The sequence below is a fragment of the Bubalus kerabau genome, chromosome 5 (genome assembly GCF_029407905.1).
Source record: "Bubalus kerabau isolate K-KA32 ecotype Philippines breed swamp buffalo chromosome 5, PCC_UOA_SB_1v2, whole genome shotgun sequence".
Taxonomy (NCBI): Eukaryota; Metazoa; Chordata; class Mammalia; order Artiodactyla; family Bovidae; genus Bubalus; species Bubalus kerabau.
The window spans coordinates 14,517,909-14,589,652 of NC_073628.1; the positions used below are offsets into that span (position 1 = coordinate 14,517,909).

General features: G+C 48.1%; 1 protein-coding gene across 1 annotated transcript; it reads right to left on the reverse strand.

The window, feature by feature from the left end:
- Window positions 1-12,726: 12,726 nt before the first annotated feature.
- Window positions 12,727-57,193, reverse strand: CD6 (CD6 molecule). The gene is made up of 13 exons (XM_055583395.1): window positions 57,035-57,193; window positions 25,178-25,246; window positions 23,870-24,220; window positions 23,009-23,320; window positions 21,989-22,291; window positions 20,445-20,510; window positions 17,620-17,760; window positions 17,176-17,271; window positions 15,828-15,950; window positions 14,179-14,250; window positions 13,692-13,949; window positions 13,305-13,409; window positions 12,727-12,791 (listed from the first exon to the last, which is right to left on the reverse strand). The coding sequence occupies exons 1-13, from the start codon at window positions 57,093-57,095 to the stop codon at window positions 12,727-12,729; spliced, it is 2,022 nt and encodes a 673-aa protein (XP_055439370.1). The 5' UTR covers window positions 57,096-57,193.
- Window positions 57,194-71,744: the final 14,551 nt, after the last annotated feature.

The following is a 71,744-nucleotide window of genomic DNA, read 5'->3' on the forward strand; positions in this document are numbered from 1 at the left end:
CTCAGGGCCCAATCACGGGAACCTGGGAGGTTTGGGAGCAGAACAAGGCCTTGGACCCCATGATCAGGTTTGAATTTATTCTGCTGCTCATCGTTGGTTGTTCCCCAAGCTTCTATTTCCCATCCATAGAAAGGAGATCATAGCAGTAGCTGCCCTGTGGGGCTGTTAGGATTAAATGCAATCATGTAGGTAAAATGCCTCCACAGACTTGCTTTCTAATTGTTTCGTCTTTTCATCTTGCTTAATTAAGAAGTAAAACACTGAGGGCCTTGGTGTTCGGTTGTGTCACTCACACCCCATGCAGGGTTCTGTGCCCGAATGAGGAGTCTCCTCGCCCCTCAGATGGGGCCTGAGCTTCCTGACCAGCAGAGACAACCCGGGGTGGGGCTGGGACCCTCAGAAGACCTAGGCAGGTCTGATGGGTGGTGGGGAGGGGCTAGGGGGACGGGAGGGGGCCGGCGAGGAAGTGTGTGCTGGGGTAAGCAGAGCAGGAGGGAGTTTTCTCATTGTTTTAAATTGGGGCAGAAATGAAGAATGATGGTGACAATCTTTTACGACTTTAAAAAAAAAAAACCTATTTGGGACACAGATGCTCAGGTTGCTGCATAATCTATTTATAGAAACTCACGTGAGAGGAACAAGCAAGAATTCTCAAACAGAGATGAACCAAAGACCTGCTGATGCTGTGTAAAAGCTACCAGGTCGATTTTTCCAAGGGCCAGAAGCCAGGCTGGGCCTCTTTATTTGACCCCCTTCCCTGAGGTGGGAGAAACTGTGCCACAGAGGGGCAGGAGGCTCAGGACCCGCTTCAGGGATCTTCGTAGAGTGAGGGACCCAGGTGGTTTCCACTTTGCCTTAAGTGTACTGGGTTAGTGAGACCTACTCTTCGCACTGCGACTCGCCCTAGTGTGTTCCCATTCATCTTGACAGAATAACGCTTTATCAAGTATCAAAAGAACAATTAAGCCCATGACACTAGGAAGGTGGATGGCAGGCAGTGGTAGCTCTCGCGCTCAGTCATCCACTGATGTGGGTGACTCAGATTCAGCATCAGATGGGGATATTTAGAGGTGTCTGTGGACAAGGAACCAAAATGCAGGGGGCCTGAGAGGCACTCAGACAAAAGTGGAGGACGGCCCTCCCCTCCCTCCCTTCCTCAAACATTTATTGAGCAGCTGTTACATGCCAGACTGTTCTGAGTACCAAGGATACAACAGCGAACCAAGTAGGCAAAAAATCCCTGCCCACATGGAGCTGCCATTGCAGCCTCCCCCTTCTCTCTCTGCTATCCTCTCCTTGTGATGAATGTCTCATCATTCCAGGCAGGTGCCACGATCTTTCATTTAATGTTCAACAAATGGTTATCGGCACCAGGAACAACTGAAGAATCAGTACCATGTGTTATCCATTTTGGCATCCCTAGAAACAAGCACAGAAAATGACCTATAGTGGACACTCATAAAATTATATATATATATATATATGTATATAATTTATAATTTAAGGACATTCTGCTAGCATTTGGTCGGGGGGTGAGGCAGTGAGGATGGAAAAAAAAATGTTCAAGCTTTTCCCCTGAGGAACTTATAATCTTGATGGACAAAATATGAAAAATAGAAGACGGTGAAATAAAACATAGACGAACGATTAAGTAAATGGATGGTGGGTGGTAGGGCCATGTTTCTTCCTGTTGGAGAGGCAGATTATGGGTGAATAGAAGGAGGCTGAAAGGATTCGTGTGGTCCTAGGTTAGAGCTGGAGACATCAGTATACGAGCTTGTGTTTACCTTAATATGTATGCAGGTGGCTGAGAGTGGATGTGTTTGTGGGTTGATATATATACAGAGTTTAGTGCACACACATGCATTTCCTGGCTCTGTCAGCTGAGTGGGTCTAGAGACATCTCTGCTCCAGAGGCAAGGAGTAAACCCAACACCCAGTGCCTATCTTGGTTTCTAATATTGCTTTCCAACAGGAGGAACCAGGGCTCCTTAGCGATATGGCTGATTCAAGGACTGGCACAGGGATTATACCAGCTGGAACCTGGAGCATCTTTTAGTGCCAGAAAGTGAGGAAGGGTTCAACAGACAAAGTAACACACCGTGATGGGGTTGGTGAAGTGGTCCCAGAGCCAATGAAAAGAGCCCCCAATGGCCAAAGATGACAACTTGACCAACGAAATAAAGCCATGTTAGAATTCAAAGTAAAACCCCCGGAACACACACCAATATAAATACATGATTCAATAAATAAATAGAGAAAAACACTCAAACCTTCCACACAGAAAAATTCCACATAATTTATGTAGGTACTTCATCCTAAAGGATTCGGACAATTACTTCTTTTCCTTAAGTGTGGGCTGTGCATAGCGACTTCCTTCCAAAGAGGACAGTATGAAAAGGAGGGAAAGATCTTTACTTGGAGAAAGCTGACAAATACTGTTGCAGCCAGGTGATCAAGGTCAATATCAGCAGCGATAAGGATCATGGTGAGAGATGAACCCCAGATGGCCTGGAATGCAAATGGCCCTTTACCTCTGTGGTCTTCTTCCCCCAAACCCATAACCCCACTCTAAGTATGAGGGGGAAAAAAAACACAATTGAAGGTCATTTTGCAAAGCACCAGGCCAGTACTCAAAATTGGTATCGTTATCAAATACAAGGACTAGGAAACTGTGAGAGTTAAGAGGATTCTAAGAAGACATGATGAGTCCATGTAATCTGGTATCCTTCATGGGGTCCTAGAGCAGAATAAGGACCTTAGGTAAAAATTAAAGAGACTTGAGTAGCATACAACTTTAGCTTCTGGTGGCTCAGATGTTAAAGAATCTGCCTAGAGTGCAAGAGACCTGGATTTGATCCCTGGGTCGGAAAGATCCCCTAGAGAAGGAAATGGCTGCCCACCCCAGTATTCTTGCCTGGAGAATTCCATGGACAGAGGAGCTTGGCAGGCTACAGTCCATGGGGTTGTAAAAAGTCAGACACGACCAAGTGACTAATGCTTTCACTTTTCTGTAGTTAATAATCATGTATCAATATCAGCTCATTAATTGTGACGCGTTTGCCATGTTAATGTAAGGGATTAATAAGAGGGGAAACCGAGGGTGGGGTGTAGAATTTTGTACTACAATTTTCCTGTAAATCTCAATGATTGTAAAATTAAAAGTTAATTTAAAAAATGAAGTAGGAAAAATGGGGAGAAGCCTCGCTTGCAATCTGAGCAGGGACAGCACGGGCACGAGGATCAGGAGGAACCAGCACAGACACTAAGGTTGAGTCGGCTCCGTCTTCCTGGGCGTGATAGATGCAGGCTGGGTCCTGCCACCTCCTTTCCCACCCTCTGATGATGTTCTGTTCTCACCAGCCTGAGGCGCCCCTGCGTTGTACCTGCTCCCAGGGCACCTGCTAGCCCTGGGTCACCACCTCTAGACTCCAGGGAGCCCAGGAATGTTGGAAATTCAAGACGTGAGCCCTGCCCAGATGCATATCCATCGCAGTCTCCCTTGTAACTGTCTCTGCCCAGCTTGTGATCCTCCTGAGGGCAGTGACCCCATCCTCCCTTGGTGCTAGGGCTCCCTACTGGGCCTGACCCCAAGGGTGCCTGTGAAAATGTCATGAAATGAACATCCCTGAGGTTGTAGCCGTGGGACAGGACTCCAGACCCCATCCGCTCCCACAGTGAGAAAGCAATGCTCTTTGTAGCTCTGCACCAGCTTCTCTGACATCAAGGAGAATGCCTCACCCCCACCTTTGCCCATCACCACATGTAACCAAGAAGAGGCAAGTTTTAGGCTCAGATTCAGCAAACCATTCATCTGGCAAGAGTGAGAGCATTGCTTTATTTTAGAATTGCTTCCATTTGTAGCAAGTGATACTGGTTTTCCATTTAAAACAGCAATGACAAAGTTTCCTTTTAAATTTTAATACAGTTTCGTAGAGAAAAGTTGCAAGAATAATACAAAGAATTCTTGGATGTCTTTCATCTAGATTCCCTTAGAGTTAATTTTTTACTGCTTTTCCCTCTTTCTGTCTCTATCTCTGTCTCTGTGTCTCTCTCCTTTATCCACCCCAACCATAGGTTATTTTTTTTAACCTTTTAAAAATCAGTTGTCCCTTTACTGCTAAATACTTTAATACTTCAGTTTGTATTTCCTAAATGCAAGAATATTTTCTTACATAACTGTAGTACATAATACTGATACATTATTATCTAATCTTCAAACTTCTTTCCTATTTCACCATCTGTCTCAATAATGTCCTTCACAGCAAAAAAATCCCAGATCTTGCCTTGCATTCAATTGCTGTGTCTCTTTCGCTCCTTTAACCTGAGATAGTTCTTGTCTTTGTATTTTACGATAGTAGCATTTTTGAAAAGCACATGGTATTAATAGATATTTTCTAAAAGGACTAAGGTTTCTCTATAAAATTTAAAAAATGTGACTCCATTTAAAGAAAAACTGTTAAGTAAGCAGGATAACAAATTGTTCACAGGTAAAGCAAAAAAACAAAAACAAAAACTAAAACTAAACATGTAAACACACAGAAAACCGAAGTTTAAGAACTATTGGTTTAAATCAACTTCGCTCTGCCCCAGGGTGCTTACAACTTGCGTGGTCAGGATTGGCTGGCTAAAGGGTGATGGATTAAATGTGGGACAAAGGCTGTTTTAGACTCTGGGCCAGAGCTCACCGGGGCAGGGGGTGGGGGATAGGGTGCTGGGCTTTCTCCCAGGTACTGGGAAGAAGGCGTGCTGTCCTGTGGGTCCATTATGCCTGCAAATCCCAGCTGTGTGGGTCACCAGAGAACAGTCCATAAGGTCAGGAATGGAGAAGAAAGCCTGGCAAAGCAGCTGGAAGACTCATGTGTGGACAGGAGAGGAGGTGAGCTTCCTGGAACCAGAAGTGGGGATCTCAGCATCTTTACTGGGCAGGCCTCCAGCGTCGATGCTGTGGCCATCAGTCCCACCATCCAGGAGGTTCCCCACAGCTGTCTCTGGCCTGAACTCCAGGGTAGGTGGCCTGGCAACAGAAGGTCAGGATGGTCTTTTGTGACCCTGGATACCCTTTTGTGACCCTGGATGCCATCAGAGCCTTCTTTAGGGATGGGTTGCTCTTGCAAGAGGATGAGTGTGGTCATGAGCTTGTGGTGGTCTTGTGGGGGCCAGACTTGGGACTACTGTGTGCCTCTCATGCACGAGGGTGAAAGCAGGATGCAGCAACCTGCAGGAAGAGAGGGCAGTGCTGCAGAAGGGGCCACCAGGCCAGGGGAGAAGAGGGTGACCATCATGGTCACATGACAGAGGGTGTCACCATGTCGAGGTCGTGCAGAAGAGTTGGGGGGTGGTTACTGATGCTTGGGTATTTTAGCATCTCACCCTCACCAGAGCCACCTCCACTTGCCTGGATGCCAGTCTGGGGAGTCTGAGAGAGGCCCAGGGGAGGGGTGGCCACATTCCAGAGGGGAGACTGGGATTTGCTGAACGCTCGTGTGTTCTGGAGGGAGAGCGATGCTCGGCCTGAGGGGCCATGGGGGACAACATGTCTGTGAGTGTGGGGACATGGCTCACATTTCTCTCCCCACCGTGTGAGGATTAAGGGAAGGCTGTGGGCCTGGCTCCACTCAGCCTGGAGGGCAGGAGACCCCCAGGCACAGAGGATGCTTGGGAACCGGTTGCCCAGAAGGAAACTGCATCTCAGCAGAGCCACAGCCCTGGAGGGTGGCTCCCCTTCCTCTGCACTTGGGGGATGTCCAGGCTGGGTGCGGTGGGCGAGGGAACGAGAGCCAGGCAGGGGCACATGCCTTTAGCCAGGATGGGCCGCTGGAGGAGGGCGGTCCTTCCCCAAGAAAGGGTACATCACCATCCTGCCTCAATCTCTACCCTACCCACCTGGCTCTGCAACCTCAACCTTCCCATTTTCTTTCCTATTCCCCGTCCTGGTTGCTGTGTGGAGCCCTGCTGATGGGCTGCTCCCGGCTCCCAACTGGGTGACCTTGAACTAGTTCCGTGACTTCTCTGGCTTCATTTTTCTTACCTGGAAAAATAATGAAAATTAGGATATCTTTTGATGTTTGGCAAAACTAATACAATTATGTAAAGTTTAAAAATAAAATAAAATTTAAAAAAAAAAAGAAAATTAGGATATCTCACTACCCTGGGAGGGTCTGAGGATTAAGTGGGTCCATGTGTGTGAGGGGTTCGGGACAGCACCTGGCTCAGAGGAAACAGATCGGGGATGAAAGCAGCTTTGGGGGGGGCTTGCAGTCAGCTCCATTGTCTGCTCTGGATGGCGCTGCATCCTCTTATCTGCCCGTCTCATTACGCACTCTCTCTCTCTTGCCTTTGTCTCTCTCTCTTCTTTGTCTTCCTCTGTTGCTATTTCGGTCCTTCCTCGATGATGCTGGCGGCGAGGGGTGAGCCTCTTTTCATGTCAGGATGCAGAACCCCGCCAAACTGGTAAACAGCTGAAGGATGTGGTGGGAGATGAACTTTCCACTGAGGCTGCTTTGAACTCATCCCTTCCCTGATGGGTCTCCCCGGCTCCTCCCCACTTTGGAGACTCCATCCCATCTTCATGAAGCAATAGACAAGGGCTTGAGACCACAGCCAAGAGGCTTCCGTGCCAACTGGCCGAATGGAGCTCCAGTCCCCTCTGCCCTTCTCCAGACCCTCCGAGAGGGTCTCAGAGAGGGGCGGAAGTGGAAACCACAGATGGGTCGATAGGGAGGGATGGGGAGCTGGGTGGTGGCTTGGCAGATGTGCCTCCAAGGTGAGGTTTGCAGTGGAAAAGGTCAGGAACCAGCAGGTAATGCCCTGGCCAGGGCTGGGAAGCCTGAGCCTGTGGTCCTGAGAGTGGTCTCAGAGCCTTGAAACCACGTTGATGTGGCCCAGAGAGCAGGCAAAAGCTGGGGAGCCTGTTGGATAAACCAGCCCAAGGGCCCTTCTGGCTTCATCCCTGGGCTGACCCAGATCAGGAGGATGTAAATGAACCTTGGGGAAGAATGATAAGACACTCACCTAGGCATTCTGATATGTAAGCACAGAAATAAGCCACAAAAGTGTGGACCTGACCACTTCAGGAGGCCACGTGGAGCCTGGCCACACCATGATGAGCTGGCAGCTGTGGGGGAAAACTCAGAAGCATCCCGAGCCTCAGTTTTCTCAGCCCTAAGATGGGGATGACACTAATACCCCACAGAGCTGCTGTGAGCACGAATGACTCAGTACCTGTAATACACCCTGAATGGTGCCTGACTCAGAGTAAGTACTCAGGGATGGAAGCTATGATTAATGTCACTGTCCTCGTCCATCATGGCTGGAGGTTGCTGTGCTGCGAAATCACCTCACGTGTGTTTATGACCACTCTCCAAATCGTAGAATCCTTGTCCAAATCATAGAATCCTTCCCCATCCCTGAGTCCCAGACACCAGAGCTCCATGGCTACCTCTCAAACCCATCTCCACATTGCAGCAGTCATCTTTCTAGAGCATCCATCTCATTAGATCAGTTTCCTGCCTTAGAAACTACTCAGGATCCCCCAGTGCCTCTAGAACAATGACCAAAATCCTGGGCAAGTGTCACAGACCCTCTGAGATGCTCTGCAGTGGCCTTTTCCACTTATGCATTCCCTGCCCTCCGGGCTTCAGCCAGCATTCACCACACATTGTCATTATCTTCTCTGTCCAGCAAACTCCTATACCTCCTTCAATAGCCTATTCATTTGTTCCCTTTTTGTCATGCTATCCTCAACAAATTTTGGTTGTTCTGGTGGCTTCTTTTCCTCTGTTCACATGGCCCTTGGTAGCAAAGTGCTGGAATCCTGAATGAGGCAGAGGTTGTATGCCTGAGTAGCACATGGGACACAACTTGATTATGGTCAATGTTACTTTTGACAAATCCCTTGAAAAGTTAAAGAAGCAAAGTGCTTAGAAGTGTGTATAGAATGCCCTTTTTTCATAAGGATGTGGGGCGGTGGGGGGAATCAAGAGGTATTCCTATTTGCTGGTGTTTGAACCAGAGAAATAATAGCATTTACTTGGGGTCTGGGTTGGGGAGAGGGTAGAAGGTGGGTAACAAGATTTTAATGATATGCATTTTTATGTTGTTTGGAATTTTGAACCATGTGAATATATTTACTATTTAAAAGAAGGAAGGAAAAGTGAAAGGAAGGAAGGAAGAAGGGAAGAAAGAAGGAAGGGGAAAGAAAATACAAGCTCCCACAGGAAGGTTCCTGCATTTCAGTCTTCCATTGCTGCCTCCAGCCTAGATGGAGGCAGGTTGGATCAACAGAGAAGCTTCGGGCTTTCATTTCAGGCCCATCACGTATGAAAAATGTGAATCATTAGCAACTGAGATCCCATCCAGTGTGGCAAGATGCCACACTCAGGGAATGATTTCAGGGTCTGAGAGAACAGAGTCCTGGCTGCCACATCTCTCCTGCCTCCTGGGTACTTGTTCACTGAGGGATGTGCTGCGTTCCTTGTTCTTTTTCTTTCTCTTTTGCTGCTGAGTAGAGACATTTAAGTTCCTGTGGTTTTAAGTGTGCCCATGATGCGCCCCCACTGTGCAGGGTGGTGGTTTCACCTCGGGGCTTTGCAGTCAGGTAGAAAAGTTGTACTACCTGCCAAGCTGTGTGACCTCTTGCTAATCACTTAACCTCTCTGGTCTGGGCCCCAGTTTCTTTATTTATAAATTAGAAAGGATACTAACTTCTCAGAGAACTCTTACGAGGATTATAAGAAATAATACATGCTTGGCACATAGTAAGTGCCACTCACTGTCATCTTTATCACCATCATCGTCACCGCCACCACACCCGTGGGATATACTGCAGTTACTGATCCCTGTGTCTGTCTCCCTCAGGGAAGGCCTGGGTTTCATTCCTCTCTGTGCCCCAAGGCCAGCATAGAGTCTGTTGCCTATGGTGCCCAGACTGTGAGTTATCCCATCCCTGAGTTTAGCATCCAAGCATCCAGCAGGTACCTCGGCTGCCGGTGGACAGACAGGCTGGTGTCTCCAGATCTCAGAGCTCAGCTGGTGCTCTGTAACCAGCAGTGTGGCTCCAGGCGGGTACAGGGACAGGTTTCTGTCGGAAGTGTCATGGTTAATGCTCAGACTCTGAAGTCAGACGGCATGTACTGAAATCCTAGCTCTGCCACTTTTTGGCTGTGTGACTTGGACATTTTACTTAACCTCTCTGGGCCTCAGTTTTCTCTTCTATGAAAGAGAGTTGATGTGAAAACTGGTGGTCTTCAGCCTCTTCTCTTCACAGACTGGGCCAGCCTCTACCTTGAAAGACACCCAGTTTCTTGCTCTGTCTTTGCTTATGCGATGCCTTCAACTTGGAATGCTCATCCGTCTCCACTCCCATGGCTAACTCCTACCATCTTTTATGACCCAGCTCAGCATCACTTCCCCAGAAAGCCTTCTAGGATGGCCACCCTCCAACAGGGACAGGGGCTCTCCTGGGCCCCATGCGTTCCCTGTGCCTCATTCTTTCCCTGTGCTCGCAGAGCTGGAAAATTGCTGGAACGCCTCCATTTCAGATATAGCCCCTCCTCCAAATCAGTGTTTCTGAAATTGGGATTCAGGTCCCCATCCACTTAACATCTTTGTATTTCTTCTCCCAAATCCTTGAGGTATATACAGGGTAAGGTCTCTAAAGTGTGTGTGTGTGTTAGTCACTTCGTTGTGTCCGACTTCTTGCCACCCCATGGACTGTAACCCTCTAGGCTCCTCTGTCCGTGGGATTTCCCAGGCAAGAATATTGGAGTGGGTTGCCATTCCCTTCTCCAGGGGATCGTCCCATCCCAGGCATCGAACCTAAGTCTTCTGCATTGCAGATGGATTCTTTATGATCTGAGCTACCAGGGAAGCCTGGTCTCTAACAAGTGGAGGGTAACGTGTGTAGGGCTTCCCTGGTGGCTCAGTGGTAAAGAACCTGTCTGCCAATGCAGGAGACATGACTTTGATCCCTGGGTCAAGAAGATCCACTGGAGAAGAAAATGGCAACCCACTCCAGTATCCTTGCCTGGAGAATTCCATGGAATAGAGGGTAGCGCACTTGATTATGATGGAGACTCCCCTGCCAGGCTTCCACTCCTCCTGGTCAGTGCGGGATGTCGTTCATCCCAGCCTCTTCAGTTCCAGCTCAAGGTCTGACTCTGTAAGGAATGGTCTGAGTGCCCTGGAGGCATAGAGATGGGGGAAGGGTCTTCCCTGGGAGGAGCTCCCCTCACCCAGCCCAGAAGCAGGAGGGCTTGTGGGTCATGACACCAGCCCTCAAAAAGTCCCTGCCACGTGTGACCCTGGTGGTCCCAGGCTGCCTGAAGGCTGGGAGAGAGCAAGGGAGACATGTCTCACAGTTTCCCAATTTCTCTGAGACTGGTGTGTGTGTGTGTGTGTGTGTGTGGAAAGGAGGGGCCCGAGGATAGGGAGGTGGCCCTGGTGAGAAAAGAGGGAGAACGCAGAGGTAGCACCCTCTCCCTGTCTGAGCCCCAAGGGACAATGCCTGGGAGGGGTCAGGGCCAAAAGTGTGAGTCGGCCACTAACTCTCTGAGTGACCCTGGACAAGTCCCTTCCCCTGGGAGGGCTCAACATCCCCACCTGTGAAATGAGAGTGAGACAAGTCTCCTCCAGCACCAATGCACTAAGACCCCATGAAGACCACGAGAGGGGTCTTCTCATACCCTCCTCCTTCTTTCACAGAAATCTCTCGCCTCTACTGGCGAATCTACCCATTCGATTCATCTATTGCCAATAGGGAACATCTATTGCCAAGCTTCTAACCTTGCCACCACCTATGTGGTGCCTTCTGCTGCCATGGACTCGGACGAACTTTATAGCAAAGGCTCAGAGATGTTGAGTGACTTGCCAGAGGCCACACAGCCAGGACAGTGTGGAGCTAGGATTTGAACCTTAGCTGTCTGCCAAAAAAAGCTTTCTACAAACCGACCTGGGAGTCTGACCCCGCCCACCCCAGCACTGGCTCCTCCCCTAGGAATCCCCCACCGCCCCAGAAGGGTTCAGAGAGCCTGAAGAGGGGGCCCCTTCACAGCAGCAACCACATCCTGTGACGGTTGCCCTGGAGAGTGCCAGCTTTCTCTGCACCTCTGGGACAGGTGAACAGGAAACAGGCCTGCCCAGCCGCTCAGTGCAGGAGCCACTGAGTGGCCTTCTGCTCCGTCCCCTGGCTCTGGGAGCACTCAGAGGAAATCTGACCCCAGCCATCTCCCCGAAGGCAGAGCTGGGCATTCACTGGTGCAGCTGGGCTAACACCTCAGCCTCTGAGCAGCCTGGGATCCATGCCTTTTCCAGGCAGGTCTGAGGTAAAATCTACTCGTCCTCCCCTGCCTCAGAAGCTTTTGGAAGCCAGATCAAAATTTGTCCCACTGGGGGACAGTGTCCCCCTGGCCCCACTGATCCAGGGCTGGTTGGCAGATCAGGGAGGCAGGTGATATGAACTCACAGGTGTCCGTCCATCTCCTCCAGGAGAGCAGGCCCTGTGTCTGCTGTACCCCTAGCACTTTTCACGGTGCCGGGCCACAGTACATTTCCAATTTGCCCTGACATTTCCACCTCAGTGGACAGAGCTGTCCTCACCCAACACACACACACAACACACACACACACATACATGTACACACATACACACACAGCCTGAGTTCTGTGAGTTCAAGGACTTGTCACTGCATGCCCCAGTCTCATTCAGCAATGAGTTTAATCTTGGGATACTCAGAACAGGACACCAGAAGCTGGCTCTGAGCCCTCAAGCCTCTCCCTGGAGGCTGCCTGGACACGTTTACAGCTCCAGGAGTGACGTTGATGACAACGTTCATCGGGGACGCTCCCATCAATCCAAGCAGACAGGTGGGGACCGAGGACCTAGTGCAGCCTCCGGGCCCCTCCTGGAAGACGTCTCTGTGCTTCTGCCCCCACGGGGGCTGGGCCCCACTCTGGGCCTCTGGGAATAGAGGTGAGGCCTGGACAGGACCATCTTTGTAAACTGTAGGAGGCTCAGAATAAGAATCCGCTGTCCAGGGATGGTCACTGCAGAACAGGGCTGTGTCCCTGGTGGGCTCCAAGCATCTCTAGAGGTAGGGCTGGCCTCTAGCCCCAGCCCCGGTGGTTGGGGAGGGGCAGTCATCCTGATTGCTGTCAGTTGGCTGTGCCCAGGACGGCTGGACTCCTTGCTGGATGCAGGTACCAACCTGAGCTTAGCCTGGGTCAGCTGGTGCCCCCCTCCCCAAGCCCCAGCACCCCCCTATCAGAGCAACACCAGCCCAACAGCTCCTGCATGTGAGGCTCCCCTGCCCCCAGCAGTACCTTTGAACCCTGAGTTGTCAGACACTCAGGCAACCAAAGCCCCAGACACACGAGAACTGGAAGGGGCCCCAGGAATCATCCAGCCTAGCCCCTCCACATGCCCTGCCAAGAACTGGCCCAGACTCTGCTGTTGCTCACCCCCAAGGCAGAGAGCTCACTACCTCTCAGGGGTAGTGCCTGTGGTGCCCTGGGGCTGCTGTTTGGGCTGGAGGAGGGCTGTGCTAGTAGGTTCTGTTGATGGATGGAGGCTAAGCTGTAAGAGGTGTGGACTTTCCTTTCCTGTCTCCAGGGGAGGACTATCAGCCCCTTGGGGATGATCGGGGAGGATGAGGGGTGGGGCATGGAGCAGAGGGAGTGTGCAGAGCAGGAGTCTGGAGAGAGGGAGCACACAGAGCTGAACCCGGGCTAGGCTGCTCCAATATCATCATATTCTTCATCAGAGGAGGAGTCAGGCTGGGGAGCATGGGACCCTGTGTGAAAGGGAGGCTCAGGTCAGCGAGAGGCCCAGTCATTACCCCTGCTGAGCAGGGACAGAGCTGAGCAGATCTGGACCCACATCATTCTCCCCCATGATGCTATATGAGACCATCTTATCATCTTGTTCATGATTACTGCCCTCGATAGAATGTCAGTCCTGAAAGCAGAGTCTTGTAGAGCAGGGTTGTGGTCCCTAAGTGCTGGGAGCCACTCTGTGACCGCCATCTCCCCCATGGGGCCATCTGGCTGCTTCTGCTTGAATGCTTCCACTAATGGGGAGCTCACTTCCTATCAAGGTAGTCTCTTTGAATCTCTCTCCATCCCACCTTCATTCATTTTCTCTACCTCCTCAAATTCTTTATTGTTAAAAAAAAAAAAAAAAAAAAACTCATTACTTTTCTTCTTTTCCCCTTGAGCTGATGTATCCAGAGCTCCTCCATTAATCCACCCTCCAGTCCCTCTCCGTGTCCCCTCCCAGGATCCTTCCTCACCCCCGCCACTGGCACCTGGACATCCAAACTGCTCAGCAGAAAGGGGCTGGGGCGGCCGCTGGTAGTTCTGGTACCACTCGCCAGAGGAGGTGCTGGAGCTGTCATCAGCTGAGGGCCCTGCTGGAAAACCCCAGGCCAGTCACCCTCTGCCAGGCTAGTTCACAAAGCGCCAGAGCTAGAAGGCCCTCAAGACGCGGTAAAGTCCTCAGCTTGACAACTGAGGAAACAAAGGCCCAGAGAAGGCGAGAAACTTGTCCACAGTCACAAAGCAAGTGGCTGCTGAGCGGGGACTAGAATCCTGAATTCAGCCTGGCTCAGGGCTTCCAGCTTTACACTTCCTCCAGTCGGGTCCCACATAGGATAGGAGGCTGGAGGAGGTACACAGCCCTGGGCCTACCTTACCTGGAATAGTTGCCTGGGAGCCAGCCAGCTCCAAGTTGGGGGGCTGCTCCAGGAGGGGGTTCCTCTCTGATGAAAACACTTGAGAGCTCCACAGAGGTCGCTTGCTGTTGGGGCTATTACAGTACATCTCCCCCGAAGATGTGCTGGAGCTGCTTTTGCTCCTTGGAGGATGTAGAGGAGGGTCCAGGGAGGGAGGGTCTGCAATGCAGTGTTCAAGGTTGGCAGGTGGGACCTCGGAGGCATGCACCTCTTCCAGTCCTGGGCCTGAAAAAGAGAATGGTGATCAAGAAGATGCAGTGCAGCAAGAGGGCTTTAAGTTAGACCTGAGAAAGAACTTACTGCCAATGGGAATTGGTTAAAGTCAGGAAGGACCTGTTGAGGGAGATTGCACTGATGCTTCTTGAAGTGAGTGAGCTGCTAGGTCCGGAGGCAGTGCTGGAATCCTAGTCACCTCCCTCCCTCCACATCCCTCCCCAGGCTGACTCACCTTCCTCCAGGGGGGGCATCTGGAACCTGTTCTGCTGGGCCTCCTCCTCTGTGAAGCGGTGCCGCTGGGAATCTACAAGCAGAGGTGGCGGTGAGGAAGGAGGTGGGGAAGCCTCCACCTCCTTGTCCAGAGGAGCCCAGAGCAGAGGCTGGTGTTCTGTGGGATTCAGGAGGCTGAACAGGGCAGGAGGACCACCCTGACATATGGAGGGGCTTAGTCTCTTTCATCTGATCCCAGGCTCACATCCTAATCCAGGCAGACCTTGAACCTCAATCTTAAACCAGCCCGGGGACAGGCTGCTTCTGGCCAGAAAGTGGAGCTTTCCCAGAGTGGAAGCCGAGGGTCTGGAATCTGCATCCTGGGCTGTGGTACCTCCATTTCAGAATCAGAGAGATGCAGATTCACAGCATCTTAAGGACTTGAGTGTCATGAATCTGGGAGTCAGCTCTTTCAAACGTGTTACTACTGACTTTTAGTCTCGGTGTCATATTAATAGCATTTTGGACTTCCGGTCTTTGATCTTACATGACTGGGCTCAGAATCTCAGATTCTAAGGACACTCATCTCTGTGGCTCCCCAAGGTTGGTCCATGGCCCCTCAGACTGGAATCACCCACCTTGCCTCTCCAGAGGCCCTGGTTCAGCTGGGGGTCCTGGGGGAGGCAAAGATGGCTGCTGTCCCCAGTGTCCATCCTGCCCACCATGCAGTAAGAGATCTCTGGCCTTCATCTGGACACTCAGCTGCCCAGGACAAGAGCTTTGTCTCCCTGCCTCTCTTGTAGCTGCTGGGTTTAAGTTCTGGCAGGTAGAAAGTGAGTGGGAGCCGTGTGGGTGTCCCTGGCATGCTGCTTTACAGGTGGGGCATGCCTTGCCTCCCATTCCCTCGGTCTAGAATGCAGACATGGCAGTGAGCCATTCTGGACAATGAGGACAGGGCAATGTCTTAGGGACTGCAGAGCAGCAAGAAAGGAGCCTGGGCCCCTCCAGCTTATCCGGATGATGTCATTTGGAGGCTGTGTCCCACACAAACAAACTCTCATCCTAGCTTATAAAGTAGGTCCCGGGTGGGGCTCAGGAAATTTTGATGAGCCCCCAAGGGATTCACGATAGCTGTGAGAGTCTCTGCTTTCCTCCGACCTCCTTGCATCACGTGGGCTCTGCCTGAGCACTGTTTTTCTTCCTCCTACATCCCCAGCAGGCAGAGAGCAGAGCTGGAGAAGCCAGCTAAGGGGTGCGAGCTGGGCTCATGGTGGAGGTGGGAGAGGAGGTGAGATTGAAGGAGCAGAATGGGACACAGAAGGGGTGTGAGCGTGCGAGAAGCCATCTGAACCGGAGTCCCTCATCTCGTACAGAGATGCAGCCACATTTAGGTGAATGTCGACGGACTGATTTTGAGACCCTGCATGGTCACAAACACCAGAGAAAAGGTAATCCAAGGGGAAATGCCTTGAGATGTCTCCAGGGTCACAACACACTTGGAAAACATCAGTGCAGGACCACTGAGAGTCAGTCCAGTGGTCACAACAACGGAGGTGCCACCCTCGACATGCAGGAGTCACTAGGGGGGAACCTAATGCAGTTCCCCAGCCAGCTGGGCCCTCTCCCTGGAGCGGGAAGGTGGGCCCTCGGAAGTCGGGCCCAGGCACTCACTGTAGAAGGTGGTCAGGGCCACAGGAGGCTGGGTTCTGAAGTCATAGTGCTCATAGTCTGAGTCCGAGCTGGAATTCGAGTCTTCGGGGGGCGGGGCCTGGACCTGGATGGGCAGCTTGGGAACTGGGGAGAGAACAGAGTGGGGGCATAGCAAGGCAGAGCACAGAAAGGAGCAGAGAGAGGCGGCAGGCAGCATGGATGGTGGGGACCAGAGACGGAGGGGCGGGGAGCATGCCAGGCAGCCCACCTTGTGCAAGACTGTCAGGCCTGGCTTGTCTAAGCTCCCCCCATCCATTTCAAACACAGGGAACTAAATAACAATTTTTTTTTAATTTAACAAACACATAGTAGTCACTACATGCCAGGCACTATTCCAACATTTACAAATATTGGGATATCCAAAAATTTCATCTGGGTTCTTCCATAAGATCTTACAGAGGGCTTCCCAGGTGGCTCAATGGTAAAGAATTTGCCTGCCAATGCAGGAAATCTAATGGAAAAAAAAACCCTAATGAACTTTTTGGTCAACCCAATATTGTCTCATTTAGTGCTCATAATAACTCTGTGAGGCAGCTACGTTAGGGTCCCCATTTTACAGCTGGGGAAACTGAGGCACAGAGAGAGTCTCACATAGCCCAGAGAAGAGGCAGCGTGGCTCTTAATCTCTACACCATGATATTCAGTGAGTGGCTGCTCTGGGCTTACCCTTGTGCTAGGTTCTGTGTTCATATTCTCTTCTCAAATATATGGATCCTGTGTGCAAAGAATCTTTATAATATTTCTCTGAGTTTTGTATTGGTTTTGTGTCATCAAACTCTTTCAAATAAAGGTGATTTAATACATTCATAATGCCATGGGATTAAACTCGAACTCCTTCACAAGACTTTGAAGAGATATACATCAGTATATCATTAAAGATGGATGACTGATTCCTTTTTTTATTTGGAAAATATGAAATACAGTTATGTTCCAGGAAAACTTTGATGGGGCTCTGCAGACAGGCTGATTCTGGGCAGACTATTAGAAGAGGTGATGATGTCACAAACCTACTGGCCAATTAGCAGAACAGAGCTCTCCTTGAGAACTAAGGTCCAAAATGCCTTGGGCCTGTTTTGGTCCAGAATTCAAAAGCCTAGAGCTCTAGAATGAGTGCACTGGAAAGTCATCTGCCCATTGAGGCCCAGACTGAGGCTAGACTTGTTCAAGGTCCCGTGAGCATGCGTGGGCTGGTCCAGGTCTCTTCTCCAGCTGGGGCACTGCTTTGACCTAAGCAGTACTGACCCTCCAAAAAGTATTCCCTTTTTGTCCTCCCCTGCCCTCCCCAATCCCAGGACAGGTGACATCCTACCTTCTTTGGCGATGGTGATGGGGACCTCTTGATAGTTTTCCATCCCTGCCGGGGTGGTGGTGGGTGAGTGCTGGTGGTTTACCACAGCGGGGAGGGCTGAGGGAGGGGAGGCAGAGATTCTACAAGTCACTTTTTGTGCCTTTCCAGTCTTCCTGGTTCTTTTCTGATAGAGACACTTCCCTCCCACCTTCCCCGTCCCCATATGCCCCTAAACACACACACATACAATGTGGTCCTCCCGTGGACCACTTCTGAAGGGCATGCTGGGAAAATCCTTCCCATCAGGAGGTGCTTCTTGGGACCAGGGCTGGATGGCCATTGCTGGATCACCTTCACTCCTGCTGGCGACCCCCATGGCTCACGTCCCCCTGGGAAGACTGCACCTCAGGTCTGCTTGTTTTCATCCCTGGGCATCTCCTGTGGCTCCCAGGACTCTGCACCTACCGTATTTTCCTTTCATTCTCAAGAGGATGATGGCTATGAAAACAAGTGAGATGAGAAGGAGAATTCCCAGAACGATGCAGGGGATGAGGAGCATTAGCTCTCGAGATTCCCAGTCCTTCGTTTTCACCATCACAGAAGAGTCTGGAAGAAAGAACCCCAAATCAGGGAGAAAGAGGAATGGACATGGACTTTTCCTTGTCTATTTTACCTCTCCTTCCTCTCTGCACCTGACCCACTTCCCTTTTGGACCTCTCCTCTTCCTCCCTTCTTTTTTTCCGATTTTCCGATCTGCTTTTAGGTGCCTGGTATATAGTGTGTGTTCAGTCATGTCTGACTCTTTGTGACCCCCCTGGACTATAGCCCACCAGGCTCCTCTGTCCATGGGATTTTTCAGGCAAGAATACTGGAGTGGGTTGCTATCTTCTCCTCCAAGGGATCTTCCCAAGTGAAGTCGCTCAGTTGTGTCCAATTCATTGTGACCCCATGGACTATAACCCGACAGACTCCTCCGTCCATGGGTTTCTCCAGGCAAGAATACTAGAGTGGGTTACCATTTCCTTCTCCAGGGGATCTTCCCAACCCAGGGATCAAATCCAGGTCTCCTGTACTGCAGGCAGACTCTTTACCATCTGAGCCACCAGGGGCTCCTGGGATCTTCCCAACCCAGGGATCAAACCCACATCTCCTGTGTCTCTAACATTGGCAGGCAGATTCTTTATCACTGCACCACCTGGGAAGCCCATCTGGTATATAGTAGGTGCCTGAGAAATGCATACTGAGTGAGTCATTGAATTAAACTTTCTCCTGGCCACCAGCCCACATGGATCTGTCTCTGCTCAATTATCACTGAGCACCCACAATGTGCCAGGCACTAGACCTGAGGAGACAAATAGGACAGTAGCGTCACAGGCCTTGAGGGTCTCTGTCTCTGTCTAATGGGAAGATGGATGGACAAGCTGACTCAGTCCAATTCAGTGAGATGCCTGGTGTGATGAAGGTACGGACAGGCGTGCATCCCTCCAAGCGACACTGATTCTCTGTGGGTTAGACCACGGCTGGATTCCCAGAGAAGGTGGCTCTGAGCCTCTGCAGGCAGGGAACAGATCATCAGGAGAGAGAGATCTTCCCTTGGCCCAGATGCATCCCCCCTACTGGAGGTGCACTCCCTGAGGGCAGGAGTGAGGGCCAGAACTCCAGAACTTCCGGCCCTGAAGCCCTGGTGTGACTGTTTGCCTTCCCCTCCCTCCTGGCCCCACCCCTGCTGAAAATAACGCAGAGCAGAGAATGGATGGAGGCCACAATGAAACTCTAACCCTCATCACCCCAGAGACATGAAGCATCTCCTGCTCAGTGCAGAAGGCCTGGGGTGTGCAGACTGCAGGGCTGGAGGAAGGGGAGTGACAGTAACATGGGAGGCTGGGGGGATGAGCTCACCCAGGCCCCCTGACTGGCAGCAGTGTCTGCTCCCACTAGGAGGATCACCCCTCTCTCCATCCTCACCTTCTCCCCTCCTCTTGAAAATGGAGCAGTTTGGGCCAGGGTGGGAACTGGATATAGCAGCAGGAATAAGGTGCAAGGGAAAGACTGGGTTGGGGGTCTGGGGGAGACCTGTGAACATGAGCCAAGAGCGTCAGGGGCTGAAGGAGGGGCTGCTGGATCATGGGCTGGAGTGTGGTCCTTGGAGAATAGGTCTCCATAAGTGCTTTGCTCCTCTGAGGGTAGTGTGGTCCCCTACCCCAACCTCAGTAATTAAAAGTGTGAGAGGGTACGTGTAGGGGTCCTGACAGGAGCTCACCCTAAAGCTTTTCATTCCCTCTCTGTGCCCTTATCCATAGCCAGGTTCTCTGGCAGGACTTGATGGCCTTCTGTCCCCTCCCCAAGCTACCCATTGCCTCTGGAGAGGATCTGAAAGAGGGAGCCAGGAGCAGAGTGAGGAGTAAGCCTATGAATGAGGGCTGACCCCTGTGCTTATCCTGGAGCTGCCAAGGGGCTCCACAGCTGGACTAAATCAATAAACAAGAATAACTAATGTCCAGGTAGTGCTTACTGTGTACTGAGCCCTGTTGTGAAGTGTGCTCTTCACCGGAAACTCACAGCAACAATGCTAGGTGAGAAGTACTGTGATTCTCATCTTCATTTTGTAGTCTAGGATCTGAGGCTCAGAGAGGTTAAGAATTGCCCAGTATCACACAGCTAGCAAGAGGTACAGCTGAGAGTTGGGCCTCAGAAGTCGACTTCCATGATGGCTAAGCTACACAGAGCTGGAGGACAGACCAAGTGTGGATTCGGAGTTCAGAGCCTCAGATGCAGGTTCCAGGCAACAGTGGCAGGCTGGCAATCCACCCTCTGAGCCTGAGCTGCTGCTTCTGTGTAAGGGTTTCGGGAAGACCTCCCCAGGGGGCTGCTGGGAGGATTAAAGGGTTGCGAAATAATGACAGTAAAGCCCTGGCCAGTGCCCAGCACATTATAAACACACTGGCTGCTACCCTAGGCGTCCCCCATCTCTGGCTGCTGTCAGATCAGCTCTGACTGTCTCCAGCTCTGTCCTCCTGCCCTACACGCGCTCTCGGAGAGTGGGAAGAGGACTCCTGCCCACAGAATGTCAGGATTCAGGGAACTGTGGAGCTGACATGCAGAGGCAGATGAAATGAGCAGAGCACAGAACACCCAGAGAGCCCAGGGACAGTTGGGGAGTCAAGTTCATTGTCTGGAGGTGGGGGATGGGGGACAGACCATCAGACCCCTCTCTCAGACACACACACACATACACACACCATGCAGGCATGCAAACAAGCTTCTGAAAAACTACCCCCAGGGATACTCACCCACAGTGACCGGCTGACCACTTGCAGGGACTTCAGTAATGGACAGATTGAGCAGACTCCGGGCACCTGTTAGAAAGCACCGCTCATTCACTCAGCACATGCACCCAAGCACCTGGGTGGCCGGGCTTTGTGCTAGAAAGTGGACAGGACAGACAAGTGGCCTGAAACTGGGGGCATGTTCCCACCGGGGCACATGGCTGAGTCCCACACCCCACAATAAAGAGGATCTGATGGATTAAAAGCAAGGATGATTCTTTGGTTAAAATAAAGGGCTAATGAAAGAATTAGCCCTTCCTTCTGTACAATCTGCTAGAGAACCCAAATATTTCCCCTTTCCATCTTGTATTGAGTTTGTTCTTCACACCTGCCTCAAGAAGTGGGAAGCTGACAGTCTCATCATTATCATAATCATTTGACTGGTAAGGGAGGGGGCTTACCACATTCCATAGTGGATACTGTCTGATTTCCTAGCTATTCTGTGCAATGCCTGGTATCAACATCTGCATATTCATGAATGAAGCCTCCCAGCTGGTAATCAGCAGAGCCGGAATTCATAGCCTGGTGTCTGAACTCCACAGAGATGCTGACACTGTGTTTGTTCAAGTCTAACGCTTTTGCTTCTTCACATTTTAACACCTCGGAAATAGGGGTGGTAATATCAATCAATTCAATTGATGGCATATCAAGAGTTTATTTTGGCAGCGTTTTTGTCCCCGATGGTGCATAAAAGAATAACTGTGAAAGTGAAAGTTGTTCAGTCGCATCCAACTCTTTGGGACCCCTTGGACTAGTTCATGGAATTCTCCAAGCCAGAATACTGGAGTGGGTAGCCATTCCCTTCTCCAGGGGATGGCTTCCTAACCCAGGAATCAAACCTAGGTCTCCTGCATCGCAGGCAGATTCTTTATCAGCTGAGCCACCAGGGAAGCCCAAGAATACTGGAATGGGGAGCCTATCCCTTTTCCAGTGGATCTTCCTGACTCAGGAATTGAACCGGGGTCTCCTGCATTGCAGGATTATTTACCAGCTGAGCTACCAGGGAAGCCCAATAACAGTGTGACTTATGATCAATGCCATCTTAGACTCGGTGAAACCCAATTCATAGAGCAGGTAGGAGGCTTTGCTGAAATACATACCAAGTCCCCAGGAATGCCTGGCACCTGATTAGGGCTCCAGACACTGTAGCCCTATTATTAGTGTCTTCTAATTTTTTTTTTTACAGTGATCACCAGCCCTAGGATAGTAAATTGATTTTGTTTCCTGAGCCAACTCCAGTCACTAGGGAACACTGCTTCATATATAATAATGCCTTAATAAAGATTGGATTCATGATTCTGGGGCTGTGTCAAGGATCTGGGGAAAAGAATACCTGATCAATACCGTGTACCCTGGGCACGGTAAGGGCCATGGTCCGTCTTATGCCAGTATTTGTCATTCCTGATCTAGCCCAAGCTCTCATCCTTGGGCTACAAGTTCTTAGGTTGTGGATTCAGATGGAATTCCTGGGGATGGGACAGTGGAGTGGGGAGGAGAAGGAGGGGTACCTGAGCAGAGGACCCTGGCTGCCTGGGACTGTCTGCAGAGGTTGGAGTTGTTGAACCGCCAGAAGCATTTGGAGAGGGTGGACTCCTTTCCCTTGCATGAGTAGAACATCTTGCCCGACAAGGAGTGGGGCAGCCCCTTGGGCACCCGGGCCACGGTCCCACAGCCCAAGTCCTGGCAGAGCACGTTGGCCTCTGAGTCGTACCACTCACTGTCACACACTGTGTTCCAGACCCCTCGGAAGTACACCTCCACCTGCCCCTCACAGGGGTCAGTGCCCCCGGTCAGGCGCCAGGACTGGTGCTCTGCAGGGGGTGCGGGGGGTCAGAGTCAGGTCAGGATCCTTTGGGTGGAAACCCCCACCAGCCCTGATCTACGGATGCAGACTCCCCAGAGCCAAGGGGTCTCCAGATGCTCTCCCTTCTGCCTCTGCACGCCCCTCTCGTCCACCCCGTCTGCTCTGGCTGACCCTGTGCTGTCTACATCTCTGCTGCTCAAAGCATGGTTCAAGGACTGGCAGCTTCGGCATCACCTGGGACCCTGTTAGAAATGCAGACTCTCAAGCCCTGCCTCAGACCTACTGACTCAGAATGTACCTTGGACAAGATTGCTCCTCCCTCTCCATTCTCGGGCACGAGAAGCCCTGGCTGGACCAGAACTTCATTCCTCATCAGGGGGCCGCTGACGGCCTCCTCATGGCCTCCCCGCCTCCAGCTCCCCTTGCTGCACTGAGCCAGGTGACCAACTGTCACTCAGGAAGAGCCTCGTCTCTAATGTCTCCCATTCCAGGAGGCGGGCAGGCTTCACCGTCCACCTCTGCGCTGTCTGCTGCCTCTTAACCCCACCTGGCTGCCTTTTGTAGGTCATGTGCCACTCTCTCTCCTGGATTATGTTTGTTTGGGTCTCACCTTCCCTTTGGACTGGGACCTCCCACGGGCAGGGTGGGTCTCTCCAGCACTCACGGAGGCCCAGCAGGCCTATAGTGAGTGCTGGATGACCCTGGTTCAGCATCACCCACTCACCTGAACACACCACTCCAGCATCCTCCTTGTGGCCACAGTACCCATTTCCGGGCAGCCCCGGGCAGTGCCACAGGTAGGTCTCCAACCCGGTGCAGTTCACTTGGTCCCAGTGGATGCGTCCTTGGCCAGGGGTGAAGTGCAAGCCGGGCAGGGCCTGGACGGCCCAGCCGCAGCCCAGCTGCCGGCACACCACGTGAGCATCGTCCAGGTCCCATGTGTCGTCACACACCGAACCCCACTGGCCGTGCTCCAGCATCTCCACGCGGCCCTCACATGGGCTGCCACCACCCACCAATTTCAAATCGCGTTTATCTGGGGATGGGAGGAGAATGGGTTTGGGGATTGGAGGAAAGAAGTAGAGGAAGGGAAGGGGTGAGAAGATTGTCGGGACTGGGCAGGGGAGTGTTTCCCCAGGGTTGTAGACCCAGGGAGAGGGGCTTGAGAAGACTGGCTGTCAAAGCTGGAGACCTGGGGCTGGGGAGCCAGTGGGAGGGGCTAGTAGCCTGGTGGGCGGTACTGAGGAATCTCTCTGGGCTGCGTGGGCAGGCTGAGGGGCAGACTAGTGGGTAGGGCTAGAGACCCCGTGGGCGGGGCCTGAAAAGCCTGGGGAGCGGAAGAGCTGAGATGCTGGGAACCTGGCGTGTTTATGTACTAGGGGCTAGGGGCGCTGCTGGCGCCTCCGGTGTTGGAACCAGTTGTATAGTTGTATTTGCGTCGCTGGTGGGTGGGGTTTCAGTTCAGAGGGCGATGCTTGGGCCCAGGGGCTAGAACTGAGGACAGGAGGGAGGGGCAGGGGCCGAAGGCTTGGGAGGTGGGACGGGCAGGGGGCCTGGCGGCCGGTGCGGGTTGGTCCGCTCGTACCTGTACAGTTGACCTGGGCAGGCCACTCGTCGCTGTGGCAGTCGCGCTCCACCACCTTGCAGCTCAGCCATTCGGGGCCGCTGCACTGGACGGCAGGGGCCAGGACCCCTGTGGTGTTCGGGGCCCAGCTGGCGTTCCCCGCGGCTGCCCAGGGCGGCGGCTCCGGGGTCTGCAGGACCGGCAGTTCCAGCGGGTGAGCCCGGCCACAGTCCAGCGAGCTGCACAGGGCGTGGGAGGCATCGAGCTCCCAGAGCGCCCGGCACACGGGCTGCCACGACTCCCGGAACCAGACCTCCACTGTCCCGTCGCAGCGGGTGCTCCCATTCACCAGACGGACCTGGAGTCGCTCCCCTGGAAGCGCCAGACATCAGCTGAGCCTCGGCAGATGCTGATGCTGCTGACCCCAGGGATGGAAGGGGGTGGAGGGGCGCGGACAGCGGCCAAGGGCTTCACCACGGATCTGCTGCTTAACCTTGGACGGTCCCCTACTCGCTCTGGGCCTCAGCCTTCCTGTCTGCAAAATGGGGGCTGGGCTGGCTCCTCCCCTGACCCTTTGATCCTCCTTACAATCAGGAGAGGGTAGGGCCGAAGGTGATTAGAGGTTAAGATGAGTTAACGCTGGGGTGTCCAGTCCCGCAAACTCTTCTCTCTTGCCTCTGCCTCCAGAGTCACCTTGTGTGAAAGGTGGTTGTGGGCTCAGAGACACCCCCATCCCTCCTCCCCTTCCCCACCCCCACCTCCTCCCAGTACTATGGGGGCCATATTTCCACTCCCAGTCTCCTCCACTATTTTGAGGGTACTACCAAGGAGGATGGGATCATGACCCCAGAACCTTGAAGGATGGACTTGGGGTTAATGATGGGGTTAAAGATGGGCCATTTCGGTGGATGGTGGTTCCTCTTCCCCAGAACCTGCCTCCTGCTTCTGCCCAGGGTTGAACAAAACTTTGCACAGAGTGGATCCTTAAACATCTGTTGAGTTAAACAAGGCCCCATCTGATGGAACCCCACCACCCCTACCAAGAGTCCTTTAGCTTGTTCTCAACAAATCCTCTTTAAATGCTCACTGAATACTTTGCCCACATGTGCATGATTTTTGATCAATAGCCTCTCAAAGATGGTAGCACTAAGATCTCAAAGTGAATCTAGTAGTGGAACTTTAGGCATTGGGTCAGGAAGGAGAAGTGTTGTCTGAAGTTAGGGAACCTCCCTGGTACCATAAAAACCCATTTCCCTTTTCCATCACACCAGCAGACCACCTGCTTGGTCTCAAAAAGCTGCCTGTGAGCCCAGTAAGATCTTTCCTCACCTGGCTCCAAGGTCTGGCTCTCTGCACGGGTGGTGCTGGGCTGGTCAGATGGAGTCGGAGATGGGTGACCTGAAATTAACCAGCAACAGCTGTGGTGGGTGAGTGAACTCCGGCCTGAGGAGGGCACACAGGTGAAGGGTAGGGGGCACTCACTGGAGCCTGCAGTGTCTACATGGGGCCTCTGCTAAGACAGGGCCCTCAACCTTGGGTGCATTTACCTCCTTCAGGGCACGGAAATTCTCAGCATCCCCCACTTCATCTATTATTGTGCACACGTGCTCAGAAATCAGAGGAGAGCAGAAAGAACAAGTGTGGCTTTGGGGCCAGACCCACTCACTGGCTGAGTGAGCACAGAGGGGTAACTCACTGCTCTTGGCCAGAGTCCCAACTTGTTTACAATAACATTTAAGAAAGTATTATAAGGCTAAAAGGAGACAATACCAGTAAAATACTTCACAAATGTAAGTAGCTCGAAAATGGGAGTTATTATTAGGAAAAACACTTTTGGTTTGGAAAATTTGTTTGAGAAATTCACACCAGACTTTAGGGTAGTTGGCACATCCTGGACTGGAAGCCGTTGGACTACGAAGTACCTTCAGACACTGAGAAACTAACATTTGCAGAGGGCCGATTATATGCCAGGTCTGTATGTAAATACAGTATTTCATTTTCCTTCAATAACACAGTGAGGTAGGTATTAGCATCCACTTTTTAGAAATTAGAGAAGGGAAGCCCAGAAAATAGAAATCAGTTGTCTGTGCCAGACTGTGTCCGTTTATTCTTCCAGAGCCTCTGTCCACTTTGCCCTGAGAGGCTGACCTGTTTGGACTACATCAGCATCTTGTAGGGCCCTTAGGCTTCTGTTGGGCTCAGCCAGTGGTAAGCCCCCACAGAGAGACGAGGGAGGGGAGGAGTGGAGTCGTGGAGTTATGCTCCTGACTTCCTTCTCGTGCGATCCCTTGGGTAGCCTGATCCTTCATCTGAAGGTCATTGCTTATCTCCAGGGGCTCACCTCTGCTTGACTTTCTCCTTCTGGATCTCATTGACTGCTCTGTGGTCTTGTCTCCTCTGGCTAAGGGTGGTGACAGCTCAGCTGCTCCAAGCACCTGGTTATCACATTATTCTTTCCAAATAAGAGCCCTTCAAACTCCTATTTTGAAGGTGCCACCTGTTTCCCGTTGGGATGCTGGCTGATACATGGCCTGAAGCCACCCAGCTAGCAAGTGGCAGAGCCAGGATTTGAACTGGCTCTGAGGAATGGGCTCCATGCTGGGCATGGATATTCTGGTTTGCAGAAGCGTAAAGGGGGGATATGGTTGGGACTGTGAGCTTACTAAGGAACTCCTCTGAGGTTCCAGATTCTCCTGTCCTTAGTTTGGAGCCCTTGATGTCTAGGCAGAAAGATGTGTGCCCACTGCCAGGCCAAGGTAGGTAAGAGTCAATGAGCCTCCTCCATCTCTTTCTGCTCTGTTGTGGCCGAATTAGAGATCCTGGATTCCAGATTCAACCACAGGATGGAGGGGGATGTTGACCCATCTTGAATTTTGTGTAAGAAGTGAGGCTTTTTAGTGTTAAGCGACTCAGCAACAACTAAATGAAGAGTTTTGAGATGTATTTATTATCACAGCCTAGCCCAGCCTGGCCTGAATGATACAAGAGCTGAAGATTCAGGCATGACTACTACACAGTCTCAGCCTCATCTGAGAGTATTCCATGGACTCACTCCTGGATGAGCATACACGCCTGTGCATGCGCGCACACACACACACGCATGCGCGTACCTGCAGACACAGCTCCCCTACAAGCATCCGCCTAGGCTACTCCATCACTCAGACAGAAAATAATCAGACCTTTAATTGCCTGTTCTCACCAACTCCCTGGTTGGCTGCCCAGCCTGACCTCCTGAGGGTGAAATGACTCAGAATTCAGAGCACAGACTCTGCTGCTAATATCATAGTCGGAGCAAGAATTCAGATACCCTCAAGTTAGAATTGCAGAATCTCAGTTCCCACAGCAATGGTCCCAGAACTCCAGTGTAATTGTTATTTCTGTGTGTGCTGGGGAAAGAGGGAGGGGATGGGGGAACTGGAATGCTGGCTGCAGTGCTTGAGTGTGTGACTGTGGTGTGTGTATGTGTGTATGTGGTTGTGGCAGTATGTGTACCCTGATGTGTATGTCTTTGCACGTATATATGAGGGTGTATGAGGCTGTAACTATATGTGTGTATTAGGGGGGCTCTAGCTCACTTCTGTACACCTCTCTGTAGGTCTGAGAAAATATTTCTCATACATAAAGGCACACATGTTTTGAACTAGATCAGAAAACCCTGGAGGGCAGGGCCAAAGTCTGGGTCAGCCCCACATCCCCCAGGGTGCCCAACACAGTGTTTGTTGATTAACTGAGTGAAACAGTGAGCAGGGGGTGTCAACTCCAAGGACAACTGTTGCCAAGGCAGTTCATTAATACCAGTGATACTCGATTTGTTTTCTGTGTCACAGGCATTTTCCTGTCCCTTATCCCAACAGGTGAGGCTGACTTTTGTGTTTGGACTTCTGTGCTGCAGAAACAAAAGCAGACATTACCTCTCAGCCTCCTTCCATCCGGGCCTCAGTTCACAGAGAGCCCAGTGCAGGATCCGCACTTCCCATAACTCATTTCTGCCTATGTTTCACATTTTTCCATAAATTTGATTCACATTTTTGCTGCAATAAATTCATTTGAAAAGGAAACTTTACCCTGTCTTAAGAATTCACTTTACAATGCAAAGATGCCTGAATGTAAAAATATTCATTACAGTTTTTTGAACAGCAAACAATTGGAAAAAGTGAATGCCCATGTGTTGGGAAAATTGCAGAATAAAGATGGTCCATGTACATCATCACATCTTATGCAGGCTTTGTAAAGAATGAAATAGACTTATACCATTTGGAGGGATTTCCATGGAAATTGGTATGATTATGTGAACATGGAGGAACATATGGAAGAACATAGACCAGGTTATGAAAACAGGTAAATTAGAAAGGTGAGTGGAAATTCCCTGGTGGTGCAGTGGTTAGGACTCAGCGCTTCTGGTGCCAAGGGCATGAGTTCAATCCCTGCTGGGGGAACTAAGATCCCACAAGCCAGGTGGCCTGTGCATCAGAGGGCCCTGCACTTAGAAAAGTCTTGGACTTGGTCTAATGCTCTGTCGTCTCCATGTCAACATTCTTAACAATTTTGAAGCATAAGGTACTGCATTTTCATATTGCACTTAGCCCTGCAAATTATGCTGCTGGTCCTGCCAGTGGGGAAGAGAGGAGGGAGAGAAAAAAGAAACAAGTGATGAAAGAAAGAGAAAAAAGGCTACACTTCAAAAAATCATGTATATAGATGATTGTATATGATTTTATATAGACTCCATCTATATGAGATTAGGTACAGAGGTAGGTATGCAGAAAAATTAGAAAATATAGCAATATAAATGGGTATTTTGTATTGCTTGCCTAAAACAGAAAAGAATTGTAAAAATAAATACACTGAAAATAAAGCCACATTAGGGACTTCCCTGGTGGTCCAGTGGTTAATGCTCCATGCTTCCAATGCAGAGTGTATGAGTTTGATCGCTGGGCAGGGAACTAAGATCCCACATGCTGCACAGTGTGGCCAAAAAATAAAAATGAATAAAGTCCTATATTCTCCCCCATAAATAAAAATAAAGCCACATTATAAATGTTGAAAGACACACAATCATCAATTAGAGACTCTTTGAGGAGATCAGCAAGAACGACAGAGCACTGAAAATAAAATAATTGAAAACTTTCCTTGCTAAGTAGCTCAGTGTTATTTAATGCTCAGTTCATTTACCACCTGAAACTCTTCTGTGTGTGTGTGTTAATTGCTCAGTCATGTCCAGCTCTTTGTGACCTCATAGACCATAGCCCATCAGGCTCTCTGTCCATGGGGATTCTCAAGGCAAGAATATTGGAGTGGGTTGCCATTCCCTTCTCCAGGGGATCTTCCCAACCCAAGGATCAAACCCAGGTCTCCTGCATTGCAGGCAGATTCTTTACTCTCTGAGCCACCAGGGAAGCCTCAAATTCTCGTGTATACCCAGAAAATGGTCTTGAGTTGAGCCCACATTCTGGAAACTTATGGACCAAGAAGGATAAGGAAAGGAGGGGAGGGTTAGAAGAAAGAAGCTGAGAGAGCAACCCCCGGCCCAGGAAGGTGGCAGCTTTTTTAGGCTGGTCCCAAGCAGAGTGGGGCAGGACGTTACCTGGGGTGGCAAGAGGAAGATGCCAGGGAAGGATGAAGTGAAGGAGACAGAGGATGGGGAAAATGAATGCACTGCAGAGCCACCTTTCCCAAAGCCCAAGAAAATGGGCCACTCCTCCCCTTCCTGGGTCACCCAGGCCTGTGGGATTTCCCCTTGGCTTCTGGGAAATGAGAGACACAGGGAGGGAGGAGGTACAGACACTGAGGGAAAGGGGGGTGTTTTCCCAGCCGATGCCCCAGCTGGCCAGCCCAGTGTCAGAACAAGGCCTGCGGGGAGAGTTTCAGGTCCCTGTAGGGGCTGGGGGAACTCAGGCCTGGCCACACCCGGCACACCCACGTAGGGGAGTGAGATAAACACCAGCTACCTTAGCTGAGGGAACCTGCAGCCCCGGCGCCATCGATGTCTCAAGGAACAGGTAGGTGCATGGTAGATGCTCACTGAGTGGATGATGGATGGAGAGATGCTGTGCAGAAGCTAAAGAATGGTGGAGAGGGGCTACAAAACATATACGAGGACTTTCCTGGTGATTCAGTGACTAAGATTCCCAGTGCAGGGAGGCCAGGTTTGATCCCTGGTCAGGGAGCTAGGTCTCACATGCTACAACCTGGTGCGGCCAAATAAATAAATTTAAAAAAAAAAAGAAGAAGAAGAAGAACCAGTGTGGGGAACATGGAAGGTGATATTTGCTGAAAGCATATCTTTCTTTAATATCAGTGTATAGTGTTTGTGAGCAGATGTGTCAACAGCCTTAAAAATAAAAAACAAACCAGGCCCTTCTGATCCAGTAATTCCACTTCTGGGAACCTTTCCTAAAGAAACGATCAGGAATACAGTACTACATAGTAGTAAGCATCCACGAGTCAGAAATTGGAAAGTTCTCAATTATTTTTTTCCGGCTGAGCCCATTTGTAACTATGTGACTCAGGCAAATCATTGACCTCACCGAGCCTCAGCAGCCCTTCTGTAAAACAGGAGCAACAAGCACTCACACGGCAGGCTTGTGTGAGGATTGAGGGAGATGATGCAGCCAGGGAGCTCAGTGCCTTGGAGCACCTTGAGCTGCTGTCCTATTAAGTAAAAAGACTGAGGCTATGTAGTTTCTAATAGTAAATATAATAACAACAACAAAAACAACAAAACCCAACCAGAGACCACTCATTTGTCTAGAAAGAAAGGGGAGATTGGTTAGGAAATCACAACATGTAAAAAATATTTGCAAGAAAAAGTAACCAAGAGTTTTTAAGGACATGTTGCTAGGTTAAGTGATCAACTTAATCAGGGAAAGATCAAAGGCAGGAGGAGAAGGGGACGACAGAAAACGAGATGGTTAGATGGCATCACCAACTCAATGGACATGAATTTGAGCAAGCTCCGGGAGATGCTGAAAGACAGGGAAGCCTGGCGTGCTGTAGTCCATGGGGTCACAGAGAGTCGGACACGACTGAGTGACTGAACAACAACGAGCAGGATACACAGTTCTCTCTCCCGCCCAGTGCCTGCCCTGCCCTTGGCTTTAAGCTTCTGAAGGTCTTCCAGAACCCAAATTCAACTCTCTGTTCTAGCCTCTCATCACACCCTGGACTTTTCCTCTGTGACCCCAGCCAACAGACAAGTCTGTACTTTGTGAGCAGTTTCATTGCCATAAGTCCTATGAGATTCTAAGCATCCCATGTGTACCCCAAGGCCCACAGACCCCAGTGCAGCATTCTCCCCAGCTGTTGCTCCGGGGCACTGCTGGGGAAAGGGCAGAGTGTACTCCTCTCCAGGACTAGGACCAGGCCCCTGGGGAAAGGGTAGAGTGTACTCCTCTCCAGGACTAGGACCAGGCCCCTGGGGCTGCAGAGCCCACAAGCTTTGGGAGCAGCGTGGGCCTGATGGCCTGGACATCACCATCAATCATGTTCATGCAGACCCACTTTTGTTTCCTGAGAAAGGTGATGAAGACTAGTTGACCCCAGGATGGCTTGCCTCCCAGGCTGGAGCTGGGGGACCAGATATTCACAGAGGGCAGCGCTGGTTCAGAGAGCGGTCCAGAAACGTCCAACTGACCCCTGGCCCTGAGAGTCACTGGGTGGGCCCTGGACTGCCATTCCCAGTTTGCAGACGGACATTTGGGAGACAACCAGATGGGCACCTAGTGTTCTACTTCCAACCTACGCTGAGGAGAGTCATTGCGTATCTCAGGGATCTCAAGTTCAAAGGATAGGGAATAAGGGAAGGATGTTGTGGTTCTTCCCATTGCTCTGATGGGGAAAGTGGAGGCCCCAAGACATGCCGAGTACCCCCTACAATCTCCAGGCACAGCTCAGTGATACAGTTGACATTTATTCACTACTTTCATACACCAGTCCTTTTAAAAATACTTTAGATGAATTAACTGATTGAATTCTCATAGAGAGTCCACAAAGTAGGGAAACCAAGGAGGAAAAAATTTAGGAGTGATTTGCCCGAGTTGACATAGCTAGAAAATAGCAAAGCTAGGATTCTAACCTATAGAATCAGACACGACAGCAACTGAGTGACTGAACAAGGATTCGAAACCAGGCTGACTGTTTCAAGAACTCACACTCTTAACTAGTCTACTCCACTGGACCGGAATCCAGCATCCTGCTTTCTGGTTCAGTAACCATGCCGAGGGTAAGGCACAGAGATCTCTGAACACTCGGGTGGGCTTCCAAACTCCTCCCAACTCTACCATGCTCAGCCAGCCCTGAACTCAGATAGCCCACCCCCAAAGGTGATATATCCCGTTGTCTCCCACATGTCTAGTGGTTAGGATTCCTGGTTTTGACCTAGGCAGTCCGGTTTCGACTCCCAGTGGTGGAGTACCACCCTTTTGGAGAAGGAAACGGCAACCCACTCCAGTATTCTTGCCTTGAAAATCCCATGAACAGAGGAGCCTGGCAGGCTATGGTCCATAGCGTTACAAAAGAGTTAGAGACGACTGAGCAACTAAACAACAAACAAAGGTGATACAACTCAGCACCCAGTCAAGCCTCAGGGACCAAGTCCTAAAAGGGCCCTGACTGTAAAGATGCACAGAAGGGAGGAAACTGTCCTTTCCCAGGGCAGGAGCCTCTGGGATGGCTTTTGTCCCCTGGCCCCACAACAATGACAAGATGAGGTCTGGCAGCCCAGCCAAAAGCATCCCCACCTCTTCTCCACTTGTTCTCCACACAGCCTGGCTTCAGAGCCACCTGAACTCCCTTGCCTCACTTCTGAGGCCACAGGAGAACTGGTTGGAAAGGAAGAGCCAATCAATGACTAATACCCCCAGGGAATTTAGGGGGAGGAGCCTGAGCCAAAGAGTATGGAATTCCAGTGAATGGTTTTTTTGTTGTTGTTAGAAAAGTCCTTTGAGGTTGTTGATGGAGAGCAATTATGTTTGTTCTTTGTTTTTTAAGTTTAATACTAGTCTTATTTACTAATAGCTAAGAAAAGCCATCGGAGAAGGCAATGGTACCCCACTCCAGTACTCCTGCATGGAAAATCACATGGATAGAGGAGCCTGGTAGGCTGCAGTCCATGGAGTCGCTAAGAGTCGGACACGACTGAGCGACTTCACTTTCACTTTTCACTTTCATGCATTGGAGAAGGAAACGGCAACTCACTCCAGTGTTCTTGCCTGGAGAATCCCAGGGACAGGGGAGCCTGGTGGGCTGCCATCTCTGGGGTCGCACAGAGTCAGACATGACTGAAGCGACTTAGCAGCAGCAAGAAAAGCCATGACAAACCTAGACAGCCTATTAAAAAGCAGACATATCACTTTGCCGACAAAGATCTGTATAGTCAAAGCTGTGGTTTTTCCAGTAGTCCTGTACGGATGTGAGAGTTGGACCATAAAGAAGGCTGAGCACCTAAGAATTGACGCTTTCGAATTGTAGTGCTGGCAAGACTCTTGAGAGTCCCTTGGACTTCAAGAAGATCAAACTAGTCAATCCTAAAGGAAATCAATCAGCCCTGAATACTCACTGGAAAGACTAATGCTGAAGTGAAGGGCCAATACTTTGGCCACCTGATGCAAAGAGCCAACTCGTTGGAAAAGACCCTGATGCTGGGAAAGACTGAGGGCAAGAGGGGAAGGCGGCAACAGAGGATGAGATGGTTGGATGGCATCGCTGACTCAATGGACATGAGTTTGAGCAAACTCAAGGAGATAGTGAAGTACAAGGAAGCCTGACATGTTGCAATCCATGGGGTCACAGAGTTGGACATGACTTAGTGACTGACAACAACAATGATCCTTAGTGGAACAGTAAACCTCTAAAATGCTTTGTTTTCTTTTATAATCTTTATTTTAGGGACTTTCCTGGTAGGGCTTCCCAGGTAGCAAGTGGTAAACAACCCGCCTACCGATGCAGGAGACATAAGAGATGCGGGTTCAGTCCCTGGGTGGGGAAGATCCCCTGGAGGAAAGCATGGCAATCCAATCCAGTATTCTTGCCTAGAGAATCCCATGGGCAGAGGAGCCTTGCGGGCTACAGTCCATGGGGGTCGCAAAGTGTTGGCACAACTGTAGCATGCATGCACACACATATATGTATCTATTCTTTTTCAAATCCTTTTCCCATTTATGTTATTAGAATATTGAGTAGAGTTCCCAGTGCTACACAGTAGGCCCTTGTTGGTTATCTGTTTTAATTTTTCTCTTAAAATATGGTTTTAATGTCTAAAATGTTATTTGTGTACATATGTTTTGATATCTAGTGTTGGACATTTGTTTTCAACATTTTCCTTTTATAATTAATATTGATATGAATTGCACATTCTTAATTATTTATGTAGAATAAGTCCTAGAAAGGGAATTATTGAATCAAAGGTAATACCCGTTTTTTAAGCTTTGTTACATATTCCTTAATTGCTTTCCAGAAAGTTGCATCAGCTATCTCAGCAGCAGGATTTGAGAATGCTTGTTTCCTGTACCTGCTCCAACATCAGATATTATCATTTCTCAAACACCGTTACCTGAAGCAGGTCACCCTCAGCTCCCATCTGGTTGGCTTACAGCAGTCTCTTAGTGGTCCCCAGCCATCATGCTTCCCACCCGTATCAATTCTCCATACTATCCCCAGACTGATTCTCCTAACATTCCTTCTTAAATTCCACGGCCCACAGAATGAGACCTAAGTGTCCTCATGGCCCATGAGCATCTTCATGTCCCTTTGGGGGTTTCTTTAATCATCTCATCATCCCCTTCTATGCCCCAAACATACTGAACACGTTTCTGCTTTTAGAAGTCATTCATTTCTCTCTCCGTCTCTGTCTCTCCCCCTCCTTCTGCTTTCCAGTCTCTGCATTTGCAGCTTCCTCAGGTTGGAACACTCTTTCTCCTGTTCTCTGGCCAACTGCCTCCTCTTGCATCTAAGCATTTGGGCTTCTTCTTTTTTTCTTTTTCCTTTCTTTTTTTTTATTGGAGGAGAATTTCTTTACAATGTTGTGATGGTCTCTGCATGACTACAGTAATCAACAAGAATTACTCATAGTCGTATATATATATATCCCCTCTCTCTTGAGCCTCCCTCCCCCTCCATTCCACACCTCTAGGCCATCACAGAGTGCAGGGCTGGGCTCCCTGTGTTATGCAGCAGCTTCCTGCTAGTTCTTGATTTTACACATGATAGTGTATATATATCAACGCTACTTTCTCAATTTGTCCTACCCTCTCCTTCCCCACTAGCAGTGTGTACATGTGTACCCTAAACTCGATGGAAGGCAATTGTTAAAACAACTGGAAAGAAAACCCAGAGAGGCTATAATTCCATTAAAATTAGAAAGAAGCATAGCTGGTTCACACAAGTAATGCATGAGTTGATTCAGAGGGAAGAGCTGTGCCCCATCTTTGAAGGGACTTGGAGAGGTTAGGCTGAGTTTATCACAGAGACCGAGGCTGTCCTGGGGGCTCAGTTGGACAGTATGGCTCATGGCTTCCAGAGGTGACCAACATCCATGACTACAGTGAACAGGCCAGGTGGCACCCACTGGGGCCTTTCTAAACCCAACAAGATTGGGCTGAAATCCCCTCCCCCCAACCCCCTGGAAAAAGACAAAGTCAGCAACTTGGTGTCTTAAATGTATTTAACTTATTTTACAAGATTTTTGTTTGTTCCATCTCATTCTCTCTCACTATACCTAGGAAGGGCCTAGGGACACAAGGAAAACTCAAGGCACAGGCTATGGATTGAATATTTGTGTCTTCAAATTGTGTCAAAAAATTGGCAATGGCACCCCACTCCAGTACTCCTGCCTGGAAAATCCCATGGATAGAGGAGCCTGGAAGGCTGCAGTCCATGGGGTCGCTGAGGGTCGGACATGACTGAGCGACTTCACTTTCACTTTTCACTTTCATGCATTGGAGAAGGTAATGGCAACCCACTCCAGTGTTCTTGCCTGGAGAATCCCAGGGACGGGGGAGCCTGGTGGGCTGCCATCTATGGGGTCGCACAGAGTCGGACACGACTGAAGTGACTTCGCAGTAGCAAAAATTAATATGTTGAAGCCCTAATCTCCACTGTGATGGTATGAGGAAGTGGGGCTTTGAGAGATAACTTGGGTGAGATGAGGTTAAGAGTGTGGGGCCCTCATGATGGGGAAAAAAAAGCAAGAGACCTAAGATCTCTTTATCCTGTGAGAGTATAGCAAGAAGGCGGCCGTCTGCAAACCAGGAAGAGGACCTTACCAGATACTGAAGCTGCTGGCACCTTGATCTTGGACTTCTTAGCCTCCAGAACTGTGCGAAACAAATGTTTGTTGTTTAAGCCACAAACATTTAAACCGCCCAGTCTGTGGTATTTTGCTGTAGCAGCCCAAGCTAAGACAGCACATGATTGACAGAGCAAGGTAATGGCAAAGGTTTCAAGGGTCCCAGACCCGAAGGTGTTCAGTCACCCGGGTCAAAGAAATCAACCTTTTTAACTGTCTTTTGTCACCATATTGTACAACCCAGGATGCTCATCTGCCTGACATCCTCCCTTTACGCCAGACTGAATTCCCCCACTTTCCATCACCAAACCCAGGGGAGGTGAAGGACAACAACTCACAATCTGCATTGAGAGGAAGCTCAAAGATTAGATCAAGCAACACCACTGGCTCTGGGGTATGTTCAGTTCCTGGAACTCCTCTTTTCATGCTCAAGAAAGTGAGGGCGTGTAAGCGACATTATCCTGAAAGCTGAGAAATGAGTCTATTGCTGGTCTGCATTCAATTCCATTAACATGTGCCAAACTCAGACCTCGTGCAGGGCCTGGGGCAGGTATTAGGGAGGAAAGAGTGAATGGGATGATCCCGGGAGTGGCAGAATCCACAGCCTCCCTAGCACCGATGCATCTGCTTCACAGTCAGCACTCTCCGGAAATTCTTTTTTCAGGTTCCAACACATTTATTGTCTTGTAGCAACACAGTTACTAGTAGCAAGTTACTAGTGGAGCAGTTACTAATATAAGAACAGACATTTTATCAGACATACACATATTCGATGTGAACACAAAAACGAACACAAAAACATTCAACATCATGAATCATTGTGCTGTACTGTGCTCAGGCGCTCAGTCGTGTCTGACTCTTTGTGACCCCATGGGCTGTAGCCCTCCAGGTTCCTCTGTTCACAGGGATTCTACAGGCCAGAATACTGGAGTGGGTTGTCATGACCTCCTCCAGGGGATCTTCCCAACCCAGGGACTGAAGGCAGGTCTCCCACATTGCAGGCAGATTCTTTACTCTCTGAGCCACCAAGGAAGCCCAAGAATACTGCAATGCATAGTCTTTCCCTTCTTCAGGGGAACTTCCCAACCCAGGAATTGAACCAGGGTCTCCTGCATTGCAGGCAGATTCTTTACCAGCTGAGCTACCTGGAAAGCCCCATGAATCATTAAGGAAACGCAATCAGGTGCTGGTGAGCCACGTCTCCACACTTTTAAAACAGGCAATATTCAAAATACTGATTGTACCAACCAAGTACTGGTGAGGAATACAGGGGAACTGGAATGCTCCTATAGTGTCACTGGGAATGCAAATAGATACAGTCATTCATTTTATGAAACCACATGTTCATATAAAGAGTTTTACGTATATGTTCATAGTAAGCTTATCTGTAATAACCCAAACAAGAAACAAACAGGAAGTTCTTTTTTCATGATTTAGAGTGCGGACCTTGGGAACAGACAGAATAGCGATCTGAACCCATCCCTGTCAATCACCAGCTGTGCAACCTTGGGAAAGTCTCCGGGCTCGGTTAGATGGGTTTTAACCTGGCGCTGGGCATAATACATGGACCACATCGGATTGCTTTGAGGAGTGCATGGATGGCATATGTAACATGTTTAGGACTGGTACAGCTGCCATTACATCCCCCACTCTGAAGCTTTGATCCACTTTCTCCTGTTCAGTCCTGAATGGATATGGAAGAGCAGCTGGCCATTGACTATCTTTATGTTCATCCCAGGCATAAAGATGGATCTGAGGGTGCCTCAGTTTTCTCTGCAAAGGGACAATTCCAGTTCCCCCCAAATATCCTTCTTTCTTCCTGCCTCCCCACCTTTCTTAGGAAGTTTAGCAGAGCTGCCTCACACTCACAACTCACTATTCCCTTCCCCACCTCTACAAACATGTCATCCAGCATTCCTAGAGATGAGATGGGGACTGCAGTTTCCATGGTAACGAGTTCCTTTAAAAGCAAAGGCTTTCTGGTCTTGGCCACAAGGCTTGCTCAGGCTCCCATGCCAGACGATACCTTCCCTGCATCTACCAGATGGTAAGATGGGACACCAGAGAGCATAGAGGATTGTGAAAAAAAAAAAAAAAAATCCCAAGGCATAACAGGAAGGATATGACTCCAAGTAAGCCCAGCAGGCCAGAGACACTGGCCTTTTACTAACTGCGTCTTCTTGATCCCCCCTAAGAATTCAGACCATGGCAACAGGCGGACATCCCAATTCAGTTGGTCTTGGATGGGGTCCTAGAATCTGGTTTGGGTAGAACCATCTACCAGGTTTTTGGCAGCAGAAATAGCACTGGATTGGAACTGAAGAAACTCGGGTTTGAAAACCAGCTTCTTCCTTACTGTGAAAACCTTGGGCGAATCTCTTCATATGCCCAGCTTTCCTCCCTCACCTCACAGGTAATAAAAACCTCACAGGACTGAAACAAGATCACATAAAACTCCAGTACCTTGGCCCCAGTAAGTAACCAAGAAGACCCTGCAGAATCAATAAGCACAATGTATGTGTGTGATAGATGTGTGTGTGCCTGTGTGCAATAAGTGGTAAAAGCCGAATATAAATAAAATACAAAGGGTGAGGGCTTCCCTGGTAGTCCAGTGGTTAAGAATCTGCCTTGCAATGCAAGGGACACTGGCTCGATCCCTGGTTCGGGAAGATCCCACATGCCGCAGAGCAACTAAGCCTGTGAGCCACAACCACTGAGGCCCATGCACCAAGAGACTTGGCTTCAAAACAAGAGAAACCATCGCAGTGAGAAGCCTATGTACCACAATGAAGAGCAGCCCCCGCTCACCACAACTAAAGAAAGCCTGAATGCAGCAACAAAAACCCACCACAGTCAAAAAATAAATTAATTAAATAAAAAAATATTTTTTAAAAATTAAGCAAAAAATACACAGAATGATCACATTCTTACAACTATCATGCATAGAAAAAAATGGCCAATGAGACCTCATAGAATTGAAGATGCTGATGTCTTGACTCCAAAACGATACCTTTCTATTTATAGCTTAGAAAAATATTCACTGACATGTTCACACGCAGACATGCACAGGGATTTTTACCACAGCACTGCTTGTAATCAGAGAAAATTAGAAGTAATCTAACAGCTCACGAGCAAGAAATCATTAAAGAAACTGTGCTATATTTATAGAACGAATTACTTCATTAAAAAAAGTGAACTAGATCTATATCTACCTACCTGGCTAGATCTTCGAAATGTATTCTGAGCAAGAGAAGTAAGTTGTAGAACAATATGTCCAATATGATACCGTGTATAGAAAATATGGTGGACGTACTATCTATTGGGTATTGATACATTTTTGTGTAATAAAAATATAAAACATAGAAGAGAAGGGACACACCACACTATGGAGCATGAGTGTTCTGGGGAGGGAGGGATAAGAAAATATTTCAACTGCATCCGTGTGGTTTTCTTCATTATTAAAATAGATCTGAGAAAACATGGCAAGAATGTCAGCATTTCTTCGGTCTGGGTGGTAGAAATGTCTAGGGGTTGTGCAAACACTCTCAGTGCACTTCTGCGTGTTTGCAATATTTCTAAATAAATGTCTAGTGGTGGTGGTTTAGTCACCAAGTCAGGTCCGACTCTTGTGACCCTGTGGACTGTAGCCCGCCAGGCTCCTCTGTCCATGGGATTCTCTAAGCAAGAATACTGGAGTAGGTTGCCATTTCTAGAAGGCTCTATAACAGGGTAATAACAACAGTTTTTATTACAGGTAGGTTTTTTCCTTTGTATTTCCGACATTGCTAAATTCTGTAATTTTACATTGTATGTCATGTAATGATGAAAACGAAAGCAACACTTTTAAAAAAATGACAACACATGTGAAAAAAGCTTTGTGAATTGCTTGAATCATATCACTGCCCCTGCCAATGAGTCTTGTGTGCTTACTCGGATGTTTTTTAAATTCTTTTGTTTTCATCACGATGCTCACAGATAAGTACCATTATTCCTACTTTACAAATGGGGAAATTTAGGGTCCAAGAGAGGTGGAGGAACTTCCCAGAACCAGGGCTCATAAGAGGCAAAGCAGGATTGGAACCCAGACAGAGGGTTTCCTAGACTGCCTGCTCAGGAAGTTACTGCAGGAGAGGTGACTTTTGAGCCAGGCCTTGATGGTCAAGGGACATTTCATTGGGGCATATTTACTGAAACAACAGCTTTATATATGTTGTCATGCAGAACCCACATGAAAACCCTGTGAGGAGGTGCTATTATGAGACCCATTTACTGACAAAGTGGCTCAGAGGAACTATTACTAACCCAAAGTCGCAGAGCTTGGTGGTGACAGAGCCAGAATAGAAATCCAAGTTTGTTCTCCAGTCACCCTTCCCACTGTGCCAGGCAGTGTCCGCAAGTGAGAGGAGGAGAGGGGCATTCTGGGTAGGTGAGCACAGCACGTGCAAAGGCCCAGAGGCAGGATAGGGCCTGCCATGTTTAGCTAGAAACTCAGGTATGTGAAATGCAAGAATAAAATCCCCAGAGCCCAGCCCTCTGTGCAAAGGGCAGGGTTGGGTTTCAGTAGAAGCTGAAACTCTGCTGGGTCATGCAGGATTTTCCAGGGGGCCCGTCCCCACCCACCGGCTCACAGGAGTGACTCTGGGTCAAAGTTGCCGAGAGCTGCTGGAGCAGCAGTTTCTGGGTGAATGAAGCTTGTGTGTGGGCAAGAGGCGAAAATCCCCCCAACTCTCAGGGAGTGATGCTGACACCTTCCTGAGATGGTCTAAAGCCCCCTTAAGAGAAGGGCACCCTTAATATCAATATCTAGAAGCTGTTGGAAGTCACTGGCACCCTTCCTAGGAAGGCAACACAGTCCTTCTCAGCAGGAGGTATTTCGGGCTTGGAACAGAATGGGGACCAACCCTGGCTCAGCATGTGCCCATCAGCCCCAAGGGGCCCCACCCCTCCCACCATCATCCACCTCCACTCTCTAAACAAATCCAGACCCAAATCCAGGTCAGAGGGGAAGCTGAGAAGACATGGGGGAATGTTCAGCCTGAATCTCCAAGGCCATCTTCTGCCATTTAGCAGCCGAAGGCCAGCAGTGGTCAATGGCCACATGGACAACCAGACCCATGAGTTCAAGTCCAGGAAATAAATTTGGGTTCCCTGGGTGGTGGTAGCATGTGTGTTTACCTGCTTTTACATACGGCACATGCTCTCTAATTACTTTCCGTTGGACCCACTGAAGTCTCAGTTTTCCAGATGAGAGCTCAAACTGACTTGCTCAAGGTCACAGTCACTAAGAGGTAGAGCCGGAATTCAGCTTCTGGTTTCTCTAAATTCAAGCCCACGTCTGGGCTGTGGGGCCGTAGCATCACCCCACACTCCCCTTCATAAGTCTTGTTGTCTAGGAAGCTTCCAAGGTGGCTCAAACTCCTTTCACATTCTTGCTTATCCCAAACCTTAGTCAAGAAGGTGCCCTTCCTCCCTTCCTTCCTTTCCTCTTTTCATGACTCCTTCTCTTCTCCCTGCAATCCTCCCTCCCTTTCAGCCAGGCTCTGTACCAGCCCTTCACCATGGTGGGGGACAGAGGTATACTCATAGTTGATTATGATCAAGCAGAAGTGCTAATCCAGGCATCAGAACAAAGTGCTTTGCAAAGAATAGAGATGAGAGGCCATAACTTTGACAGGGTCAGTTGAGAGGGGTCTTAGAGGATGAGTAGGAGTTCTCAAGGATGAGAATGTGATGGAGAGCAGGAGATATCCAAGTCTTTGCCAAACAACCTGGGGGATCTAACATGTATCTTTCCAGAGGGTGAGCGGGCTTGGAGGCAAGAGCACGTGGGGCAGTGAACTTTCACTCTCCATGTCACCCGTTCTCCTCACCAGTAGCCTGGCACCACAAGGCTTCCCCCATTCTTCCTCACAAAAGTGCTTGAGCCCTGACTTAAATGCTGAGAAGACATTGTTGCTTTCTCAGCCCCTGAATCCCAGTGATGGGTAAGATCTCTGGCCAGTGTCTCTCCCCATGGTGTCAAAAGAGGCCTTCAGGACTTCCCTGAGTGGTCCACTGGTTAAGAATCCTCCTGCCAATGCAGGGGACATGGGTACAACCTCTGGTCCAGGAAGATTCCACATACCACTGGGCAAATAACCCGTGAGCCACAACTACCGAGCTGGCACTCTAAAGCCCTCGAGCGGCAACTACTGAAGCTCACACACCCTAGAGCTCGTGCTCTGCAACAAGACAAACCACTGCAATGAGAAGCCCACGCACCACAACTAGAGAGTATCCCCTGCTCACCACAACTAGAGAAAGCCTGTGTTCAGCAATGAAGACTCAGTGATGCCAGAAATAAACAAATTAATTTAAAAGATAAAATAAAGAAGCCTTTAAACTGGGGCAAGCAGAGAGCCAGCTGAATGTCTAGTCAGGGCCAAAGTATGCTGGACCCTTGGGAAGTTTTGCAGAGGTTTAAGGTGGGCATCCTAGGCTCTAGCAACCAACACCCACTGCTTTGGTATAAGTGTCTGGCTCAGCCAACTGACCTCCCAACCTATTCCCAGCTGCATCCCACCCTCCCAATCCACTCCGCTGGCTGGCGACTCTGTTTCTAAACTCCAGAGTCCCGGGGAGCAGAGAAGTCAAGGAGCCATCTCTGCAATCAGCATGGCAGAGTTGGAAGCAGGTGGGCTTCCCAGGTGGCGCTGGTGGTAAAGAACCCACCTGCCAATGCAGGTAGAAGTAAGAGACACAGGCTCACTCCCTGGGTTGGGAAGATCCCCTGAAGGAGGACACAGTAGTCCACTCCAGTATGCTTGCCTGGAGAATTCCATGGACAGAGGAGCCTGGCGGGCTGCAGTCCATGGGGTCACAAAGAGTCGGACACAGCTGAAGCAACTTAGCACACACTCACAGGCTTTGAAGTCGAATCTCATCTCTTCTTCTTAATACTAGGATCTGGATTTCTTGTCTTTTTCTTAAAAAGAAATTTTATTGGCCTACAGTATTGACTTAAAATGTGGTGTTAGTTTCAGGCATACAGCAAAGTGAATCAGTTTTACGTGTACACATAGCCACTCTTCCTTAACCTCTAGTATCCTCCGCGACCTTTGTCCACGAAAGTGGTGACATTAACAGCCACCTCCTGGCGATGCTGGGAGATTGAAAGAGAAAATGATTGTCATGGGGCCTGACTCTCCTTAACTACTTGGCACTGCGCTTACACAATCCTTTACTGCAGTTCTGAAGCCCTCAGATACCACTGGGTTTTTCATAACTCTGTGAGTGGCCTTCCCGACCTGAAATGAGCAGGGTTGTTTCATGGTCTTTATTTATTCTGTACGGTGTGAAAAATCATATATTTTGCCGCAGAAATGTTAATGTACTTGGTTACAGGGGCTGCTCAGGCCCCTGCTGAGACATTATATAATACATGCTAATACTTCACTTCAGAGAGCAAGAGAGCTGACATTCCGGTCATACTCATTTTCCCTCAGAGAGGTTCAGAAACTTGCCCAAGGTCACAGAGGAGGTGGTGGAGCTTGAGAGAAAATGCTGGTCTCTGAGACCCCAGGCTTCACATTCTCACAGCCATTCTGATAAACATTCATTGGAATCAACACAGTGCCCCTCAGCGTACCCACCTCCATACTGATGAGACTAAACACCCACCACGCCCCGGAGCCTCACACAGTCCCTCTTTGAGAACGAAAGACCGTGTTGTGTGAGGGTGCTGGGTGAGATCTCTTTTAATGTGGCTGTTATAACATTTTTACAATAAGGATGACTAATGCTTACATCGTGTCTGAATTCTCAGCTGGAACTGGGCAGGAGTGACAAGGAGAGATGGTAGAATAGAGACTAGCCATTATTATGACCTTGGGTGAGTCCCTGTCCCATTTTGGGCCTCAGGGTCTCCAAGGTGAAAATGGGTGAGTTGGGCAAGCTGAGGTCAGCCAGAGGGGATTGGGTTCTGTTGCCTCCAATGGCCCCTGATTTGAGGCTGCCAAGCAGACAGTGCTTCAGAACACAGCTCCCGCTGTCCCCACCACCTCTACCCAGCTGGTCCTTCCACCAGCTATGCAGTATTTCCTAACCAGATGACCTTCAGATTCAAGATTAAATTGTATTGAATCCCATAGTAAGCAAATGATTCCTTTTCCAGTTCTTCAGTCCTGGGGATTGCAAGTCTTATTGTCATGCTTCTCTACTTTTAATGTCTAAGATTTTTTAACACAGGGAGAGCTGACTTAGGTTTGGATAGCAGGCTAGTGAATGATGAGGGACTCATCTGTTTATATGGATATAATCAACTTATTGAAGTAACATTGGTTTGAGATATAGGAAACCTGGAGACTTTCAAGGTTTAAATAAACTTGCTTAGATCTACATACAAAGTTGATTATAAAAAACATATGTTAAATAACTGTATATACATAAGGACTTTCCCGATGGCTCAGCAGGTAAAGAATCCACCTATAATGCAAGAGACACAAGAGATATTGGTTCAGTCCCTGGGTCAAAAAGGTCTCATGAAGAAGCAAATGGCAACCCACTCCAGTATTCTTGCCTGAAAAATCCCATGGACAGAGGAGCCTGGCTGCCTACAGTTCAAAGGGTCAAAAAGGGTCAAACAGGACTGAGTGAGTAAGCACAAGGGTGAATCATATCACATCCTTGTACACTTAAAACTCTCTGATTTCCTCTGGATTAATTCCAAGTCCATACTGATGTTTTCCTTGACATTGCCAACCTTTCCATCTCCGGCTCCCCCTCCCTCTGTAATCTCCTCCAATGTGTCAAACTCACTTCTGCCTCAGGGCCTTTGCACCTGCCATGCCCTCTGCCTGGAATGTCCTACTCCCTGATCTCAGCAAGGCCGGCTCATTTCATCAGTCAGATCTCTGCTCACAGGCTCTCAGAGGCCTGTCCTAAATCTCCATTCCAGTTTCTCTATCTGCCTTCCTTGGTTCTACTTCTTTTATAGCACATATTCCTCTCTGAAATGATACTATTTTTTAAATGTTTTGGGGGAGTTCACCTCAAGGCATGTGGGATCTTAGTTCCCTGATCAGGAATCGAACCTGCACTCCCTGCATTGGAAAGTGAAGTCTTAACCACTGGACTTCCAAGGAAGTCCCAATACTAATTTTTTAATGTGTTTATTTGTTTGTCTATTTTCTCCACTAGAATATAAGCTCCTTAAAGTCTGGAGCTTTGTCCCACTTCCTCTGTGGCCGAAAACAGTGCCCACTCATAATAGGAGCTCCACAAATGAATGGCAGGAAGCTGTAAAGGTGAAGGGAGGGTGGCCAGGGAGCAAAGAGGAGCCCATCGGGCGCCACAAGGAGGTAAGCAGGATGGTGGCCATCAAAGGCTCAGTCTGAGGGCTCTCACACATGGCCCCGTCAGCACCAGCCTTCCAGACACTGAGCCAACTGGCTCCCACCCACTGAGCCAGCAGAGAAAGCCATGTCAGCAATTGTACCTGTAAAAGAATGAAGGCTTTACAATATCACCATCAAGACACTATCATGATAATAACTGATTCAGACTGGAATCAACCATAATATTACTATGAGTGGATAAAGATTTGAAGAGAACCAAAATATTTATACATTCTCAGAGACTCTGCCCATAAGAGACATATTCATTACAAAGGAGATGAGTGACTTTACCTAGCAGACGACACCTTAATCCAAGCAACCCGAGTGAGACCACTGGTAACGGGATGAGCTGATACTATGTCCGAGAAGGACTCAGCTTCACTTTTGTGACACTCCTGACAAAATAAGAACAACTAATCATGAGGGACCTTCAGACAAGCCCTGACGAGGAACATTTTATAGAAAAACTAGCCTGCACTCCTCAAAATGATCAATACCATGAAAGAGAAAGAAAATTTGAGCACATGCTCCAGAAAATCAGGAGAGTGAAACACAATACGTTCCATAGAATTTTCTTTTGCCTCTAAGGCAAATTGTTTTGGAAAAATCTGAGAAAGTTCTATAGATTATTTTTGTAGTGATGTTAATCACCTGATTTTGATACACATACGGTGGTTACATAAAAGAACGCTTTTTTTTTTTTTTTTTTTTTTTTTAGGACGTGTTGACATATTTAAGAGAAAGGGCCATTATGTCTACAACTTGCTCTCAAGTGGTTTAAGAAAAAAATGTGGTAGAAAAATAGAGAAAATTATAAAAAGTATTAACCAGTCAGGGAGTCTGAGTAAAGAGCACAAGGAAAATCTTTGTATTATTTTTGCAGCTTCGCAGGAAGTCTAAAATTGTGCTGAAATAAATTAAAAAAAAAAAAAAAAACCTAAAATACTAAGCTAGAAAAAAGGCTAGGAATTGAGGAGTCATTGAGATGGTGGAGGCAAAGTGGCTGCAGGAAGCCAGCTCCTCACCTCACAAGGCTGACATCTTAGAGGCCAGGGTCAGTTGTGTTCACCTCAGACCACGTCAGCCCATAGCGCTCCCCTGACATATCCACATCGAGGTGAGGGAACTGAGGACGCATGTGGGCCCTCTGGGTGATGTGTGGAAGGGACCCAGGGCACAGCCTGCAGAGCAAACTTCTCACCCCTGACCATGACCCTGGGTGCCTCACTCCCCACTTTGCACCTCAGTTCCCTCCTCTGACAAATGGGTAGATGTCAATGACTGGCAGCCCTCTGGCGATGAAGTCTTCCAACTCAGCTTGTTGTTGTTGTTCAGGCATTAAGTCGTGTCTGACTCTTTGCGACCCCATGGACTACAGCACGTCAGGCTCCCCTGTCCTTCACCATCTCCCGGAGTTTGCTCAAACTCATGTTCATTGATTCGGTGATGCCATCCAACCATCTCATTCTGATATTTCTAGAATCCCATCTGGAGAATGCAGCATATCTCTCCAAGAAATTTGATTCATTTGGCAAGTATGTTTACTTTAGCCAAAGGAAAGACAGAAAGGTGGTCTCGCTAAGCAGAATGAGGAATGAACGTTCTCCCTGTCTTAGACACGCTTCTCCACCTCTGCCCTGACTCCCCCACCCCAGCTCTGCTCCCAGGCACCGCTCCTGGAAGAAATGAACACAACTAACAAAAATTTATACCAAAGTATAGAGAAAATCTTTCCTGAAGCCCTATTTCAGAAGAGGCAGCTGGTAGGGATGGGTTGGTCAGAGACCAGAAAGCCACTCTTGTCCCAGTTCAGTCAGCAACTGTCTGCGTGGCTCCAGTTTTCCGAGCATCACTTTGTGCTCCTGTAAGATGACAGAGCCATGCATGGCTTTGCACACAGCTGAGGACACAGTGACTTCACCTCTGTGTTCTCCTCGGCTCAGGGCTCAGTAGGCGATTTTCAAATTGAAAGCGGGGCACTCAGATAAGACCCTCAGGACACCTTGAGAAGCTGTCAGCTCTGAGGAGCTCCTTATTCAGGACCCCACAGCCCAGGCCCCCAACCCTCAGTGCAGACTCCCTGGGCTGGGCTGGCGCTACCTGGAGAGCCCAGCCTAGTTCAGGGTCACAGTGGAGTGGTCGGGGTGACCTGGAAACTTAGAGGCTGGAACTTCTAATGCATTCTGCCATCTCTGATACACAGTGGAGATCCAGGGCATCCTCCTTGCAGGGGAAAAAGGGGGGTCTCTTTTCCATTACACTACCCTAATCCAGCATACCCCAAGGCCCCCTCAGGCTCCTCCCCAGCCCATCTGCCCTGCCTCCCTGCCCGGGCTGGCTTCTTGGGGGCTGCCTCAGCTGCCATTTTTAGGCAGAGGCAGTTTGGCCGCAGGAGTCTACAAAATGGTGGGCGGAAACCCGGGCTTCCCTCCTCTGTCCCCGTGAGCTCCCGCCCTGAGGCCCAGCTCCACGCCCTGGCCGTGGGGCTCTTTGGGGCCCCAAGGAACCCTGAGTTTCCCCAGGTACTTCACAGCTAACATCTTATGCAGCCTCATCCCAACCCTGGGCTCCGGAGGTTGCCACTGATCCTGCTTTACAACTGGGGAAATCGAGGCTGGGCGGAAGCTCGGCTGGCCAGGAAGTGGCTTCTGACACACAAATCCCTTCTAGAGTTTCTTCACACTAGTTCCATGACAGCCCAGCTGAGGTGAAAACTCTCCAGAGAATGGGAGACCTTTCCTAGAAAAATTGATGTGGATGGGTTCCTAAACCCTGCCATCTTCCAGGGCAGGGAAACATTATGGATTTGGAGTCCCAGGCAGCACAGTGGATAAGAATCCACCTGCCAGTGCAGGGAACACGGGCTCAATCCCTGGTCCAAGAAGATTCCACATGTCTCAGAGCAACTAAGCCCGTGCACCCCAACTACAGAGCCCTTGTGCTGAAACTACTGAAGCCTGAGAGCCTAGAGCTTGTGCTGTGCAATGAGAAGCTGCCACAATGAGAAGCCTGCATCCAAGAGTTGCCTCCACTCACCGCAACTGCAAGAGAAACCCCACATAAAGCAAGAAAGACACCAATGCAGCCAAAAATAAATGAATAAACAGAATTTTAAAAAAAGATCTGGCACCTAATAGTGAGCTGCGAGCCTTGTTAAAAACAAGGGGCCCCAGATGGGGTTGCTTATGCTAAGCCCCACATCACCAAGTCGAGACTTTATGGTTTCACCTGACCAGGACTAGTTAAGTCATCTGCCTGTTAGACCCTGCCATTCCTAAAAGAAAGCAATTTCGTGATAACCAACAAAGACCTACTGTATAGCACAGGGAACTATACTCAATATTTTGTAATAACCTATAAGCATAAATAATCTGAAAAACATAGATATATATGTATGCATAACTGAATCACTTTGCTGTACACCTAAAACTAACACAACATTGTAAACTGTGCTCAATGTTACGTGACAGCCTAGGTGGGAGAGGGGTATGGGGGAGAAAGGATACATGAATTTGCATGGCTGAGTCCCTCCACTGTCCACCTGAAACTACCACATCATTGTTAATCAGCCATACCCCAATACAAAATTTAAAGTTTTAAGTTTGAAAATAAAATAAAAATCCCCTTATATACCTGTCCTTTCTGTCAGAGCGCATGCTGCTGATTATAACTGCTTTTTGCTCTTTAAAATTTTTACTGCATTAAAAGATTTTAATATGCCTCAGTTTATCTTTCAACCGACTATTCACTGTGCCATCTGGGAAAAGTCACTTCACCTCTCTGAGCCCCTGACACTTGATCAGTAAAGTGGTGCTCATAATCAGACTTCACAGGGATGTGAGGAGGGCGGGACAGGTGTATGAATTTACAAAGCACTGCTCAGTTGGCCTGCTGCAGGCAAATGTACGGTCTGTGTGGGCCATCTCTGTGCCAGTCTCTGTGCCTGGCATGCTCACTGCATCCTCATGACACAGCAGTCTGGGTGAGTCAGCAGATAGAGAGCCTGGCACCCAGCTCTTCTGGGCTCTGGGGCCGTACCCACCCAACAGGCCTTAGGCCTTGCTCTTCAGATTCTGCTCAAATGGTCCTTTTGCCTGAAATGCCTTTTTTTCCCTTTAACTTTTTATTTTGAAATTATAGACTCACAAGAAGTTGCCAGAATGATACAAAGAAATCCCAGGCATGGAATAGCACAGAAAAATCCAGCTTCCCCAGATGGTGACCCGCTCTATAACTAGAGTAACTCACCAAAACCAGGAAGTCGATATCCACACAACACAAGGATCTCACCAGCTTTCGCAGGCATTCATTTTTTTAAAATGTCAAAGAAAGTAAATAAATTTTTTAAAAAGTGTCTTTGGGCCTAAGATGTCTTTTTCCATCGTATTTTGGTATGCAAAGCCCTCTTGTCCCCGTGTCCAGCCCCTCTGTGGCAAGTTCAAGCTCTCCCTATCCTGATTTCCAGCTCCCGGAAACTGAGCAACCCAGTGATGGAGAACGTGGGTTTTGGAGATCTAAAACCCGTGTTTTAAACTCAGCATCATCGATTTAAACCCATGGAGTTAAGCTCAGCATCAGCCACAGACTGGGACAAAGTACAGAGCTTTCTGACCCTCCGTTTCCCCACCTATTAATATAAAATAGGGGCAAGCACCCCAATGTCAAGAGAGGAAAGAATAATCATGGCTGGTGCTTGGAGAATGTAAGTCCCATGCAACGGATGGTGGTTATGATTATCATCGGATTGCACCTATTGTCGAATCTACTCTGGGCTGACCCTTGTATGCTTTATCACCATCCCCTGTGGCTCAGCTGGTAAAGAATCTGCTTGAGATGCAGGAGACCTGCGTTCGATCACTGGGTTGGGACGATCCCCTGGAGAAGGGAAAGGATACCCACTCTAGTATTCTGGCCTAGAGAATTCCATGGACTTTGTAGGCCATGGGGTGGCAAAGAGTCAGACACGACTGAGCCACTTTCACTTCAACATTTAACACGTTCAATGTCAAGCCTTCATAGCTCAGTACCAGCTCAGGGCCTGGCACACAGTGAGTGAGTGTGAAGTCACTCAGTTGTGTCCGACTCTTTGTGACCCCATGAACTGTAGCCCACCAGGCTCCTCTGTCCATGAAATTTTTCAAGCAAGAGTACTGGAATGGGTTGCCATTTCCTTCTTCAGGGGATCTTCCCAACAGATGCTAAATAAATGTGGATAAATGGAGTCCTCTGCTATGCAAGCTCTCCTTTGGCTTATGGTATCTCTTTGACATGGTATCTCTTTAGCTTCACTTAGATCATTCCTGGCCTGGTGGGCAAGGTACATGCACAGCAAGTGCATGAAGGCCGAGCCTTGTGGAGGGAGGCAGCCCATTTGCTCCCATCCATCCCTTAAAAGTCTTTTGGGGGCCCCAGGATCCATCCCCGAGGCCCCTTGGGGCCTTCCCTGGACCCAGTATTAAGGCTGCAAGCCTGGGAGGGTACAATATCTGGGAGAGATGTCTCATCCTTGGAGAGCAGCCAGATGGGAGACAGGCCAGGCAGGCTTTCGCAGCGGAGAGAGCTCAGAGCTGCCGGTCAGGAGACCTCAGCTCAAGCCCTGGCAGGTCTTAGCCACAGACTTCGGACAGGGCTGAGCCTCGCTAAACCTCAGTTTCCTCACCTACACAATGGGGTCTTCATGTGGGTAAACGAGCTTATGGTACAAACGACATTATGTTAACCACTAAATCCTGTACTTACATATATGAGATCTTTGTCCTGGCTGTGTAACATTTATAAGTTCACAATTAAGTGGTCACTGGCATGGTATTAAATACCACAGGTCTGACCAGAAATGAATAACATTTTTCCATGATGTTTATTTTCACTGTTATTACCATTCAGGTGATTGACAATGGCTTTAAGGCAGCAATATGTAGGGGTTTTCTTTTTTTTTTAAGTAAATGTCTTTATACTTTAAAGCATCTATTAAGAATATTAAGCAAATGGTCAGATAGAATGGCAGCTTTAGTAAACACCTAGAAGGGGCAGGAATGTGGACCCCCAGAAAATGCTGCTCTTCTAACGCACCTCGCCCTGACCAGATGTGGGGAGGGGGGCAGTGATGAGGGTGGGATGGAGGAGCTGGAGGACCCTGAGACTGGGGAAAGTGAGGGACCCATGCATTCCAGCCCCACCAGGGTCTGCTCAGTGCAGGGCTGAGAATCCAGCATGGGATTTAGTTGTGGTCCATGCAGGGGGGTGGCGAAGGCTGCATGCCAGGGTGTGTGTGTGGTGGCGGCGGTGGGGGGGGGGGTCCTTTTCCTCCAGGCCCCTGTCCCAAAGCCTCAAATGGACCACCTGCTTCCTTGTCCCAGGGGGACGGCTGATGCTTCAGCCTCAGAATCCGACAGCTGGGGTCTCGATTTAATTCTCGAGGGTTTCTGTAAGAAATGAGGCTGACTCAGAGCAGGCTTCAATATATGTGAACTGAATGAGGGATGCTGTGGGTAGTGTTTCTCACTCATTCTGGATCCCTCTGGAATCATCTATGTTAAGCTGACTATGCCAGCCCCAACGCCCTAGGAGCTGCCTTGTCTCGCATTACCACCCTGGTGACAGCCACATTAACTGTCCCCCCCAGGCGTATGACCAGAGAACCAGACTAAGCTGGGAGAAATATGGAGGTGGCTGTCATAGATTATTCATAGATGGATGAGACTTGCCATACAGGAAGAATGTGGGAGATTAAAAAAAAAAAAAAGAATAGTAGCCATTTGTTTAATTTAATCCAATCGAGTGGTAAAAGCCCCTGGGTTAGGGGGAGATAGAGAGGATTAGGCTTGTGAAATTTGGATTGTGTGTGGAGAGACCAGTCCAATCAGAGGGCATGAGCTATCCATCAGCAGCACAAGAGAATGCTATCTCTTATTTTGGCAAAACAACAAAAATAGCTGTCCTCATCTCAGTCCACTGATACAGAAACTCCAGCCTGCTTGGGATAAGTTCAGTTACCTGCAGTGGTACAACTATTTTCTCCTTGGTAAGTGGCTTTTAAGCCCAGGAAGATTAGAATTTAAAATACACAGGTAATTAAAAACATAAAAACCCATAGTATTTGTACCTTTTTGTCAAGTTTAAGTTGGACCAAATTCTGCATGTTGGTGTATAAAATCCTGTATTTTAGTGTTTAAGAATTTTTGGCCACTAGAGTTTCTCAGAGAAGGCAATGGCACCCCACTCCAGTACTCTTGTCTGGAAAATCCCATGGACGGAGGAGCCTGGTAGGCTGCAGTCCATGGGGTCACTAAGAGTCGGACACAACTGAGCGACTTCACTTTCACTTTTCACTTTCATGCATTGGAGAAGGAAATGGCAACCCACTCCAGTGTTCTTGCCTGGAGAATCCCAGGGATGGGGAAGCCTGGTGGGCTGCCGTTCATGGGGTCGCACAGAGTCGGACACGACTGAAGCGACTTAGCAGCAGCAGCAGCAGCAACAGAAGCAGAGTTTCTCATGTTTGTGACTAATTGACTCCAATTGAAATTTTAACCTAAAAAATTAAGAGAATTTGACAATGTGTAAACGTGATCAAACTACTTAAGAGAAATTAATATTCACTTTGTTTATAACTTAGCTTTTTCAAATTATAAGAATTATTTTAAATCCTTGGTAATGCTGTGTTTCTTAGAGGTATTTGAGGCATTTATAAGACAATCAAGTACATTAAATTTATAAATGCAGTGTCTGAAAGAAGGCATGGCAACCCATTCCAGTTTTCTTGCCTGGAAAATCCCAAGGATGGAGGAACCTAGCGGGCTACAGTCCATGGGGTTGCAAGAGCTGGACATAACTGAAGTGACTTACAAGCACCCATGCATAAATGCAGTGTAGAATATCTAAAGCAGTGATCTCCAATATAAATGTAATATACGCTCCATACATCATTTTACATTTTCTGTCAGCTTGCTGCTAAGTCACTTCAGTTGTGTCCAACTCTGTGCAACCCCATAGACGGCAGTCCACCAGGCTCCCCCGTCCCTGGGATTCTCCAGGCAAGAACACTGGAGTGGGTTGCCATTTCCTTCTCCAATGCATGAAAGTGAAAAGTGAAAGGGAAGTCACTCAGTCGTATCCGACTCTGTGCGACCCCATGGACTGCAGCCCACTAGGCAGCAAGCTTAATTGTAACAGTCGTACTTTTACCTAACATATCTAAACTATTTTCATTTCAATGTGTAATTAATATAAAAGTTATTAATGAGTTATTTTCACATTCTTTCTCTGAACACATCTCTAAGCTCTGCTGTGTATCTTGCATTCCTAACACATCTCCCTTTGGACGACCACATTCGGACGGCACACTGTAGTGACAGCTAAATGAGACATCACAGATCTAAGGGAATTAAATCAGCTACATTTGTAAGTGGTATTTATTCTTTAAGCAGGCTTACTCTGTTCAACCTGACTTGCTGAAATATTAATCAAAGAGTCCTTGAGAGCCGTTGTTTAAAAGCCACTGGACTTATAAAGAAAATGAGGTCTGTGTATTTACAAGGCAAGGAAATAATAGATTTTTTTTTAAAAATTGTTAATTTAAGAAGCTATTTTTTAAAGTGACCACATATAGCCTTTTCAAGTGCACAGCAGCAGCCCTTGAGGACCTCGCCAACCACAGTCCAGATGGAATTCGAGTCACTGGCTTTGGCTCGGCCCCGGCAGGAATGGCTAGGTTCTTTGTTCCTGTGTCTCTTGTAGTGTCAGATATGATGGAGCCCTTAAGGACTGTGGGTCCAAAGCTCCCCATTCCACACAAACTGAGGTCTAAAGCTGAGAAGCCGTACTACAAGGCAGGGTGGCAGGGATCCATCGATGGTCTCCTGACTCCCCCACTCACCCCTCCAAAACTCCCCATTCAGGGGTTTCTGGATCCTTCTCTCCACCTCTCCACCCACCCTGGCTGATCTGGAAATTGAGGCAGAACTGGAGGGTAGGTGGACCAACAGGTCTCTGGCCCAGGCCTCTAGGGAGCACCAAGGGAGAATTGGGAAGCATGGGTCTCTAGACCCTGGTCCCTGCCCTGGTCACTCATCAGGACAGACCAAGACCTGCTGAGAGGCCTGCCAGAATCCAGGCCAGCCTGGCCAGAGAAACTGCTCTGCAAGGCCCAGGATGGAACCTGGAGCTGGGACTGCAAAGGGGAGAAGGACAGGGGAGGCCAACCCAACTCCAAAGAACAATGACCAGGTCCACCACGACACAAGAGAGCCAGACTGCACATGCCACATGCCTAGTAAGCCCCCCGGGCCACATGCAGCCATGGGGGCAAAGCCCTGGAACTTCCTCATGGACCTCATCCTCCCAGCTCCCCTTCCTCCCTCCCTCTTCTCCGCTGCTTTTCTTTCTTTGCTTTTCTCAAGTTCCTTTCTGCCCGAGTGCCGCTACTGTCAGGCCATATTTCCAAGAACTAGGATCTATACCTCTGGGCACCCTTAGGACGGTTGAAGGGAGCAGCATTTAACGCCATTTAATCACAGAGCAAGGAAACTATTCCCACCTAAAGGGCTTTCTCCTGGAGTAGGAAATGGCAACCCACTCCAGTATTCTTGCCTGGGAAATCCCCTGGACAGAGAAACCTGGCGGGCTACAGTCCAAGGGGTCACAAAGACTGAGCACTATGAACAAAAGGGCTCTCAGTCCCCCTGAACAGTCAAGACAAAAATCACAGTTTGGAGACAGGATGTCTTTATCACCTCCTCATCTCCCCTTTAACAAAGAGGGCTGGCTTTGGGCTCAAGGGCCGTTACATTCTTTTAACTGTCTGCCAACAAGTCGTAAGAACTGGTTTTCACTGCCATATATTTTTATGCTTATCTTTTCCTTTTATTTGTGGCAAATGATGTCAGTTTTCCATGTGTAAATTGTGACATAAAGTTTCCTTTCAAAACTGAACTTGTATTAGTAACAAGTGAGTCAATTGAGTATAAATGCAGTTTTGAAAACATGAGGTAACTATCCTGAGAGTAGAGTGGGCCAGGCAGAGCCATGGTGAAGTGTAGAGAACAGGCCCCAGGTGCCCTCCTCTCTACCTTCCTCGGCTCTGCCCAGCCCGGGTTCCCACCTCCATTCAGACACCATGCGAGGCCAGATCCCAGGGCCTGCAGGCCTTTCAGACCCAGAGCTGAAGCCAGCCGCTCATGAAAAACAGAAGATAGAGATGCAGAGTGAGGGGCCCACTCTCGGACCATCTGTCTGTCCAGCTCGGGGGCAGAAAGTGGCCGAGCTCCGGAAGCTCCTGGTAGAGTGAGAACAGGCAAGGCCTCACTTCCGGACACTCATACGGTGCCAAAGTCCTACCTGTACCCACTCCTAGAGCTAATCAGTTTTTCCTGAAGCAGTGTGAAGTCAGGAGGCTGGAAGCACGTGCCTCTAGACAGATGGAGGCAGAGAGAAGAGCCCTCCACAGCTCCCCAGATGCTCCATGTTTCCCGACAGCGCCTTCCAGGGTCTCCCTCACATCAAACTGAAAGCACTTAGCATCTCTACTGCCAAGTGGACCCAGACTTCTGGGCCCAGAATTCTGTTTCCATCCCCATCTCCTTACCCTACAGACGTGAGGGCCCAGAGCAGCAGGACCTCTGCCACCTTGAACCCCACCCTCCACGGGGAACCAACAAGCATCCGATGAGCACAGCCCAGTGCCCAAACCTTTCCGCCATCTCATGCCCGGCCCAGGTCACTCCAGGCGGTGCCTTGGTCCCCATGAGGGCCTCAGGATCAGAAAGGAGCTAGCTCTCAAGAGACTTTCTGCTCATTTGTGCCCTAAACCAGGGGTCCCCAACCTCCGGGATCTAATGCCTGATGATCCGAGGTGGAATTGATGTAATAACAATAGAAATAAAGAGCACAGTAAATAGAATGTGTTTGAATCATTCTGAAACCATCCCACCCCCACCTTGGTTGGTGGAAAAAAAATGTCTTCCACAAAACTGGTCCCTGGTACCCAACAGGTTGGGGAACACTGCCCTAAACTACCCCCAATGGAGTCACCAGTGGCCACCTGTCCCCTAGTCTGCTTGGCTTCCCTGAATTCTGTTACAGGATGACTCTACCATGCGTGGTACAAGCCTGGTGAACCCAGAGCCTCTGCTTTGGGGTTGAAAACGTAATCATCAGTGAGCCTGCTTCTCTGGAAGGAAAACGGTTCCTTCCTGAAAGTTGGCAAGAAATCCTTAGCCTATGGATGGGAGGTGTCTCCTTCCTCAGACACTGAGAGCCCATTGATAAGAAGCTTGCATGCTGCCCACATTATTTGACCCTCAGGGTCCTCTTAGGGCTGTCCAGGCATAGCCCCAGCCCTTCACGGCGGTGCCTGTACCCTCCCTGGGCCCCGAATGCTGTTGGCACAGCTGGGGACCATCCTGGTACCAGACTGTAGTCTTAGCTAGAAGGCTCCAGAAACATGAGCATGAGAAAACAGCCAGAAAGGAGGCCTGGAGGGCAGGTCCCAGGCCTTCCCACAGGAAGGGCAGGAGGTGAGGAGGGGGCTACCTGAGAGAGCTGCCGTCAGCAATCCAGCAACCACGAAGAAAAGCGCCATGTCTGCCGCCATCTCTGACTGCTATGCGTGCCCGCCGGTGGGAAGCACCATCCCAGGGCCAGGAGGTGGACAGGCCGCTGAGGGCCCCTCTCAGATGCTCTGCCCCTGGCTGCTCCTGTCTGTAACTCTTTCTCTGCAGGAGACGGCACCCTTTGCACGCATGCGGCCAAGCCCAGCCTGCGAGTGTCTCTCACGCCTCTGTGCTCTACGTGTGGTTTCAGTCTCCAGGAAGCCAGGCTGGTAATATAGGTGAGGAGAGCCCAGCTGCCTCCACTGCGAGGCCACCAAGCCTGGCTAAACCCTAAGAGTCTCAGAGTAAGACACACACACACACACAGGGGCCCAAGGGTCTCCTGAGGAAGAGGGGAGCAGAGCGGGGAAAGCCTCACTTCTGGAGATCTGGTACATAGTAAGTAGATGTTCCATCAATACATGTTGGAACAGTGAAGGAGCGATCCAGTTCCATTCTAGTCCGTGAGCTCTGGCTCTCATGGGATTGAATCCCATACTTTCCCTTGTTCTCAGGTGCCATGATGAATGGGAAGGAGGAGAGTGTAGCTTTGACTTTCAAGAGGGAGAGACTCCGCCTCCGCTTGAACATCGTAAATCAGAACAGTCCTGAGAGATGGTTTTCCCCCACCTCCTTCTGCAGGCTGGAGCCACCCCCGGAGATGGCACAGAAGGCTCCAGTTCCCCCTATACCGCTGGGTCCCGTTTATTGCTCTGTGGGAGGCGGGCGCGGGAGCTGGGCCCAGAAGGATGAGCAGGTTTTCAACAGGCAGCGAAGCGTGAAAGCTGCTGGGCCTTGAGGAGGGACAGGAGTGGAAGGGCGGGGGCTTTGGAGGAGCCGAGGCAGGCCCCCCAGGGCTCTTTGGAAAGTGCTGAGTTGTCTGGTTGGGCTGCAAAGAAAGTTCCAAAGGAGGCAGGGACCAAGCCCAAGCATAATTAATTCACCATTGTGCTCCCTAGGTGGTCTACATGCACATTAAGTCACTTCAGTCGGGTTCGACTCTGCGATCTATGGACTTTAGCCCACCAGGCTCCTCTGTCCATGGGATTCTTCAAGCAAGAGTACTGGAGTGGGTTGCCATGACCTCCTCTAGGGGATCTTCTCCACCCAGAGACTGAACCTGCTTCTCTTATGTCTCCTGTATTTTCAGGCAGGTTCTTTACCACTAGTGTCACCCGGGAAGCCCAGGGGACCTACAGCTAAAGCCAAATAAATGTTGTTGAGTCAACGAAGGAACTGCTCACTTAATCTGGTCATCCAAACAGAATCCATGAAGAAGTTGAGTCCAAGTCCAGGGGAGTCTGGTTCCCTCCTGACCCTTCCCTGATATGACTCCATCTCAAATTCACTAAGCCTGGCCTGACACTTCCCTCATCCTCATTTGTTTTCATTTCCCTACCTGTGGAATGGGGAGGGGACATCTGAAGTTGCAGGTTGTTGAACCACAAGGAACCAGGTCCCCCTGGGTAAACTCTGCCCAGCCCCACCGGGTGGATGAAGTTCTGGCACCAGCTGAGACTGCCCTCTTGTGGACAGTTATGGAAGCGCATACAGCAGATAACTGCCTCCCACTTTCATTTTCAACTCCAATAAGGAGCACTTAGTGAGACCCCTTTTGGAGGAAGAGATGAAACCACAATCCTGCCCTCAAAGAGCGGGTAGTTCACAAACTCAGGTGACCAACGGCGGACCAGGGTAGGATGAGCACAGTGGGAGGTCTCCTGCTGATAAGCAGCATCCTGAGAGACACGTTTGGTTGGGCAGGAAAGATGGTTAGGGTTCCCTCTCTGGCAATATAGGAGATGGGACGTGCTGGAAAGTTCTCCTGAAACAACACACACACAAAAGCTGGATTAAAATATTATAAAGCAAGAGTCCCCAGCCTCTGGGCAACCTCCTGTCAGATCAGTGGCAGCCTTGGATTAGAAATAAAGTGCATTAAAAAAATGCAATATGCTCAAAGTATCCTGAAACCATTCCCTTTGCCTGGTCAATGAAAAAATTGTCTTCTACGAAAACAGTCCCTGGTGCCAAAAAGGCTTAGTGATGCGTGCATGCATGCATGCTCAGTCATATCCGACTCTGGGATCCCATGGACCGTAGCCCGCCAGGCTCCTCTGTTCATCGGGTTTCCCAAGCAAGAATTCTAGAGTAGGTTGCCATTTCTTCCTCCAGGGATCTTCCAGATCCAGGGATCAAACTCACATCCCCTGCATTGCAGGTGGATGCTTTACTGCTGAGCCACTGGGAAGAAAAGAGTTTGGGGGTTCGCTGTATAAAGCATCTTTAGAAAAGTCTAGCAGAGGTGGCTGGAGAAGGCAATGGCACCCCACTCCAGTACTCTTGCCTGGAAAATCCCATGGATGGAGGAGGCTGGTAGGCTGCAGACCATGGGGTCGAGAAGAGTCGGACACAACTGAGCGACTTCACTTTCACTCTTCACTTTCATGCATTGGAGAAGGAAATGGCAACCCACTCCAGTGTTCTTGCCTGAAGCATTCCAGGGACGGGGGAGCCTGGTGGGCCACTATCTATGGGGTCGCACAGAGTCGGACACGACTGAAGCCACTTAGCAGCAGCAGCAGAGGTGGCACAAAATTAAGGTTAATTGTTCAAGTTCAGAAGTGACAAAAAGCACAAATCCAAAGAGATCGCTGAGAGCAGAAGCAGAGGTTACCTGAGGTACCTGCTGATCCCAAGAGGCCAAGAACTTCAGTTCAAAGGGACAAAACCTAGAGCTTGAGCAAAGAGTAAAAGAGAATCAGGAACCTCCCGTTCAAAGCAGAACAGTGAACAACACCCACAGTGGATGACCCTGGAGAGAAAAACCTTGAAAGGGAGCTGGTACAGAATTCGCTCAGCTCAGCCTTGACTCTGAGTGAGAGAAAAAGGAACATCAACCCTGAATTTAAAAACAACAGGAGAATTTAAAGAAAGTAGATAGTTGCTCCCTAGGTACTTGGGAGAAACAAATGGGAAAATACTCTCTGGAGTAACTCAGCTTAAACTCAGGCCTCAAAGAATCCCCATAGAAAACGTTCACAGGAACAGGAGTACACAGGCAAAAAAAAAAAAACCATAAAATCAAAACACAAGGGTATTGATCAGGATTCTTTAGAGAAACAGAACGAGTAGAATATGATTTATTATAAGGATTGCCTCATATGATTTTGGAAGCTAAGAAGTCCCAAGATCTCAGTTGGCAACTGGAGATTCAGGAGAGCTGGTGATGAACGTCTAGTCTAAGTCTGCAGACCTAAGAACCAACAGAGCTGTTGGTGTAAGGTCCAGTCTGAGTCCAAGTCCAAAGGCAGGATGAGATCAGTGTCCCAGCTCAAAGAAAGGCAGAGAGAGACACACTCTCTTACTCGGCCCTTCTCTTCCATTCAGACTTTCAGTGGATTGGATGAGAGCCCCACTCATGAGCGACAGCAACATGCTTCACTCACTCTACTGATGCAAATGTGAATCTCATCCAGAAACACCCTCACAGACACACCCAGAATAATTTTTAACCAAATATCTGGACATATGGTCCAGTCCAGCAGACACATAAAATTAACCATGACAAGGCATTTTAAGTGAGAATTACACATAGCAATAAATAATAGACTTAAACTTTCAAAAGCTTTGGATATTGGAATTATGGTATACATAATATAAAATAAAGATATTTCATATGCTTAAAGAAATAAAAGTTAGTAATCAATGGTATAGATGAGGAATGAGACTATTTTATTTTTGTTGTTGTTGCTATTTTTTTTTTTAACTTTCCACCTCTGCTTTGTTGCTAAGCACTTCAGATAGACAGGGACCCCACCTTACCACCAGGCCTCTGGACTGATACAGTCAGGGTCTCTGGCCACATCACCAATGGTCTTGTAGGGAGAAATAGATCTGGAGGTTTGGACTTCCCCAACAGAACTAGGGGTGAAGGGGCAGAAACTTGGAGAATGCTTCGGACCAAGATGGAGCTCAGGCTGAGGCTGGATCCAGGGCTAGGCTGGTGTGTAGGTCTGGGCCACCTCTTCAGCCCACTCAGAGCCCAGTTTCTCCCCAGACCTCGCCACATGGAACCTGTGAGAAGGAACATTTCAACCTCACACTTTATCCTGAAAAGCATAATGAGACTATATCAAATTACTAGGAAGATTAAAAAACAACTAAGATAATACCTCTATATTGGATAAATATGATCTTCAAAACTAGCACTCCAAAGGACAGATTAAACATCAGAATAAGATAGCTCCGGAGAGTATTCATGAGCTGGATATATATCTGAAGAACTTATTAAAAACACAGCACAGAGAGACAAAGCAATGGAAAATATGAAACAGAGGTTAAGAGATATAGAAGATGGAACAAGGGCTTGAATAAGTCTAAGCAGAAAATTTTCAGAATTCATGAAAGACACAGTCCTCAGATCCTGGAAGCTCCCTAACCCATGAATGATGAATAAAAAGAAATCTACAACAAACACTTATGGTAGCAAAACAGCAATCACTGGAGAGAAGACGATCTATAAAGCAGACAGTCAGCTAACCTCTTAATATCAATAATTGAAGCCAGAGGACAGTGGAATAACATCTCAAAAGGCTGAGAGAAAATAACTGTCCAGATTGAATACGTTTCAGATACATTTTCAGATTAAAAATTGAGAGCATTTGTAACTGATGCTCACATAAGGAAATTCTAAAAGATGTTCTTTTAGAATTATGGACAAGGAAAATAATCTTGGAAGGAAAGAATAAGATTCAAGTAGGAATTGTGATCAAAGGAATACGTGAACAGGGACATAAATTAAATAAGCATCGATGATATAAAATAATTGTAAGAATGTCTAATTTGTTGGATTAGCAAAAAAAAAAACAAGATAAAAAAGAAGCAGGAAATAATAACAAAGGAATCAGTAAGGAGCAATCAGAGTTTTAAAAGGCCTGTCATTTGCAAGAGCACAAAAATTTTGACTGGCTTTTAACTTTGTTAAAGTAAATGTGCATGCTAAATTAGTGGAATGATTAGTGGGGAAAGCCTTATATAAAACCAAGAAAGGAAAGAAAAAGAAGTCAAATAAGAAAGGCAGGACACACAGGACGGGTAGGTTTTAGCAGACAGAAACAGGTGTAGGGCGCTCCTGGCAGAAGGCACAGTGTAAGAAGAGGCAGGACCAGATGGCGGGAGCATCAGTGGGAACTGATATGATACACCAGATACGCCTGTGTTCTGTGGACACAAAATTCCAGGAAGCTGGAAGGTACACAAGCTCGGGGCCCAAAGCCAAGCGCTCATTTTTATAACTCTGGGAGCCAGGACTTTTTAAAATTAATCTTTTCCTTTTTAAAAAAAATTATTTTAAATTGAAGGATAATTGCTTTATAATATTGGTTTGATTGAAGTGCAGTTGCCTTACAATGTTGCGTTAGTTTCGCCTGTATGGCAGGACGAATACAGCTCTATGTTTACATGTATAGTGAACTCGCTCAGTCGTGTCCAACTCTTTGCGACCCCATGGACTGTAGCCTACCAGGCTCCTCTGTCCATGGGATTTTCCAGGCAATAGTCCTGGAGTGGGTTGCCATTTCCTTCTCCAGGGGATCTCACCAACCCAGGGATCGAACCTGGGTCTCCCACGTTGTAGACAGACGCTTTACCATCTGAGCCACCAGGAAAGTATACATCTCCCCCTTTTTTGGATTTCCTTCTCATTTAGGTCACCACTGAGCACTGAGTAGAGTTCCCTGTGCTATACAATAGGTTCTCGGTGGGCTTCCTTGGTGGCTCAGATGGTAAAGAATTCACCTACAATGCAGGAGACCCGGGTTCAATCCCTGGGTCAGGAAGATCCCCTGGAGAAAGGAACGGCTACCCACTCCAGTATTCTTGCCTGGAGAATTTCATGGGCAGAAGAGCCTGACGGGCTACACCCACACTCTTTGGTGTCACAAAGAGTCAGACACAAATGAGCGACTAACATTATCTATTTTATACATAATATCAATGGTGTATTATATATGTAAATCCCAAGCTCCCATTCACCCCACTTCCCCCTTTCCCTCTAGATATCCTTATGTTTGATATCTACGTCTGTGTCTCTATTTCTGCTTTGCAAATAAGATCATCTATACTGTTTTTGTAGATTCCACATACATGCATTATTATATGATATTTGCTTTTCTAACTTACTTCACTCAATATGACGGTCTTTAGGTCCATCCACGTCTCCACAAATGACCCAATTTCGTTCCTCTTTATGGCTGAGTAATATTTCACTGTATATACGTACCATACCTTCTCTACCCATTCCTCTGGGGGACATTTGGGTTGCTTCCATGTCTCTTCAAGTCAGAACACCATTTGCAAGAACACCTCACGATTCTGCATCCTGTGGACAGTCCAGACATTTTTCATCCAGACTGCATCTCTCTCTTGACCTTGGCCCAGCAGAGAGAAACAAGCCACGTTATTAAGGGAAATCTGACTCTGACTGGAAGGAAGAGAGGCCTTGGGGCTGCACCCCCTGCTAAGAAGCATAGGGGAAAGTTCAATGCCTGCTCATACTTAGTGAGCACTTCCTATTGTACTAAACACTTGACATGGGATTCCCTCCTCAATTTTCACAACTCAACTAAATAGGTACCATCCTTAACACATCCTTGAAGACAAGGAAATTGAAGTTTAAGAGGTGGTTTGCTCAAGTTCCCACAGCTAAGAAGTAGTAGGGTTAGGCTCTGAACTCAGGTCTGTCTGACCCCAAACCCTGAGCTCTAACCACATGCAACTCAGCCTCGCTGGGGGTCGGAGTGGGAAGGCAGAAGTTGCCAGAGAGGGTTACAATTTTAATTAGGTAGTATCTTAGCCTACCCCTCCCCCAAATAGAGCTTTGCCTGCAGGTAGGTTATTTGGAAGTGGGATCTCAGGGAGCAGAGAAAGGGACAAAAAGCAGTGAAACAGGAAAAGAAGGAAAGTCAGTAAAAGGACGCGCTGTTGAGTTGGTCCCACTATGTGCCACTGGTGCTCCATCTTAGACTTATGAGGTGGTTCTCAGAAATATTTAACCCATGTGTAGGCTCCATTTCTGCCACCCACTGCACCAGCACCAGTGTGGCCAAAGGAGATGCAGGAAAGACCCGCAGGAAAAGCCAGCATGCCCCCTTGCTTGTTAGATCTCTCTCTGTGTAGCCCTTCTCTGCTGGCCATTAACATAAGAAAAAAAGATTTGCTTGCTTGGGACTTCCCTGGTGGTCCAGTGGTTAAGACACTAAGCTCCCAATGCAGGGGTCAGGGTTCAGTGCCTGGTGAGGGAACTAGATCCCATATGCCACAGCTAAAGATATCATGTGCCACAACTAAGACTCAGCACAGCCAAATAAATATTTTTTTAAAAAAAGAAAAGAAGTGCATGCTTTGTGCCCACTCCCACAGACTCATCTCTATGCTTCTACCCCAAGCATCCTTGTCTTTGATTTTCCAGGCTGGCTCCTTCCAGGTTACTGCCCAGGAGTCCATGTATATCCACAGCCCCAGCCACTTTTCCTTCCACGGGCAGTGGACGACCAACGGTACTCTCACATCTCCTCCACCAAGAGTATTTCCTTTAGAATTACCTCTAAGTGAGGCTGTTTCTGTCCATTTCTAGTTCGTAACAATCATTGTGCTCTCCCATTTGTGAAACAGTCCTAAGGTTTGCCACTTTTAAGAAGGGCAGCCCCCTTGAAGCCAGAAGTTTGAGTTAAAAGAGAAACGTGGAGACCACAGAGGTGGAGACCTTCTGTTCATCTAACTTACTTACATCTTCTGGGCCTGTTTGGGCCCAAAGCTGTTGTCCAGTGAATCACTGCTACCCTTCCTCCAGATCTCACAATCCAGTGTGTATGATAATACCCAGACTATGCTGGGTGCTGAGGTTGCTTAGTCATTGGCGTGGTGTTATTTAGTTACTAGGTCATATCCAATTCTTTGCAACCCCATGGATTGCAGCACGCCAGGCTTCCTTGTCCTTCACCATCTTCTGGAGTTCACATCCATCGAGTTGGTGATGCCATCCAACCATCTCATCCTCCATCCCTGTTTCTCCTCCTGCCCTCAATCTTCCCCAGCATCAGGGTCTTTTCCAACGAGTCATTGGCAACTCATCATCAAAGTACAGTCACTACAAGGGCCCAGAAACATATTAGGAGATGATTTTCAAATGACAAGTGATTCTCTGTGGCAGGACTCATGGTTTTATCCCAGGACCCTAAAGTTTCGGGCTGCAAATTCTCCTCCACTAGAAGTCTCCAAAGACTTCACACAGCATCCTTATCCATCTGGGTTTTATGGCCAGGATGGCACGGTGGCTGGTACCACTGCCTGGACCTGCTGCAACAGGTCTCTTGGGGGACTTCCCTGGTGGTCCTGTGGTTGAGACTCTGTGCTTTCACTGTAGGAGGCATGGTTTCAACCCCTGGTAGGGGAACTAGGATCCTGCATGCCTCAAGGTGTGGCAAAAAAATAAATAAAAATTGATACAAAGAAAGAGAATCTCTAGGCAAAGGAAAAAAAAAAGTTAATACAAAAAAATCCATAATGAAGAACAAAAACCAAAACTTCTCTTCTCTGAGCCCCACTCAGAATAAGCAGCCCCCAAGTCACATGATAAGTTGTCAGAACAGAATCCTCAAATGTGATATATGTACCAAAACCCAAAGAGGCTTACCATGTACTGCCCCATTCTTACAGGGAGTAGATATAAGGTGCAAAAGATTGCTCTTCACCTTAGAGGTAATGCCCCAGCATGCCCCAGACCTCTGGATCCCCTGAATCTTCCTTAGTTTGGCAGCCACCTAAATCTTCATGTGGTTATCTCCTACCGTTCAGCACAAATATCAACTCTCAACTTTTCTGGTCTCAAAAGCTCCTGATAGTCTTAAACACTATCAAGGACTTCAGAGAACTTTGTTTATGTAGATTATATCTATTCATACATACCGTATGAGAAATTAAACTGAGAAATTTAAAATACGTAATTTATTAAAAAATAACAATACTGAAAAAGAATCTATATGTATAATTAAATCACTTTGCTGTACACTTGCAATTAACACAACACTGTAAATTAACTATACCTCAAGAAATAAATACATAGCAAAAATAAACTTGTTACACACTAACATAAGTAACACTTTTTATGAAAAATTCATATATATCCCAAACCAAAAAAAGTTATTGGGGAGAGTAGCATTATATTGAATGTTTACCAGTCTTTCTAATATCTGACTTTGTAGAAGACACTTGGATTCTCATATCTGTTTCTTCATTCAACCTGCTGAGATATGTTATTTTAGTTGAAGAATATGGGGAAAATCTGGCCTTGTGATATGCAGTTGGAAAAAGAAGGAATATTTTAATCACCTTTTTAGGTAATTTTAGATAGTCTTCTCTGATACTACTACAAAACTTAACAAGTGATAATTTCTAAAGGTTAGTTGCAATTTGGAATCTGGAATCAGATTAATGAACTTTAATGCACTGTTAAAATCCATTGGTTTATCTTGCACTTCTAATGGATCTTTAATCTGCATGTGATTTTGAAATAACATATATCAGTCATTCTGGAACATGTTGGTTCACAGAGTTATGGTAGATCTTCCAAATTTCATATATTTCATCATACGATGTTAAAAAAAAAATCACACTCATTAATGTCATCTCTGATCCCATCAGGAAAATAAGTATAGGGAATCTGTCAAGATGACGGTGGCAAATACAAGTTTTCTAAAATTCCAATTTTTCACTTAAAAGCTCCAATCTTATCATTGGCAACAAATACTGTCATTGTTTTCTTTGAAGTGACAAACTCACATCATTGATTTTCAAAAAATTGTCTGCCAAATCCTTAAGTCTGAATAACCATAGTTTCAAGTAAAGATGGTGTTCTATGGAAAAAATAATAAAAGACTCAACAAGTTCATCTGGCAAATCAAACAATAGCACAGTTGCTCTTCCTGGAGGCAACCACTATGCTGCAATATTCAGCTGAAGTGTTCTGTACATACTCCTCATCTTGTCGCATACAATATTAAAAATTTGTGTACCTAAGAATTGATTTAATAATATTCATAATTTTAGGGAGTATGGGTTCAATCCCTAGTTGGGTAACTAAGATTCCACATGCCCAGGGGAAACTTGACCCCTTGCACTGCAACAAGAAAGCCCATGCACGGCAGTGAAAGAGCCTGTGTGCTTCAACTAAGCCCTGATGCAGCCAAATAAATAATATTAGTGATGCTTATTGCTTCCTTCAGTTCAGTTTAGTTGCTCAGTCGTGTCCAACTCTTTGCAACCCCATGGATTGCAGCACGCCAGGCTTCCCTGTCCATCACCAACTCCCGGAGCTTCCTTAAGGACATTCTTAAGTAAAGCTAGCAATTTTGGGGTATTTTTTTACTCTGGGTGCATGGGAGTGAAGCATTCAATGGCTACTAGTAGAGTATAGAGCTTCCCTGGTGATTCAGTTGGTAAAGAATCCGCCTGCCATGTGAGAGACCTGGGTTCAATTCTTGGGTTGGGAAGATCCTCTGGAGAAGGGAACAGCTACCCACTCCAGTATCCTGGCCTGGAGAGTTCCATGGACTGTGTAGTCCATGGGGTCGCAAAGAGTTGGACACAACTGAGCGACTTTCACTTTCAGTAGAATATAATGCCCCCACTTTGACTCATGCTAAGAGCAGCAGTTTTACCCATCATTGTTTTTGTACCAGCCAAATTAGGTCAGGAAAAAGGCAAATTACATCTTCATAGTTTTGAAATTTAATTAAAATTTTATTTTGTATTGGAGTATAGTTGATTTGACTGTGTGGATTTTATTTTGTATTGGAGTATAGTTGATTTGACTGTGTGGATCACAATAAACTGTGGAAAATTCTGAAAGAGATGGGAATACCAGACCACCTGATCTGCCTCTTGAGAAATTTGTATGCAGGTCAGGAAGCAACAGTTAGAACTGGACATGGAACAACAGACTGGTTCCAAATAGGAAAAGGAGTTCGTCAAGGCTGTATATTGTCACCCTGTTTATTTAACTTATATGCAGTGTACATCATGAGAAATGCTGGACTGGAAGAAACACAAACTGGAATCAAGATTGCGGGCAGAAATATCAATAACCTCAGATATGCAGATGACACCACCCTTATGGCAGAAAATCAAGAGGAACTCAAAAGCCTCTTGATGAAAGTGAAAGAGGAGAGTGAAAAAGTTGGCTTAAAGCTCAACATTCAGAAAACGAAGATCATGGCATCTGGCCCCATCACTTCACGGTGAATAGATGGGGAAACAGTGTCAGACTTCATTTTTCTAGGCTCCAAAATCACTGTGGATGGTGACTGCAGCCATGAAATTAAAAGACGCTTACTCCTTGGAAGGAAAGTTATGACCAACCTAGACAGCATGTTCAAAAGCAGAGACATTACTTTGCCAACAAAGGTTCATCTAGTCAAGGCTATGGTTTTTCCTGTGGTCATGTATGGATGTCAGAGTTGGACTGTGAAGAAGGCTGATCGCCGAAGAATTGATGCTTTTGAACTGTGGTGTTGGAGAAGACTCTTGAGAGTCCCTTGGACTGCAAGGAGATCCAATCAGTCCATTCTGAAGGAGATCAGCCCTGGGATTTCTTTGGAAGGAATGATGCTAAAGCTGAAATTCCAGTACTTTGGCCACCTCATGCAAAGAGTTGACTCATTGGAAAAGACTCTGATGCTGGGAGGGATTGGGAGCAGGAGGAGAAGGGGACGACAGAGGATGAGATGGCTGGATGGCATCACTGACTCGATGGACGTGAGTCTGAGTGAACTCCAGGAGTTGGTGATGGACAGGGAGGCCTGGCGTGCTGCGATTCATGGGGTCGCAAAGAGTCGGACACAACTGAGCAACTGATCTGATCTGATCTGATAGTTGATTTACAATAGTTGTAATAGTTACAATAGTTAATAGTTGTAATAGTTCCAGGTGTACAGCAAAGTGATTCAGTTACGTATATACATATATCTTCTCTTTTTCAGGTTCTTTTTCCATGTAGGTTAATGCAGACTAATGAGTAGAGTCCCCTGTGCTAAATAGTAGGTCCTTGCAGGTTATCTCAAAGCTACTTTCTTTATGAAAAGAGTTATGACCTCACAGATTCCTGAAAGGGTCTCAGGTACCCATTAGGGTTGGTTTGATCAGAAGGTCTATGGTACCAAGAGTTGAAACCCAGCATCCTGAGTACCCTGGTTCTCCTCGTAAGCATTGCTGGTGACACATAAGCCCTCACGGAGGAGCAGCCTTGTGGAGATTTGACACCGGGGACATGCCCCATTGTCTTTCCTCTCCCACAGGCAAATATTTCACTGATCACTCCCCAGTGAACCTTGCAGTGTGCTACCTGCTGAACCCAACACTCCATATTGGGCCTGATCAGCCCGGAATCAAGCAGAATGATACACCCAGTACCAAATTTAACCTTTGTGAACAATCAAAATCTTAGAAGCACTATAGAGAAACTCTCTGGAAAATTAAGAAAAGTGGGGGAAACTATCATCTCATCATCTTGACAATCACTGTTAGGTTGTGGCCAAGGGTGACCACAAACAATGTCATTTCATTCTGAATTTACCAGTGATGAAAATCCCCAAGCTTTTTTTTGTCCTACTAGTGCTAAGCCACGTCATCCTGGCCCTTTCTAGCTGGCTCTGGGACCCCAAGAAGAGGATCTGACATTCAAATGTGTTTACTTTATCCATATAGAGCTGCTCTGCAGACACATGTGGGGTCTGGAGTTCAAACTGGCTAAAGTTTTCACAGTTCTGTGTGATTTGATATGGATGGGTCACCCTCATCCATATCAAGAGCCTCTTTCATAAATTCTCCCATGGAAATGTGAACCTTGGATTGTAACATTTAACAGTGAAACCACACTCACTGATGACATGTCCTTTCTATATTTGTTTCCTGTGGCTGATGGGACAAATTTCCAAGGATTTGTTAACTTAGACAACAGGAATTTACTCACATGGTTCTGGAGGCCAGAGATCTGACATCAAGGAGTCAGCAGGGCCACACTCCCGCTAGTGGCTCTAGGGGAGAATCTGTCTCTTGCTTTTTCAACCTTTTTGTTTTGATTTGCTGGTTTGCGTTAATATTCATTTATTTGGCTGCACTCAGAATATCTAGTTGCCGCATGTGAACTCTTATTTACACATCCAGGATCTTCCCCAGACCGGGTATCAAACCCCAGCCCCCTGCTTTGGGGCATGGAGTCTTCGCCTGTGACAACAGGAGTTCCTTGGCACTCTTTGTTGCTTCCAGCATCACTCCAGTCTTTGCCTCTCTCTTCCCAGTGCTGTCCCCTCTGTGTGGGTCTATCTAATCTCCCTCTGTCTTTCTCTCTTTTTTTAATTGACCACCTTCACCCATTTCCCTCACTTCCCACCCCCACCTCTGACAACCACCAGCCTATTCTCAGTTTCTATAAATTCTTTTTCTTTTTTTCAGAATCCACATATAAGAGGAATCATATAGTACTTGTCTTTCTCTAACTTATTTCACTTAGCACAATGACCTCAGGGTCTAGCCATGTTGTTGCAAATAGCAGCATTTACTTCTTTTCATGGTTGAATAATACTCTGTTGTGTGTGTGTATATATATATATATATATATATATATATATACACACCAAGTTTTCTTAATCCATTCATCCATTTATTTGTCCACTCATCCATCAGTGAACATTTAGGTTGCTTTTTGAAATTTTATTTATTTATTCTTTATCTATTTTGGCCGCTCTGGGTCTACCTTGTGGCTCAATGGTTTCTCTAGTGTGGCGTTAGGGCTCAGTTGACATATGGGATCTTAGTTCCCTGACCAGGGATCGAACTCAGGCTCCCCGAATTGGGAACATGGAGTCTTATTCACTGGACCACCAGGGAAGTCCCTAAGTTGCTTTCATGTCTTGAGTAATGCTGCAATGAACATGGAGGGGTATAAATATCTTTTTTAAGACAGTGATTGCATTTCCTTCAGATAGATACCCCAAAGTGGAATTGCTAGATAATCCAGTAGTTCTATTTTTCATTTTGTAAGAATACTCCATGCTGTTCTCCAAAGAAGCTGCACCAATTTACATTCCTACCAACAGTGCAAGAGGGTTCCCTTTCTCCACATCCTCACCAATGATTGTTGTTATCTCTTGTCTTTGCCTTTCTCTTATAAAGGCATTTATATATAAATACCTGAAATGGCATTTAGGAGCCACTGAGATAATCCAAGTGGGTCATAAATGCCATCTTTTGCCCTATGGGATAATATTCACAGGTTCCAAGGGTCAGGACGGGGACATCTCTTTGAGGGGGTCCACCATTCAGCCCACTACACCCTCTCACAGCAGACATATATCTATGGCCATAGTTCCCAGTCAGGGATGATTGGGGCCCCCGGGGACATACAGAAATGTTTGGAGACATTTTTGTTGCCACAACTGAGGGGGAAAGATTCAGCTAGCATCTTGTTAATAGAGGCCAGCGATATTGCTAAATACCCTACAAGGCACAGTGTGTGTGAAAGTGCTCAGTTGTGTCCAAACACATGGACTGTAGTCCGCCAGGCTCTTCTGTCCATGAGATTCTCCAGGCAAGAT

Bases quoted from the DNA above. Each gene is read 5' to 3' on its own strand.
- CD6 (XM_055583395.1), bottom strand. From the start codon at position 57,095: ATGGCGGCAGACATGGCGCTTTTCTTCGTGGTTGCTGGATTGCTGACG. The intron at 24,221-25,177 runs GTGAGGAAAGAT...TGGCGCTTCCAG, and splicing joins GAGCCAGACCTTGGAGCCAG to GGGAGCGACTCCAGGTCCGT. The intron at 13,950-14,178 runs GTGAGTCAGCCT...TTTCAGGCCCAG, and splicing joins GATGCCCCCCCTGGAGGAAG to GACTGGAAGAGGTGCATGCC.